Source organism: Homalodisca vitripennis, unplaced genomic scaffold (genome assembly GCF_021130785.1).
Source record: "Homalodisca vitripennis isolate AUS2020 unplaced genomic scaffold, UT_GWSS_2.1 ScUCBcl_1389;HRSCAF=4946, whole genome shotgun sequence".
In the NCBI taxonomy this organism is placed as follows: domain Eukaryota; kingdom Metazoa; phylum Arthropoda; class Insecta; order Hemiptera; family Cicadellidae; genus Homalodisca; species Homalodisca vitripennis.
The window spans coordinates 9771-81859 of NW_025777508.1; the positions used below are offsets into that span (position 1 = coordinate 9771).

General features: G+C 33.4%; 2 protein-coding genes across 4 annotated transcripts in view; both read left to right on the plus strand.

The window, feature by feature from the left end:
- The window catches only part of LOC124371415 (zinc finger protein 385B-like), an 18344-nt gene extending 1134 nt beyond the window's left edge, over nt 1-17210 (plus strand). Inside the window, exons 2-8 of one of the 3 annotated variants that reach the window (XM_046829746.1) lie at nt 6196-6364; nt 7029-7118; nt 9449-9611; nt 9782-9865; nt 12573-12658; nt 14299-14581; nt 17185-17210. In XM_046829746.1, coding sequence (XP_046685702.1) covers nt 6196-6364; nt 7029-7118; nt 9449-9611; nt 9782-9865; nt 12573-12658; nt 14299-14568 — 862 coding nt within the window. In that variant the 3' untranslated portion in view covers nt 14569-14581; nt 17185-17210. Of the gene's footprint in view, nt 1-6195; nt 6365-7028; nt 7119-9448; nt 9612-9781; nt 9866-12572; nt 12659-14298; nt 14846-17184 lie in introns of those variants that run through there. The other 2 variants (XM_046829745.1, XM_046829747.1) reach the window with 2 other exon arrangements.
- Nucleotides 17211-32698: 15488 nt separating this feature from the next.
- On the plus strand, nt 32699-50941 carry LOC124371416 (androgen-dependent TFPI-regulating protein-like). The gene is made up of 6 exons (XM_046829748.1): nt 32699-32848; nt 42575-42748; nt 43051-43188; nt 45393-45610; nt 47732-47883; nt 50334-50941. The coding sequence occupies exons 2-6, from the start codon at nt 42575-42577 to the stop codon at nt 50384-50386; spliced, it is 735 nt and encodes a 244-aa protein (XP_046685704.1). The 5' UTR covers nt 32699-32848; the 3' UTR covers nt 50387-50941.
- Nucleotides 50942-72089: the final 21148 nt, after the last annotated feature.

The following is a 72089-nucleotide window of genomic DNA, read 5'->3' on the forward strand; positions in this document are numbered from 1 at the left end:
TTTGAAATTAAAAGTAGTCAAATTTTCCTTGAAAACAAAGCAGTTTGCTGCTCTGGATGTCCCACCAATTATATCTGGTTGTCGCAGCTTGAACTCGATGTCTTTGGTTTCGACAAAGCTGACTTCAACATTTTCTGGGAAGTAAAACTTGTAAGAGTTTTGGTTTCTTTTTGAGAAATTTCACACTGAAACCATCAGTCACATGCTCCTCTATTTGGCCAATAAAGTGGTAGATGGCCTTCTTAGAAGCAAACTTTGTCAGTATGAAGTCATTTGTGGCATAGTTTTTATCAGGAAGGTAATCAAACAGTTCTTCTTCATCCTCAGAAAAGTCTTCAGGACTAAGGCCTCCATCGTCTAGTTTTATTTGTATCTCATCTTCGTTGCTAGATGAGTCATCTTGATACAGCTTTCTACAGGCCCCCTCAGTTTTTTTTCTTCTTACTTTCCTTTTTTACTGCCCTCTCTTGTTTTCTTTTTTCCACCAACATTTTCTTATGTTCTTTTTCTTTTAACTCTGCTACAAGAGCATCTTTCTCTGGAGTATCAGTCAGAATTCGCGAACGACCTTTTTTTCGGCCTCGCCTTTCCTTTCCCTTAGGAACGTATTTGGGGTAAGGCATTGACATCCTCTGGAGTAAGCGTCAATGTAGTAGGTCTTTTAACATTTACTGGTTGTGGCGTTGATGGGCCAGGTACATTCGGGTCAATAGTTGGCTTGTTTGATGATTGTGAGCCTTGTGGGTCGTCAGAGCTTTGGCTATTTTCCATCAACGGAAAGTCACATGACGTACCAGGCACTGGATTATGGTTTGTTGGTTTCTTCTACTTGCGATGACATAACACGGTCAGTCACACTGGCACCCTTGAAAATCATTGTCAGTGAACACACTGCGGCTGAGTGGATAGATTCCAGCTTTACGAAAATCCACTTTTGATGTTAGATGCAGTGAAAGATTCAACAAATGGTTTAGCAGTAAGCTGAGCAATTTCTCGAATTGTTAATCGTATGACCAGGATGTTGAGATAGCCAGAGATTGAATTCAGAACGTAAGCGCCTTTTAAACGGACTAAAAACTGCTACATCCAGCGGCTGACTTTTGTGCGTTGTGTGTGGATGGCTAGTGATCATATGTATGCCATGATCTCTGCTGTACATCACCACATCCAAGCCAATGTGGGACTCATGATTATCCAGGGTTAAAACCACGGGGTTTTCTTTAGAACATTTTGTGGCCTTTTGGATATGTTTAAGCGTCTCTAAAAAGAGAGCTGATGTCATCCAAACCAGAATCAGAATAAAGAGTTTTGCTTCCTTCAGGTGCCCCAATCATGTAGGCAAAGTTTGGGCGTTTTTCTGGGGAAAATGTAAATTGGTGGCAAGTAAGTCCCATCGGCGCATATGACGGCACAGAAAGTTATTTGCTCCCCCTCTCTCCTGATACGACTTGGCCCACCTGTTTTGTTCCCCTTGCTGCAATCACTTTTGGCGCCTCCAGCACAGTACTTATTCCACTCTCGTTCTAAATTTAAAATTCTTGACGGAGGAACTTCTACTTTTGCGAACAAAGCTTCTAGGTTGTCAAAATACGTTCCCACGTTGTGTTTATTAAAGCTAGTGTTTCCTGGACAGACTAGTCTTTTCTGCTTGGCGAAGTGAAAAGTCCTTGATGTCTCTTCATAAAATGGTTTAGCCATTCTTCTCCTGATAAGCCTGTAGTACGCCATTTAGCAGGTATGCGTTGATCGAGATTCAAAGCCAAGGCATATTTGAAGGCTAATTCCCTGGCCATCATGTAAGTTAGGCCATAGTTCATTCTGGACCTTTCAATGCAATAGTCTGCAATTTTTTGTTCTTGTTCAGGTGTAAATACTTGTCTTTGAGAGTATTTAGTGTTATAAACAGGGGCCATATCTTCTATAGTAACCTCTTTTACTGGCTGGGTGCTCATCTTCAAACCTCTTGAAATAAAGTTACATTTTCATTGCCCACAGGCTCATTGACATGATCCTCATTGTTAAGCTCATCAACTCCATTACCATTGTTAGGCTCATTAGCTATAAGACTATTCTCATTGTTGACTTCCTTTTGCTTTACTTTGTTGAGTCTGAAATGTGAGGGTCGACTTTTTAAGCCCATGGGCTTCGGCAGCTTCTCTAATGGATCGGTAGTTACCATTTCTATAGTCATTTAATGCCGCTACTATAGATTCTTCAGAAATATTAGCCCTGTCTGTTTTTCTTTATATACTTCCCTAACCATCTTTAACCTGGAAAAAACAAAAAACAGTATGTAGCAATGACAAAACATAAAATAATGTTTTGTCCAATTGTGCCCCATACTTTTGTCCAAAACTGCCCCGAGGTAGGTTAAGATATAAAAAATTGGAAGATTACAGAAAGGAAGTGACATAACCTCAAAATGAATGAATTCATTGCATAGTCAGTTAAACTAACAATTTCAAAATAATAGACACAATTGTTTCAGGATAATACTTACTGTGAAAGAGATAAGTTTGTGAATATGCAAAATCACTTCATTTTGGGTAAAAAACATAAAATATGAACTCAATTTCTAAGAAGATGTGCCACAATAACCAAACTTTCCACAGTGAAATGTGACCGTCTCAGGCATACCAAAATGGGAAATTGAAGGGAGACAAAAATTTCCCTCTAGCTATAAAAGGCATTGTCCAATAGTGCCCCCAGTCCAATAGTGCCCCGGTCTCCCCTATAGGGGGGTGCAAATGACAAATAACATGATTTTAGGGGGTATATTCATAAGTAGTTAAGTTTCTAATGTTTTAATGTTCAGTTTGTGTGTTTGTGTCTGGATAATCTGTTTACTTGAATATTATCTGCGGTCAGGACTGATAGCAGCGTGATAACATATCTGTTATCTGAGTTCTCCGGAGCATGTTCGTTCTCGTGTTCAGTAGGTTGGATTGAGTGTGCGTTACAATTATGATTCAACCATCCACTAGTTCGACCAACCCTAGTGAATTGTGTGTGTCAGAGTGTTTAGTAGGGCACGTAAAGAGTTTACGTTTTAACCGAAACGAAATTATTTCCTTTTTAATTGAACATGGAATTTTTAATAATGAGTGTATTTGTTCGTCGTGCGGTCGTGTGTTGTTTTTAAAACCGGGAGACTTTGTTGTTTCGTTGCAATAGGAAAATTAGAAAAAGTACGTTAGTAAAAAAAAGTTTTTAAATGTTGCAATTTTTAAAAATCCACTTTTTTGTTGCTGCTGCTCAGCTATATCCGCCAACACACTAATGGTAAGTGTTCTCTGTTAATATCCATCTATATATTTATGTTAGAGTATTTCATGATTTATTAAGTTTTTTCACTTTACATAATTGCCTTTGCATTACATTTCAATTTATATTTCTGATCAGTCCCTCTAGAATTTGATATTTTACTGATGGTACTATCTCGAGGGATGTTTTTCTTTCATTGACATCAGCGCGGGCTTCGGCAGCACCTTTGGTGCTGTTGAAACCCGCGCTGATGGCCGGAGGCACTCGTCTCATTTCGATAACAAGTAATTAATTTGTAGCTCGAAATTAAGAAAAAACATTGTTCATTTGGATCAAAATACTGTTCATTTTTGTATTATTTTTCATTTACGTTTGTAAAGATGGCGGCGCAACCGATGGCGTCATCACGAGGTTGAATCATGGTCACAAAAGGTCACGTTACGCTAGACGTGGATGTAGAACATGGAAATATTACTCCGCATGTGAATAGTTGTTTAATTTTTGTGTTCTAGAACTTCGTTATTTCTCATTTCCACCCCATCAAACCTTATGCTTTTTTTGTTCTATGGCACGATTCCAATAAGTTAATAATGCAAAACTCGTATTTTTCCGCTCCGGCCATTAATATGATAATTACGGGTAATTGTTAAAATAATGGCAGGAGCGGCAAAATACGAGTTTTGCATTATTAACTTATTGGAATCGTCGTACAGAACAAAACAATATAAGATTTGACGGGGTGCAAATGAGAAAAACGAAGTTGTAAAACATAAAAAATGGAAAAAACTGTTCATGCACGGAGCAATATTTCCATGTTGTACAGCCACTTCGGGCGTCATGTGACCTGTGACCATGATTCAACCTCGTGATAACGTCATCGGATGCCGGCGCCATCTTTGCAAACGTAAATAAAAAATAATACTGAAATGAGCAGAATTTTTACAATCTATTCTTAATTTCGAGCTACTAATTAATTAGTTATTATCGGGTTGAGACGTGTGTCTCCAGCCATAACCTCGAGCTGCGGCAGCACCTGCTGCCCCGTGCTGATGTCAACGAAAGAAAAAACATCCCTCGAGATAGTACCTATCAGTAAAAATATCAAATTCTAGAGTGGGCTGATCATAAATATAAATTTAATTGTAATACCAAGGCAATTATGTACAGTGTAAAAAACTTAATAAATCAAGAAAACCCCAAATATAAATATATAAATGGACATTAATAGAGAACACTTACCACTTGTGTGTTCCACAGAATGCGCAGAATGCCAAACTCCAATGAAATATAGCGTTGTCTCGCTGGCTTTAAATGCAACAATATGGTCACCAAACCAAAATATGTCTCTATGTTCTAAGCGTATTCTTTCAAAACAGGAACCTGCCCGGGCCGATTTAAAAAAAATTACAACAGTCAAAACTTTTTTTACTACTTTTACGAATTTTTCTGTCACTACGAAACATCGAAGTCTCCCAGTTTAAAAACAATACGCGACCGTTACGACAAACAAATTCACCTATTATAAAAAATTCTATGTTCTATTTAAGAGGAACTAATCTCCTGTCCTGAGGAAACGTAGGCTCTTAACATGCCCCAGAAAAATACTCCAACACACACAATTCACTACGATTCGTTGAACTAGTGGATGGTTGATCCATGATTGTCACACACTCACTCGATACAACCTACAGTATACAATATCTTGTGAAAGCACTAACTTCTGCCCTGAAGCGCTCAGATAAACAAATACGCTATCAGTTCCAGCCGCAGATAATATTTACAGATATCCAGACACAGCACACAAACAGTACATTAAAATATTAAAAAACTTAACTATTTATGAATATACCCTCTAAAACCATGTTATTTATCATTTGCTCCCCCTAAAACCATATATATTTTTGTTCAGGAGAATGAGCAGAATATGTTGATAACATCAAATTCGCTATTTGCCAGGTCAGCCCTTAACTTTATAGTTTTCACTGAATTATCAGAGCAACTTTTATTTGAATATACCCACGAGATAACTGAATAAATCAGTAAATATTCCAGTTTTTGCCTCTTGGGTCATGAGAAATCGAAGGTCTCTAAGAGAAAGCTCAATGTTCTTGAAAAAAACATCCCCTTTCCCCCGCCCACCTACCATGTGACCAGCTGACCCGCTTGCACAGATCCCTTGGCCCATCTGTACACCTGGGATCAACAAAGAGGATAGTTGGGATTCAGCCAACCATTGTTTGTATATACTGTACAACCTACTTAAAAACTTCGTCTGGTAACTTTTGTTGACATCAAAATATCAATTTCCTGTTCTAAAATAACACACGGTCACATAAATAACTCACACTCTCACTTTGAAAAGCAATGATAAATGAGAAATTCTCTAAATTAATTTAATATTATTAAAAGTATTTATATAATATATTTAAAGTATTAATTTAAAATTAATTAATACTTTTAAACTCCTCACGTGGATCCTACTCAAACACATAAGAACACAATTTTCCAAATTAAATGACTGTATGGAACACGTGGTAGTTGAGTAATGGACACCATGGTTATCCACAAGGCACTAATAACAATGTATGATAATGGATTTCTAACCACTGAACGCTTCCCCAGGAGGGCTACGTTCTTTTTGACAGTACCTTATTGGAATTCCTAAAGTAAGCAACAGAACAAACTATGCAATTAATATTTTTTAATAAATAGCCCACTCCAACTCAAAAGAGTTGGTTATGATGAAATTACACTGCAGTCAGGAAGCATTGAAATTACAGATAATTTGGTTTTTATGCAATTTTTGCTTTCTTTATTTGTCTTATTTTGTGTATAATTTGTTGATATTAAATATGTATTCAAATGTCATTATTGCAGTGTTTGGACAGGTAGAGGTCTACTCTATTTTTTATTATTATTTACCTTTTTCAGTAAAGAAGTAGCAGAAAGTGGGCCGTTGTTGGCGACTCTCGCGATAGATCCAAGCATTATAGGAGCCCAACCACACCCTGCAGAACCAGTAGAAATAAAAACTGGAGACCCTGTGTCACAAGCAGTAGTTGACAACATTATTGGGAAGCTTCCAACAAAAAAAGAACCGGTAAGGCATTGTAAATTACCAGTCTAGGATACGAATAGAAAAGTGCTTTAAATGTAGTGGATATGTGTTTGCGTTAGCTGGACGCCTGTGTATTAGGTGATACAAAAAATATAAAATGAGGGTGAAATAAAGGCGGTTTGATTCTTGATAGTTTTGTATTTTTGTGTTAAAATAAAAGTAGGAGTAATGACGATTTACATAGGCAAGCATTTACTCTTCAGACAACTATTTGGAAGATTATGCTTACTTGAATGTATATAAACAATAATTATTGTGCCGAATTGACAATAGGCAGTCAAGTAAAGTATTTCTGTCATAAGTTATAAAATAATTTTACCCTTTACTTGAGCACATGGCCATTTTCAGTGAAGAGAAGAAAATGTTACAGTTTAAAGTAGAGATTTGTGTCTGCTTATAAAGGTGTTGCAGTATTCATGTTCTGTTATTCTATAGAAAAATTTATTTTGTGAATTTTCAAACCTGTTCTTGTTAAAATAAAACCAAAGGGTTTTAAGCATAGCTTATTTATATTGCTTTATGTAGACTGAACCTATTCTTTTGTGTACAGTTAATTTAACTTTAATTTGAAAACTTTTAGTATTATAAAGGTGCATTATATAAAATTGATCTGAGATTAAATATTCTTCTCTTCTCTTTCTGTCAGGTACTGTTGCGGTGTGACATCTGCAATATCATTGTATCTAGCCAAGAAATATTGGAGACCCACTATGCTGGAGCAAAACATGCCAGGAAGGTTAGTGTTAGTGAGCTTTTGTTCTACACTATCTATCCAGGCCACAAATTAAATAGAAAGAACCACCATCTATCACTCAATCAAAAGCATACGTTTAGTACTGGTTTGCTTTTGTAGCCTACGCATAAAATCCTATTTAAACAAGGGATCAATTCATGTCCCTGTTATAGATATCAGTGTAAAACTTCTCATGTCACTCAGATGTGAGTTTATTAAAAGCATTAAATTGTTGATTTCGAAACGCAAAACGTAATTAATTAATTATATTTTTATGAATACAAATTTGAAGTGATAAATTATTATTCTCTTTGCTTACTCTCATAGCAATTTTATATTCAGTTGGACTAGGTCCCAACAATCATCCTCCATAGTTTTCTGTCTTTTGCCACCTGTATAGTATGGTAGCACTATTTGATGTCTACTTTTCCTTTTCCCAGAATTTATGTGTTCTTCCATCAGGCTTGCTAAGTCCTATTTCCTTCTCTAATTAATTTTTACATCACATATTCATGCCATCAATGTTTCAATAAGAAAGTGTTCAAGATCTCACAAGATCCCATTGTTTCACTAATAATCCATTGTATAACTGTATGTCACACTGTTATTAAGTAATGGCTTGAACCATAGAATAAAACTATTTTAAAATAATTTAGGAAGCTGACAATGCAATTCTTATTTTTTCTGCTATATCAGTTAATATAAGCTTAAAACTGTTCAATTGATAAAATGTCATTACATTTAATTTGTACTTTTTTGAAAGTTAAAGTCCATCACAAAAATATACCAGGTTTTTTAAAGTGATCCAATAGCTAACTTTTTAATTACACAACTTAGCACCACACTTTAAATTTGGAACTTGCTCAATTTTAAGTTTCACTCAGGAATACACTTTCAAATTTTTTGAAGAAGGCCGCCATTTTCCAATATGGCGGCCAACTTTAAAATCTGTTATGGAACACCCTGTATTTTATGTTGTTTTTAGATTCTACTCTACAAAATAAGACATTTTTGCTTTTGAGAGTTTTTCAATATCTCTAATGGTTCAGGAGCTACGTGGACTGGAAGTTTTCATCATCAGTGGTTCTTCATCATCATCATCAGCTTCCAGTCCACGTAGCTCCTGAACCATTAGAGATATTGAAAAACTCTCAAAAGCAAAAATGTCTTATTTTGTAGAGTAGAATCTAAAAACAACATAAAATACAGGGTGTTCCATAACAGATTTTAAAGTTGGCCGCCATATTGGAAAATGGCGGCCTTCTTCAAAAAATTTGAAAGTGTATCCCTGAGTGATACTTAAAATTGAGCAAGTTCCAAATTTAAAGTGTGGTGCTAAGTCGTGTAATTAAAAAGTTAGCTATTGGATCACTTTAAAAAACTCACCCGGTATATTTAATTTCACATTCAATGTGTTGTACCTTAGTGTCCTTAAGCAGCACTTTTCACACGGGAGTTTCAGCTATATGCTACTAGCCGTCCTAAAAACATCAACTTCCTGGGGCCATGCTCTTTTATGTATTGAATTATGCATTTTATATTATTACTCATAGTACAATAATATAATAATGCTTTGAAGAATAAAAGTTTAAAAATACTTCATTAATACAAAAGATTATAAATTTCAAGTAATAATCCACGTGTTGGAAAATATAGATTTTAAAATTTTAAATGCATAGCTGTTTAAGATAACTTCTTTGAACAGAGAAAAGTTATTTTTATATCTATCTTTCCATGTGAAATTAAAGGTATTTAAAGTAGAAAATTTATTGTGTAATCAGACCCAAATAAAAATGGGCGAAGATAAAAATGTAAAACTCTTACAATATATACATGAGTTACAGCTTCATGGAGTGACAAATTTTTTTGTTCAATTCATTTATGACTTTGTAGAACTAATTAATTTTTTAATGAGATACAATTCTTTTTAATGGTATGATTTATAAATTTGTTTTCTTAAGAAATTAAGTTTTCTTTAAGCTATAACTCATGTACATGCTACAAAAGTTTCTCATTTTTATCTTCAGCTGTTGTTTTTGTTTGAGCCTCATTACAAAATGGCTAAATCTCCTATACTTAAATGGCTGTAATTTAATCTGGAGTGATAACAAAAATTTTTAACTACTTTTATAATTAGGTAAGTTATCTTAAAAGGCTACGAAAGTTTACATAAAAAATATTTTCTGTACTAAAAACTGATTGCATCAACTTGAAACTCATGCTATTATGTACTATTCTAAATATCAGTAATTTCATTGTACAATTGTTCCAATTCATGTTTATTTCTTAAGGTTTTAGATGAGAATACTCAGACTTTTTATTCTGTTTTTCAGTTGAAGGGCCAGGAATTGATAAAAGAGATTTTGAACTCACCACATTCTACATTCATTGCACCTAATGCTCAGAATGGGTCTGAGAGTAGGATTGCTGAGTTCACGTGCAAGATCTGCAATGTCAGAGTTAACTCTGAGCAGCAGCTTCAGCAGCATCTGACAGGTACCTTGTTCATATATGTAGTACAGAGTGATCATTAAGTTGTGCATATCAAAAGGAATGTTTCTGTAAATAGAAGTCAATGAATTAGTTATATTGACTTCCACAAAATAGAATCAATTGTACTACTGACAATTTCATTTCAATTTTGTAGTAAGTTTTTTATGTTCCAGGCTCAAAACACAAGAACAAAGCAGAATCAAGCCAGTCAAATACAATGCAAGTGTCTGTTGCTAATGGCAGCAATGGAGGTAAAGGTGGGCAGTAATTAAGATACCCATAATAGCTATTGTTGTTGGTGCACTTCCTTTGTATAACATACTCAACTATAATTTGTCATTGAGTTTATTAATTTTTGGAAGCAAATCATTTAGAGCATCATTTCATAAACAAGTTAACGTCTTTGCTAATATTGCAACAGGATTTTTGCCGAGATTTGCCATTATTCAGTAGTAGAAAAATAAAAAATCAGTAATACTTTGTTTCGAGATCTGCAATCTTGACCTCTTCCTCAGGCAAATAACCAACCTAACACATAACTGTAAACTAGATTAACCTAAACATATCATACCACCATGTTGTGTGTCAACTCCACTAACTCTGAAACGTGCTCTTAAAAAAAGAAAAACAACACTTATTATTGAAATGGAACTACAGAATACAGGTCACAATATGTCTGCACTCGCTGACTAACAACCTAACACATAACTGTAATCTAGATTAACCTAAACATATCATACCACCATGTTGTGTGTCAACTCCACTAACTCTGAAACGTGCTCTTAACAAAAGAAAAACAACACTTGTTATTGAAATGGAACTACAGAATACAGGTCACAATATGTCTGCACTCGCTGACTAACAACCTAACACATAAACTGTAATCTAGATTAACCTAAACATATCGTAACCACCATGTTGTGTGTCAACTCCACTAACTCTGAAACGTGCTCTTTAACAAAAGAAAAACAAACACTTATTATTGAAACAGAACTACAGAATACAGGTCACAATATGTCTGCACTCGCTGACTAACAACCTAACACATAACTGTAATCTAGATTAACCTAAACATATCGTACCACCATGTTGTATGTCAACTCCACTAACTCTGAAACGTGCTCTTAACAAAAGAAAAACAACACTTGTTATTGAAACGGAACTACAGAATACACGTCACAATATGTCTGCACTCGCTGACTAACAACCTAACACATAACTGTAATCTAGATTAACCTAAACATATCGTACCACCATGTTGTGTGTCAACTCCACTAACTCTGAAAACGTGCTCTTAACAAAAGAAAAACAACACTTATTATTGAAACGGAACTACAGAATACAGGTCACAATATGTCTGCACTCGCTGACTAACAACCTAACACATAACTGTAATCTAGATTAACCTAAACATATCATACCACCATGTTGTGTGTCAACTCCACTAACTCTGAAAACGTGCTCTTAACAAAAGAAAAACAACACTTATTATTGAAATGGAACTACAGAATACACGTCACAATATGTCTGCACTCGCTGACTAACAACCTAACACATAACTGTAATCTAGATTAACCTAAACATATCGTACCACCATGTTGTGTTTCAACTCCACTAACTCTGAAACGTGCTCTTAACAAAAGAAAAAAAACAAACACTTGTTATTGAAACGGAACTACAGAATACAGGTCACAATATGTCTGCACTCGCTGACTAACAACCTAACACATAACTGTAATCTAGATTAACCTAAACATATCGTACCACCATGTTGTGTGTCAACTCCACTAACTCTGAAACGTGCTCTTAACAAAAGAAAAACAACACTTATTATTGAAACGGAACTACAGAATACAGGTCACAATATGTCTGCACTCGCTGACTAACAACCTAACACATAACTGTAATCTAGATTAACCTAAACATATCATACCACCATGTTGTGTGTGTCAACTCCACTAACTCTGAAACGTGCTCTTAACAAAAGAAAAACAACACTTATTATTGAAACAGAACTACAGAATACAGGTCACAATATGTCTGCACTCGCTGACTAACAACCTAACACATAACTGTAATCTAGATTAACCTAAACATATCGTACCACCATGTTGTGTGTCAACTCCACTAACTCTGAAACGTGCTCTTAACAAAAGAAAAACAACACTTGTTATTGAAACGGAACTACAGAATACACGTCACAATATGTCTGCATTCGCTGACCAACAATCTAAGACAGATCAGATTCTTGAAACTTAGTGTTACTGATTATTTTATCTCTAAATGATGGCAAATGTCCGGAAAAATCCTGTTTCCTTCACTGTCCTTCCATTGTCAAAAACTTTTATTAATAATTGCAACCTTTATGAGTAGCAATAACTTAATTTAATTTGTTTGATAAGGATTTATTCACTAAAAGGACTTGCTTAAGACCTCTCACTTGCCGAGCAAGCTTGTTAATTACTACACCACAGACCCCTCATTTTTTTTGTGATTAATTGATCAAATAATGATAATGATCAATTACTTAGTGTTCGGCTGTTTTTTGTGTGTGTCTAAATAAGCAAATAAATAATGCATTCAGAAAACAAAATACCTGTCATTAATATTCATAAATTTGTATGAATGTTATTAGCCTAATTTATTGATAGGTAGATGAATTACCATGCTTGCCTTGCAAGTAAGAGATCCAGTTTATAGCCCATAACATCAAACATTGAACTTTAATTATTTGACAACTGACACTAATTTCATCTTCTTAAAAATGTCAACTACTTAATTCTCTGTCACTAATTGATTTATAAAGAATTTTGTATAACTTTTTATAAATGTGTTGGAAAAAAGAGCTGCAGTTGACAACTTTGATTAATGAATTTTGGTGTTGTGTTTGTCCAATTGTTCATCAATCTGATTTATTTGATCTCATCGATAGATGTGATAGATAGATAGTATTGATGACACTAGGTGTGGTGGCTGTGGATATTGGACCTAACAGGCTGTATTGTGCGGCTTGCAACGTTCACGTCAACTCCGATCTTCAGTTACATCAGGTAACTCTATAAATTTTTCTTCTTTATCAATGGATGAAATCATTGAAATAACATTTTTCCCAAAACAAAACACAAGTTACGGAATACAACATTCGTCTTTAAATTAGAATTTTCAATAAAACATTAATGTTTTTCTCAGTGGCATGTGGAGGGTTAAATATTACATGAAGCACCAATGTTATCTGATGAATAATTAGCTTCATTGTCAGTAAAAAAATGAAGGCAAGTGCTGGATAGTCTGCAGATAAGAATTTGCACCCATTGAACAGTGTGTACGGTAAGAAATTGTTTTATAAACTATTTTTTACTTCAATTTTAAATTGAGTGAAAATCCTCCTATTTGTGGAAGAACACTCTCCTTAGGATTTTTTTCAATGTTTTTACATAAGGCATTGTTTTAAACTCGTTTTAGATCCATTACAATATAATTTAGATACTGCACTATTACTTGTCGTGGATCAAATATCAAACGACTAATTGCCTCTACTGAGCAGATAAATTTATACTTCCACAGTTATCTTATTGAAAAAAGGTAGTTACATTGAGAATAGATGTTATCACGTTACAGATGTTTGGAAAATATTTTAATTTAATATTATATTTGTTTTCTGACACTCAGTGTAAATTAACACTACATAGATAAAAAAGTAGTCCTTATCAATGCTAAAAATTACAAGTTCATATCTCATGTTTATCCCTCTCAGTCTAACCTATTGGACTGAAGTATTTATGTTAAGAAATACATATCCAAATGATACGTACTAAAAATCTTGAGAATCTACAATGTGAGAACAACTTTAGATTCATTTAAACTCATTCTATCCAAGTCTTTGACAATAATGTAGTTGTAACCTATAATAGGTGATTACACACAGCGTAAACAAAACACAGGCCATCAGCACTGATGCTAGACCAAATCACCTGAGCTTGGTTATTCAAGGTCATGGACTACCAAAATATAAAACCGTAAACATACAAACGATACATCGTAAGCGAGACTATTGAACACTGCAGCACCAAATATGAAGCTTTTTGGTTAACCATGTTGCCTGTAATTTTGATAGAACTAACTGATTTTAGTACAAGATTTTGTGTAACTTCCTCTAAAGTAAATTTATTGAAATATCCTTTAGTATGTTACTAAAGTGTAGTGACTTGTTATTAATAAAAAACAAGCTTTTGTTTTAGTTTTCTGTTTGATACACAACTATTTTATTAATATCGTAAAAGAGTTGAAATTCAATTATTATTGTTTAATAACTCACCACAAATAATATAACCATTTTCATTCTTAACAGATAATTTTTTTTAACTTGCAAAAAATTATGTTGGTATTGGTCTGATATTCATCAGATCTACCAACATCTAATGAGTCAATTTGGAACATAATATCAAATTTAACCTATAATTCTTTTCTTAAATTTATTTCTTCCTTCTAAATTTTGGGTTTTCTACCATATTAAAAATTTAAGTATTGGATATTAGTGTTAATTTACTATTAAACAAATCATTCTTTACAAATAGATACTTATTTTATGTATCTTGTTTTCAAATTAACAATAAATTATCAGTATCACCAGAATTTATGAGTGTAGTTATTTATATAATTAAAAAATATTACTGTAATAACGACATTGCAGCACATCACGTCAAGCAAACACGCCAACAAGGTAAATGGACGAGCCCCGACCAGCAACAACCGTGGCAGCCCTTACATGCGGCGACAGGCTCGAGGCGGGCGGAGCAGTAGTAGTGGGGTCAACAACTGGAGAAACAAGTTTGATTCAAACAATGGATGGAGCCCCAGCAACACCGGCATGGGTCTATCAGCTCCTAACTGGCCTAAGCTGCCTCTAGAGATAAACAAACCTTTTGTCTCCGGAGGTGTACTCTACTCCCGACGAGACTAGAATAGTCCGATAGGTATGTAAGTAGTAAAATAGATAGTTTGCAAGTAACCCCCCTATATCACTTTGAATCACTACAACAGCAAGCCTGGCATTAACGACTACTCACTTTTGATTTTCAGGCTAAATTAGTTTTTATCACGATATTAAACCGATTTCATTTAAATTGAGCAAAAACCTTTTCCGAAACATCTGGTGAGTTTGTTAATGACTATGCAAATACAACGAAAAGTATATAAGTTTAGGAATCAAATTTACAGACATTGCAATTTTAGGGCATTGGTTTTTTTTGAGCAAACTGCTTTTCTGTTATAAGAGAAAAAGAACTGCTGTGAGCCCCAGGTTGCAGCGCCAATTTGCTGAAGATCGCCCTACGTTGACTGCGTCAATTTGTCGCGAGATCTGCCCGTCGTAGTTGTGTCAATTTGCTGTGTCGGTTTTTTTAGTGTTGTTGACGCCCCATGTAGTTGTGCGCCTTTTTGTTACCAGTCCCACGTTGCTGTACCATTTTGCTCCGGATGGTGTTGGTCGCCATCTTGCTCAAAATCTGCCCAAAGCTAGCTGCGTTCCCTTGGTACTGCTTGAAACTCTGCCACCTTCCAGATAAACAAATTGCTGTCCCAATCCTCTCCCAATCACTACTCAAAATGTGCTCCCTCTCATTGGTGATGTAAATTACTTCGTGTTAGCTAACTCATACTATTCCAACTTAATACCAAATTACTATTAAATTTGAATGTCTGTGGTTGTTGACACCAACAACAAGTCTATGTCTATCTCAGGTTTTTAAATAGGTTAAGTAGTGGTTTAAAAAATTTAATATCACTCCATTAAAGTTCCTATCACACTTTTTTATAAATGGGATACTCAAAGAAAAGTCAAACCAAGTGACCTTGACGTTAATTTATTCCATATTACACTGTCCCATACATATATAATTCCACTCACCTTGCTTTGATAATTTAAGAGTCTAACATAATATCCCATCCTTCATTAAAATTTCAATACACCATATTACAGTTTCCTATTAATTTCACCACTACTACCTCAGGAGAATCCACACAACCTCCTTGCTTCAAGTCTGGAAAGAGAAGACGGAATCTCCGTATAAAACTACACATACCGACTCAAAACAATACTCATCCCCTCTCCCGTTCAAATCAGCGTCTTCACGAATAAATATAATTTGATTCTTTTCTTATAATTGTCAAAATTTATCACGTTTACTATAATTAATCAATTTAAGTCTTTCTATTTTCTTTTTATTATTTTTTCAAAGCTTTTTATTTAAATTTTTAGCAACATGTGCTTTATGACGTCATCAATATACAAGTCATTTATCCCACAATTGGCTTTTCTGCGTAATTCTATTTAGTACTTTTGTAAAACACGAATTTTGGTTATGTTTACTTCATTTTAATTAATCAAATCTTTTCCCGTATAAAGTTTAATATATTTCTTCGTTATTAATTAAATAAATCTCAATTCCGACAACATGTGATTCACTGACGTCACAGTCTGCCGATTCACTGACGTCACAGTCTGCCAATTCCCCGCGAATATTCAAATGTCGTAATTTGACCTGTTACAATACTGCATTTCCTGAGAAAATTGCAATTGAGTTTTATACTAGTGAAAAAGAATAGAGGGTTCCATCTTGGAGAACATTATATCACGTCCTTAAAAATATTTGCAGGTGTTGTCATACAAATAAAAACTGCATTGAATTTTGAACAGGTTGGGATTAAGAAAAATTTGAAAGTTAAATTCCTTTGTAACCTAAATCTGGCAATTCACTATGAGACCTAAACTAAACCCCTTTGTAACCTAGATTCCGCTATGTGACAAGATCTCCAACTCGGATCCAAAGTTCATCACTTTACGCTGTGAGGCCACTGGCTATCCAAAATGGCTTGTCATAACTCAAGACGTATAAACAGTATAATACAGGAATTATTACTATAATGGAAACACTTAAAAACTGTGACCTCTGCACCAGGTTTCAGAAAGTTTACGATTTGAATGGTTAAACTGTAACATAAAAAACATTTCAGTTTTCCAACATAAAGATTTTGTTATGAGTAATAAACAGCAGGTTAAGCATTTTTCTGCCAAACACTGATGACTAAAGGGTTTTCTCTTAAACCATTACAATTGTAATAAAATGTGGACAGTCTTCTAGTCATGAAACATATAAGTCCATCATCAACACAATAAGTGTAATATTTGCTTGAATGTTTTGAATTTTATTTTTTGCCATAAAAGTTTATAAAAAAATTAAAACCTTTGAATTCATATACAACTTGTAATAAGGTTTTATGCTTTCACTGACAACATGGTCCCTCTCCCTGAAGTGCTAGAATACATGTATGTATTATAGGATCAGCCCTCATTTTAAGGGAAGGAGGGTCAACATGTCATGTAGACATGAGGCACAATCTTTTGCAATCATCTAAGTTAGTATCCTTGCCAATGGTGAGCCAATTACTATGAAGACTGGAAATTTGTAATTTCCTTTTTTAATCTTTGCAATGGATCCAACAGCTGTTAACTAAACTAGACTAGACAAATGTATATACTGCTTTACTCTTGATTTAAAAAATTTATTAATTGTTTCAGGATAATAGGTGTTGTATCTCGTAGAAAGAGTATTGAAGAAATCTTCACTCATTAATTGTGTTCACATAGTTTAAATATAATCAAATTTATATTTTGTTATTTATTAAAACAGTTTGAATTTTTGTAAAAGTCAAACTTAATTAATTTTACAGAGATTGTTTACAGTAATTGTACAACTGTAAGTATGGTATTGTCTTATGCCGTCTGATTTCTGATTCTCTTAACTATTACTTAAATCACAAACTGGTTATGTCAAGTTATTTACCTTTAGTAAATTTATAATATAATCTCAAAGAGGTTGATATTTGTATTGCTTTCAATAAACTATGATAATATTTCCAAATAAAATGTTTTAAATGCAATACATACATTTGTTTGCTTTTGTTTTCTAAATTTATATTGTTGAAATGTTTTCCTTTTTTTAACTATATTGATGTATAATGAGGGGCACAAGCAAAGCCTGCAGGTAATATACACTTTAATTATCCAATAAGCATTGTACGTTGCTGCCTTATTATTTCTTAATGTTGATGGCACTTGCACTGACAATATCTAGAGAATTTAAAACCTAAGTGCACATGCAAAATAAACCTTGTGTGATGATAAAAAAATAAGTATTACATTTGGTTTTTCAACTAGTCTGTTGAGAACAGCCCTTGATTACAATATTGTCATATACCATCATTAAATGTTTCAGGAAACGGTCGATTAGGCTCCTCTATAGCGTAGTGATTATGCCCATGGATGTCTTATGAAGTTACAGTTTCAAATCACAGTTACATAAAATAAAATATGCTCTACCATGAAATTTAAATAGTGGAGTGCTAAGTCTGAAAACTATAAACAGTGGGAAATGCGTACATGTAGTGTATATTACAAACCAAGTTAATATTATATAGTTTAAAGAACCAATTCTTGTACTGTTATTTTAAATAACCAAAATTTGTCATGTTTGAATAGGTTTTTGTCAATAGTCGTGAGCTGTTCAGTGTGACAATCATGTTGGCACTATTGGCTGTTGCTATATGGACTTTCCTGTGCCACTCATTGTAATAAATAACAAGAGTAACATAAGCTGAAAAAATTATTGTTCTTTTAAAGATGAGTATTACACAGTAGATAATGTAACTTTCATTTTCCAATATTTAAACGTTACGTCTTCATTTGAAATCTTTACTTTGTGCATACTGTAGATGTATGTACTGGGCTGCAAAAACTCTAAAAATTTCACGTTAGTGTAACTTGAGGTAGAGTCAATAAGTTCATAGAATACTTATATATATTTTTTGTCCGAGCAGGGTTTTGCTGATGGAGAAATTTCATTGTCAGCAATGATAGTGAAAGTGCTGAGTCATTTAGCATTTACCCCATTGATGTTAAAAGCAGTAGGTAGTTTCTCTGTCTTTATTCATTGGATTTTAAAAATATTGTCTTAAGGTGGTAGGTGTGCCAACATGAAATTCTGTATTTAACTTGAGAGAAAACCAGCATTCAGACCTCAGAGGTCTAAGAAAAGCATAGTAAGATTAGTTTTAGATTTTTTCATGTGGCAGATACAATTTTTGAGTCACACAAACATGGAAAACAAACTTGCAATGTGCTTTCCTCCACTTTCACCGCAGATGATAATGTTTAATTGCATTTCTAGAATTTGTTTGGACTGTGGTTGCTATTGCCTCTGATTTGGAGTTACATATATGAATGTTCACGGTATCTTCATGATTATTTTAAAATGCTCTAGAAAGATTTGAACATTCTTTTTTGTTCCTCATTGTATCAATAATTTTGTTCTCTCTACAAAAACAAACAAGTGTAAATTGTCCAGAGACATGATGTACTTGGTTGATGATACAGCTTATTGGGGAAAATTGATGTGTAATGAAAAGAGTTTTTTAATCCTCGGACAAAATGTTACTCGTCTGAATGGAATCAAAAGCTGAACAAAATTAACAGCTCTTGGCTATCGTTAAATAACATTAACAGAGAGAATATCAGACAGACCAGGCTTTTCCACCAACAATGACTACCAGCCAATTGTAAAAGAGAAAATATACCTTCAAGGAACCTCTTCTTGAATATAAAGAATGATTCTTGGAACTTCATTCATGTTTTCATGTTAAATTATTTTGGTATTTTAAGACAATTTATATGTATCTAGTTATTTTTTAAAATTGATTTATCATATTTCATAATATTAATGGTTTATGTAAATTTTATGCGTTTATTTTGTTCTTTCATATAATTATTTATTAAGTTCATACATTTTTGTATTATGTGTATAGACAAGACATCACTATCATTTCTACGGATCGTATGTTATAGAAATAATTATTTATTTTCCTTAAATAAAACAGATGTTTATTCCGTTATTATTTTTGTGTTTTAATGTTCAAATTATGGAGATTTTCAAAATAGCTGAATTTGTAAGTTTAATGATTCTGATTTTTGGAATCAGGGTATGAGATAAAGGGATAGTACACTAAATAAATCAGTGTTTTGAATGATCAACAGTATTGGTTGAAAAGTTCCTTTTATATAAATATTTCAAGTGTAACTAACACCTTAGTTTAAAATGTTAATAATAAGTGTTGTTTTATTGTGAATTTTTTATATTAAACTTTTTGTTTATGTATTGGTTTATCTTTTATTTATATCCAAATAAAAGTTCCAATGTATGTCACATTTTAATACATAGTACAAATTATAATGTCAAATGCTTCAGTTAATTATTTTAAATAATGAGTAGCATTTATTGAATACCTTTTCCACTTAGTGTTTGTGTAATAAGTAAACAAAATTAGACAGGTACTTGATATCTTATTACGAGATTCATGTTTTCAATAGAACCATTGAAGGTTTTTAGCTTATTTTATTTTATTTAATTTGTTGGTTGAAAAGTTCCTTTTATTTAAATATTTCAAGTGTAAGTAACATCTTAGTTTGAAATGTTAACAATAAAGTGTTGTTTTATTGTGAATTTTTATATTAAACTTTTTGTTTATTCAAAACAGTATAATGTTTTTTACATGGAAAATCAGTTTTTAAATTACTTAATTAAAGCATAATAACAAAACAAACTTATTACTTACATAACAAATTACTTACATTTATTTACTTTTTAACCCTCCATCTGATAAGATCGCATGGTGCGACTCAATTAGACCCGTCTGTACGGATAGAGTCGCACAGTGCGATCCTTAGTTAGCGTCATATAACAACTATAACGAGATATGCGATAAGCTGGTTATTTATATAGTACAAAAGAGGAAGAAATACCCTTTCCACCAGTATTACTGGAATCGATATTTGGTGGTCTTTGGAATGTGGTGGGATGTAACAATCAGCTGATTTGCACCGCACCCGCGCTTTTACTGTTGCGTTCAGCTCTTGCTTTGGTTTGCTGTTATTGTTCTCGGCACATGTTTGTTTACTGTCTTGCCCGTTGTAAATCGTTTTAATACTAGTTTATGTTTTATTATGAGTGAACTTAGCCGTTCTAGTGCGATTAGGCACTGTTTAGATGAAGAGATTAGTGACGCTTAGATGATTGTTAGTGAGAGGAGGAGAAGAGCAGAGGAGTCAGGATCTGAATCGGACTATGTAAATATATTTTGGGTTATATAAATATGTATATGAAGAGTTTATATGTTTTTTTTCTCATGGTTTAATTTTGTTATTCATTAGATATTTTTAGGATTTTATTTGAACCAAAATAACAACATTTATGAGTGGTTTAGAGAAAAAAAAACATTGAAAGTTTGAAATATTGCAAGAATAGTCAAAATTGACCTACGTACCATTTTTTTTATTTTTAAGTTCTTAGTGTTAGTGTTTTTATTTTTATGAAGTTATATGATGTATTTTCAACTCAGCATTAAATTTGGAACGTTTATTTTGGAATTTAGAATACAACAAGTTAGTGTAATATTACCTCAAAGTTGAAATTTTAATTTTTTTTTATCATTATGCCCGGGTAAAAAAGAAAGAAAATTTGGAAAAAAGGTAAGTTTTTTATTTTTGTTACCAGCTTGTATAACATATTCTTACAAATAATTTGATCTACAACACTTGATAATTTCTCACTGTTTTTTATTTTTTTATAATTTTTTAAGCAAACCATGCAAATGTCTTGAAAATGCCCTCTCATTTTAAAATGAAATAGTCATCAGATGGAGGGTTAATGGTTTTATGACAAGCTCCTGAATTAGTTGTCTGGGAGATGAGATAAAAACTGTTTGTTACATTCAATTGTTATTATTAAAATGATAGAATATTTACATTACATACAATGACCATTCATTTACTTTTTATAATTCACTTTTGTGTCAGTCTATGAGTATCTTTGATACCTCAATATCACTGTCTAAGTATCTGTGTACTTCTGAAGTATGCAAATTGTCTTGTTTCATGAGATAGGGGAATAATCAACAGTGCTGCCAGTAACAAAGCAAAATGCATTTTCCTCTTAGTAAAATAACCAGTGAGGACCATAGTGACGATACCTAGCAGATATTATCAGAAACAGAACAGTCCATAAGAATAAAGAATGGCTAAACATAGACTACGTAACCAGCTCGTAGCTCTGCATTCATCCTAGACCACTCTGTACATATCAGCTCGTATAACTTGCCAACGGGTTCAATGTGTCCAAATCACATTTATGGTAAAAGTATGGGAGTTTGGTACTGTAAACTAGATTTATAAATCCTAGTTTCATTAAGTTTTGTTGAGTCCTTCAACAGTATGTTGTATCAGTATATATATAAATGTAAACAAGATAGAGTTCAATTAGGGTGCATGTTTTCTCCATGGGATTTCGCTAATTGTTAGCAAATCCTATAATTCAGGGTGATATCTTAAGATTGAATTGTGCTACAAACTTGAAGTTTTGTACATTTTGCTTAGTTATTCTGGCTGAATTCCTCTTCTATCTGTCTATCTGCTTTTCACTAGATATCATATGAGCAAATTAAGCTATGGATTTGAAATTTTACCTGTGACTTCAGTTCTAGGCAAACATCATTTTTTGATAATGGCTTGATAAGCATGTCCCTCTATGGGATGTGGCTGAGCATTTACATTTACGTAAATTTTGCATGAAGCTTCACTTCTACAATGGACAAGAAAGTTTGATGATGGTGTACGAGTATGTAGTGTATCCATGGGATTTGACTGAGCATTGAAGTGTAAGCAACAATGGGCTTACAAAATTTCTTCTCTATCAGCTTGAGAAATGTACAAATTTGTTTTCCGTCTGATTGTCTGTCTCCTCTGCAAAACATCTGAGCATATATTATATACTTTAAATTATGCATACATCTTCAGCAAAGCCTGTTGCACAACATGTGGTCTTGCACCTACCTTGTATATCAAATAACAAATAAATAATGGTATGTTTATTTATGAAACAAAAGTAAAAATAATATACATTTATTTATTTTTTATTGGAGAAAGTGCATCAAACGTCTGGTAAAATTTGACGTTGACATGTAGAGTTAAACTAACAAAAAGCTATTTTGGCTGTGAGGAATCACAAAAAATTATAGCTGCTTGCATATTAAATCAAAGTGACTATATAATGCAGAGTATTTCAAACAAGTTTCTATTGATATAAATAACACAGATAAAACAGTTTGTAAAACGGAAATGTTAAAAATCGCTTCAACATTTGTTATTAAATTGCTATTATTAAACCTCCAAGTGGCAACGGCTCAGTTCGAGCTGTTGGGGACCCCGTCTGAATCAATAACGTATCGGTCTAAGCCAATTGTGAAAACCGATGTAAAATAATAACTAGTTTCGCAATTTAGCTATATTTTATGCTAAACTGTTTAGAAGACCTAAAAGCAGACGTGATTTTATTGTATATTGTAGAATCACTTATTCATGATGCTAACACAAATAATGAACCTAAACCTATCCCACACACCGCAGGTTCTGAAGATACAGTACTTTGGCACAACAGCCTGGAGGAAGTTTATGCCTTTATGTAGCATGCTTAGAAAAGTGTGAACGTTATAGAAGTATATTCTGGTATACAAGCTGCAATGCAGGTATCCATCCAGACTATTATACAGTGTAGAAGCACTGGAGAGCTAATAGCACAACAAGAAGAGAAAAGCATGTAATGCATCAGAATCAGATTCCAATATAGTAGGTGAATACATATAACAGCATATAAAAAGTATTGTATATGGTATTTAAAAATGTTTATATATGCAAATAAGATGCGACAAGACTATACAAAACATATTAAACTTGAAAAGTTCTTTTTTGCAATGTTTGCCTTTTTATGCTGGTCAAAAACATGTTCAAAAGTAATTTTTATTTTAAAATATGTTTTTACTCAAAATATAAAATATGTTTCCCATGGAAATTGTGAAAAAGTAGCCTCAAAAACAAAATTGTTGGGAAAAAATAGTTTTATGGTCATCATTAATTCTCCAAATTTTAGATATTTTGGTAAGTTTTGCTTTTTAATTACTATTTAGTACATATTATTGTGAACATGATATTTTTCAGGTTATATTTTATATCTTATGAATAAAAAAAAAAACTGCAAGTTATAAAAAGACCTATTGCTAAAGGGTAATATGAGGACCACTTGGAGGGTTTACTAACTAATTCATTAGATGCAAACAGCACACCTGCCTCTCCAAAAATAATTTTTCATCTTATAAATAAAAATGAATTACTAAATGTGTTGCTATGCGCTAATCTCGAGAACTGATGGACCAATTGGGCCATTTCATATTCTTTTGTTGAAGTCCACTGAAGCTTCATAGGAAGAGGAAGATCATAAATTTTCCCTCCCTAGACACTTGAGAATTTTGAAAAATTATGATAATATTTATGTTTCACAATAATTGAACTGACATTAAACAGTTGTGGACACTTTAAAACCTTCTTTGTATGTAGTTTCAGCTGAAGATCATCAAAGAGGCTGAATCATTTTAAACATTTTTATAAAAGGTTAAGTACACAGTTCAAAAGATTTAATCGTTTTGAATGGGTAAAACAAATTGAAAATACTTGTATACAGTTTATTTTTGGAAATACTATTAAAACACTATTGTAAAACCCAGTTTAATGAACAAAAACGTGAAAGTTTGTACATAAGGAAATCAAAACTGGTTAGCTTTGATGTTGTGGTATGCCATTTATACAACGGCTTAAGGAAAAACATAGGAATGAACAGCATGCCTCAATGAGCCATTCTTTCCCCTGAACTGAAGGTTCCAAAAACAGCAAAACTTCTATAATGCAAACCTATTATATATGATTATTTTTAAATTTTGCGTGTACTTAGTAAGGGTAATGGGAGTAGAAGTCGTTTTCATAGTAGTCTTCTCAGTCTTAAGTAGTATGTATATTTCATCAGGACAGTAGGGGAGACTCATATTACACTGGAAATATCTTTGTTCTCTTAGGACAAGAAGCTTATAAATTGCACTTAGTCCTGTAAAAACCTTTGCGCTGCTTCCAGAATGCCAGGATATTCAGGATAGGTAAGGTTAGGGAGTAGGGGCCGCCTCCTGTCAAGATCCATGATGAAGTATTAGAGCACTACATCTCAGTCATGTCTCCCCAGAAGAAGGGGAGGCCAGCTCTGAACCAGCCTCTCCAGCCAAAGTAGGCAGGGGGTGGCACACCCTTGTTGAGGCTAGCAAGAACCTCTGAGGTTAGGGAACAAACCCCACCAACTCCAACAGTCATCTCCCACAGTAGACTTAGACCTATCGAATTGCTTATTAACCCCAGAATCTCAACATTTGTGGTTAGTGATGTGCCGCTTCTGGACATCCATAAGGTTGCCCAGATTTAAGGGTTTTTGCTGTGCCCAGTGGTGGGTTCAACTAGAAAGTATAAACCAGCTAGAAGTGATCCCTGCTGGGTAAACTGGAAATATCTTAGACCAAAAGAAGATTGCAAGAGCTGAACGTAGACACTTTTTCACCGAAGAAAGCTTCTCAGTCCTACAAATGTACATATAATTTCTTTAACACCTTAACCGAAACACCGGTCTCAGGTACCAATTGGGAAATTCTTTCTACTTGTTGGCAATACTGCTTATCAGATCTATTCGACGGTCCCAGTAGCTTCCCCCCTCCTACCACTCCCCCCAAACAACCAGGTTTTGTTCAGTTTTACACGAGGCCTTTACCGTTACTTATCGATTTTTAAAACTCTGCCGGTCTGACGTACCGGATGTTTCAGTTAGTGAAAGTTTGTTTGAGGTCTCTTGTACCGGGTGTTTCGCTTTGCGTTTCTCAGTGACTAAAACGAATATAGTAGTATTCAACTTCCAGTTTTTTATTGCTTTATCTATTTGTAGACATTAATAATGGAAGAACCTGGTTCAAGTAGAAAAGTTTCAGTGCGAGCTAAGGACTTTGCTAATCGAGTTACAGAGATGTTAGCCAGTGACATAAGTAATGATGACTCTGAAGAGAGTGACTTTTTTGATGATTCGGATGTGGATCCAGATTGGAGAGAGCCTGAAGGTGAAGTCAGAAATCCTTCCTGTTCCAGCCATTACAGCTCAACATCAGAGGATGATGAAAAACAGTGTTGGTGAGGATGAAGATCGTCAGTTGGAGGGTGAGTCTGATGATACTCCAAATAATTTAGTAGATACAGATATGCCAGAATATGTATTTGGCCGCCTTAGAAAACGTGAACTAGGACCGGCATATCCTTGGCGTACATTAGAGCCAGAGGCAAATACAAGAGTGCGAACACCAGCTCGTAATATAATTACTGGTGGTTTACCTGGTTTGAGACTTTCAGCAAGAAGATTGGGTAATAACCCAGAGAAGTTGGCCATATGGAACTCATTGATTGATGAAACAATAGTCAATACTATTGTTCAACATACAAACACTAAGTTGAAGATTGTAAGATCTGGCTTGAACCAAACAACAAATAAATAATTATAAGGATACTGATGCAATTGAAATCAATGCTTTAATTGGATTACTGCTTTTGTCCTCAGTTTTAAAATCAAATAACGAAACAATTACCTCTGTGTTTCAAAAAGACGCTGCTAACAGACCGTATTTCAACGCCACAATGTCCGTAAAGAGATACGAAATACTGCTATCTGCTTTGCGATTTGACGATAAGAGAACTCGCAATCAAAGAAAATCATCTGATGAAGCAGCTGCTATTAGTGAGGTTTTCAATAAATTCATTGAAAACTCTCAAAACTTGTATTCCTTATCTGAACATGTAACTATAGATGAAATGTTGGTACCGTTCAGAGGCAGGTGTGGGTTTCGAATGTACATGCCCAGAAACCACACAAATATGGCATCAAAATTATGTGTCTGACAGATGCGAAGACATCTCATCTCCACAATGCCTATATTTACACCGGCAAAGGAAGTGATGGTCAAGGTTTATCTCAAGAAGACCAAAAAAAAGCAAACCAACCCAATCTGTTATAAGACTGACGAAACCAATACAAAGAACCAACCGCAATGTAACAGCTGACAATTGGTTTTCTAGCCTAGAAGTAACAGAAGAACTCGAAAAAGTTGGTCTCACATACGTTGGGACAATGAGAAAAGATAAAAAAGATATTCCACAAGAGTTTCTTCAGGACAAGGAAAGAAAGGTCGGGACATCTCGCTATGGATTCAATGGTACAAGAACTTTGGTTTCATACGTTCCAAAAAAGAACAGAGCTGTAGACCTCATCTCTACTATGCACCATGCCATTTTTACGGATGAACGAAGTGCAAAACCAGAGATTATACGGTTTTACAATAAAACAAAATGTGTAGTCGATATACTAGACATTAAATGTGCCATCTACACTACTGGGCGAAGAACAAGGCGCTGGCCTCTGGCTGTTTTTTAACCGCCTCCTTAGCATTGCTAGCATAAATGCTTGTACGTATATTGTATTTATGCTACAAAGATACCCCTTCAACCACAAGATTTCAGTTCACCAAAAGTTTAGCCAAGGATCTTACAGAGCCTTATCTGAGAAGACGTCTGTGTACACCAAACCTTCCTCGTGATGTGAGAAGCTCAATCAACTTTGCCCTGGGCTAAAGAGACGAAGCAGTTGCAGGTGTGCCTTCTGATAAAATGGAAAAAAGAAAAACCTGTGGAGAGTGCCCCTCAGCAAAGGAGAGAAAAACTCAATACAAGTGTATTAGATGTGACATTCCTATACAGGGTGACAATTAGGTCTGGAAACCCCCTTTTTAATTTTTGAACCACAATAGAAAGAAATACCAAAGTTCAAACGTGCTTACTGGTGATAGTAACGCACACATCTGCCCAATTACTGACCAGATATTCCCTTTGGGGGACGGTCCACAAGGAGTCAGACAAAATTCTTAAATAGCAGCATAGGTCAAGTTTGGTATCAAATTAAAGGTCTCACTTAGCAGAGTACAATGCCGCAAACCGGACTTCAAAAGGTGGATTCATTCAGTAGTTATAGCTATTTGAATTTTATAACAATTTAACAATGTAAATTATTAAGTATTACAAGTAAACACCAATTTTTAAGTACCTGTGATCAAAGTAAGTGTTCAAAATGTTCCCCTCCCATCGTCTGGCAATGTCCTAGGCGGTTTTAAAACCATCCACTGCATTTTGAAGGTAGTCACGAGGAATATCTTGAGCTTCTTGGACTATGAGATTTCTTAGGTGCGCCAAATCTCGAGGCTTAATAAAGATAAACTTTATCTTTGAGGTATCCCCAAAGAAAAAAATCCAGCGGAGATAAAGCAGGGGAACGAGCAGGCCACTCTACTGCACCACGTCTTCCAATCCATCTGTGATGGAATATTGTATCCAAGTATTCTCTTACAAGGAGAACAAAGTGTGGTGGCGCGCCATCTTGTTGGAAATAAATTCTTTGAAATTGTCGACCAAGACCAGCTTGTAGTGCAGGAATTATCTCATTTTGGAGCATTGCTAGATACGAGTCACCATTTAAATTACCATTGATAAATAATGGGCCCATAAATTTGATTTCCTATAATACCTGCCCAAACGTTAAGTTTCTGTGGATGCTGTGTATGACTCAATCTACCACTTTCACATTCTAACAGTAATTGTGTTATTGGTAATAATTATTGATTCCTGGCTTTGATTACTACATTGTTAGATGATGGGAGGGGAACATTTTGAACACTTACTTTGATCACAGGTACTTAAAAATTGGTGTTTACTTGTAATACTTAATAATTTACATTGTTAAATTGTTATAAAATTCAAATAGCTATAACTACTGAATGAATCCACCTTTTGAAGTCCGGTTTGCGGCATTGTACTCTGCTAAGTGAGACCTTTAATTTGATACCAAACTTGACCTATGCTGCTATTTAAGAATTTTGTCTGACTCCTTGTGGACCGTCCCCCAAAGGGAATATCTGGTCAGTAATTGGGCAGATGTGTGCGTTACTATCACCAGTAAGCACGTTTGAACTTTGGTTATTCTTTCTATTGTGGTTCAAAAATTAAAAAGGGGGTTCCAGACTTAATTGTCACCCTGTATGTTTGGAATGTAGCCGCAAAGTGTGCAATGAGTGTGCCATTGACTGTGCGTAAAGAGACCACAGTGATTAAAGGAACTGACATAAGAAATGAAAAGGTCTATACAACACTTTTATTGTTTCTCTAATGCTTTTATATTGTATACAATTTTATTTTATGGATATTTTAAGTATATTTTTTATAGTTTTGTAAATAGTTATCTATGTTTTTCTACTTTTTAAAGTTTTGTATAAAAAATGTAATAATTACATTTTTTACAACTCTATTACTAATATTACAATAATTTTGTTAATACCTTATTTTTAATAATTCTGTAAAAAAGAAAGTTTCAGTACTACAAATTACGATCCTGGTAATATTTAACGTATTTTAAAAAGTGTTTAGTGCTTATTGTATCTTACTAAAATTTTTCAAGAATTTACTGTATCGTTTGAAAGTTAATGTAAAATAAATTATCTTTGTGAGAACATGTCTACATTAATTTCTTAAACCATTCTCATGCTTTTTATTAATATTTTGCCGTAAATATATGTTGTTGAATCAAAATAGTGGTTACCGGTCTCTAAGGACCGGTGTTTCGGTATACGTTACCGAAATATGTTTCGGTTAAGGTGTTAACATGGCACACTCAATTATGGCACTGAAATAATATATACCTTATGTATGGTTCCTTACATTTGAAAAATATAGGAAACTATCATATTTCATCTATCAAGTGCTTTATCTATGTAGACTAAAGATTTTGATAAAAAATATGCATGCGAAGACGCAAATAACAGTTAGTATGTTTAAAGAGTTTTATTTTAATGTAAGGATATAAAAAAGTATAATAATAACCATACAAATTACCTAGATTTCATTAAATTTTATTTAAAAAATATATTCTGATAATCAATTTTTTATTTTTCACTAATTGAGATTTTTTTAACTTCATTTATAAGAGCTACATTTCTCAAGTAGTACACAAGAGCTACATTTCTGCTTAAAAGAAATTGTGTTTTAAAATATGACATACCGCATCTGTATAAAATCTAATACAATCAGAAGCAATGCCAAACACTGATACTGGTGCATAATTTACAGCCTACAAGCATTAGCAAGTATTTAAATTAAGAAAATATATTAATTTGTTTTAATTGATTTTGAGTGTTGACAGATTTAATTAAAATTATAATAGTTCTTAATGATCAAACAACTTTAATATCAAAAATTAAAGTGTAATGTCTGAGTCCTTCAAGCTCTTAAACCAGTTCTGGCAGTGGTTGACATTGAAGAAGTAAGCTCACATTCTTTCATTATGTAACACTGTTTTACCCAAGGAATTGAGAAGTAGTAATATCTACAAATTTATGTAGATGTGTACTTATAATACCACAATGAGCTGGGGAAGTTGTGTTTGTAATAACCTCAGTGACTCCATAGTGTATTGCAAAATTAATGTGGTCTCTGTTACCATTTAACGATTTCCTAGCAAAGTTTAAAATAATTAGCAGAGATAAAATAATAATACTGTCCTACACTATCCAAGCTTAAGACAAAATCAAGTATTTATTTGCATAACAATCACACTACACTCTTCCATAGGTTAGATTAGCATGAAAATAAATTTATATTTAAAAAATTCAGTTGGTATTAAAGTTTATTATATTAGTAGCTTAACTGAAAAATAATTAATTGATTTTCATTTAATATTCAACATCTTTATAAGCATAAACTTTTATAAGAAAAAATTGTATTTTTCGGGAAAGTGAGCATTAAATTTGTTTTAATGTTCTCACCAATGGGAAAGTATGAGTTTATTTGACCAAAAACAGAAAAGTAAACATTTTAATTGCATTTAATCAAACTGCATAAAAACTATGGTAACAATCTGTCAACTTTACTTGCTAAGCAAATTCGTTCAGCAGTTTGATATTTCTCCATCAGAAGTGAAATGAAGGCAATAATAAAAGGAATATTGTTCAGAGGTTGATAAAGAATAATTTACTTAGCAAAGAGTTAGGTCTGATAGTGCTCTTTCAAAACTTAAGGCTTCAAGCTGTTAAACAAATTTTATTAAGCAGTTAAAAGCTTCAAAAACTAATATTTCTGAACAACACACACATTTATATATATATATATATATATATATATATATATATATATATATATATATATATATATATAAAAGAAAGTAAGGATATTTTTTCTGCAGATGACATTTTTAATTTTGCAATACAAGTTTCTTTTCAGATTTTATCAAATTTTTGTCATATTTACTGACAAATGATTTTTCTTCTTTTTTTACTCATTCAGTCATCATCAGTAATTTGGAAAAATTAATAAAGTTCAAATGTGATTAGTCTTTTTCCTAAAAAACTAACTAATCACTGATTCAAGATTCATTATCAATCCTGACCAGTAACATGATTAATTTTCTGTCTGAGCACGATCTGAGGAGAAAAATTACACAAAATATTACTTGAATTTAGTATAAAATGGATGAGCTCATTTTGGGGGATTAGGGAGTTTGAACATCCTTAACTATTCATAGGGGATCAACCTTAGTCTTATAAACATGTTCAAATTACTACATATTCATTATTTCAACTTCCTGTTACATCCTGTTTGCTATGGCTGTGAATCATGTAGGTATCTGAATGTTTTATGAAGGCAGATACAGCTATGATTAAACTAATTTTGTTTGTTCAATATCAGTAGGAATCTGGATAAAGCAAGTAATTGAATGCATAGGGTATTCATAACGGGTGTCACAAACTTCTGTGGCTGATAGTACTCATGATTTCAAATAAGAAATGTTCTAGAAACATAGGTCGAGAAATGTGTTGTTCAGTTGCTAGCCGCCATTTTCTATATTTTATAAAAAAATTTAGCATCTCTAGAACTAGTAAAGTTACAAAGGTTAAGAAAAAAAACTAAAAAATATAATTGTGTGATTTACTTTAGTATTAACAAAATGGTCCTGTAGAAAATTTTTTAAGTAAATTAACAAAAAAAGCCAGTATAGTTATAAAATTTTTATTAAAAACTAGCTATTTAGAAAATGTTATAACAATTAATTCTAGTGGTACATTTTTCAATGAAATCGGTCAACCCATAAGGGAGCAAGACCACTTTAAAGGTAGCAATGAGCAGCTGATATCTCTCAACCCTGACATGGTTGTTGCAAATTATTTGCTATTAACTTAAGTGTAAAGTTTAGTATCTGTAGCTATACTAGTTATATAGATTTTTTTAAATAAAAAAATACAAAATAACAGTTAGTGCTAAACAATACATTTCTCACCTACAGTATGTAATAGAACATTTCTTGTTTGGAATCATGAATACTATCAGCCATAGAACATTGTGACACTAATTTGTAAACATTCTGTATAGGGCCTATATCGATTTGTATTTGGTTTTATAAATTGCATGGTTTGGTAATAATTTAACTAAGGTCACAGTTATTAATTCCCATTATAAAATATGACATAACATAACCATGAACATAATATAAAATCACATTAATAAGGATGTTAGTGATGAGTTTTATAAGCCTTCACAACAGTGCAACTAAAAGTTGTCTAAATGGGAAAACCTATCTTACCACTTTATCTCACAATAAATGGTCTCAATCAATGTTTGCTTCAGAAGCAAAAGAGACAAAACACACAAACAAACAGGGTTTACAATAATTCTATTTCGCCAATTATTGTACAGATAAGTAGTTGTAGTAAAGGAGAAATGGAATTATGGAACTTTGGTATAATATTCAATATTGGCAAGAACTAGACATGTTTCATCATCCAGCATTGTTAGTGAAATAAAATCAAAAGTCTTTACGAAAAAATCTTATCAGCGATTCTTATCAATGTCTCGAGCTTGAACCTCTGCCGAGTTTTGTGGTTAGTCACCGCATGATTATTTTCCCCTCCTCCCCCTTTCACAATCACGATTACAATTACGAGCACGTACTACTTCTCAGGTAATAGCTCTCCCCCCTACTTTACCCCCTCCACTCACGTCTGAACTGAAGCGCTGTAGTGAATCGATACGCTAGCAACTGTCCAGTCACTACCGCATAACCTACTTTCTTCTTCCGTTCTCCAGGAGCGGCATTTCTCTGCCGCAGAGGAGTCGGACAAGTTTTGAATTATCCAAGGTTAGTACCAATAGAATATGTAAATTGAAATTTATGAACTCGGCAATTCATAATTCTACAGGTCTGTGTTGCTTATAATAATCTTATGTTTATAATTAATTAAAAACGCCTGTACTGTTCTAAATATTATAATTTTCTCTTACAATTACCAACTTGCAAGTATGTATATAAATAATGTTTAGGAAAAATATTTAACTATTTCATAATTATGCAAAACTTGTAAAGGTGATTTTTTATAATTGGGGAAAGACGTTTTGTTATTACTGTAAAGTCATGGGTGAAATAACTGATGGATGGATGGTAAATTACGAAAATGATGGATAGCGTATGTGATCTTGTAAATATTTAGGTTGACATATAGAATAATATTAATTAAAAGGCCAATTGTGATAAGATACATAGTTTTTCTTGGTATCAAACCACATAGGTTTTGAACTGACTGTACTAATTATAATTAATGTAATTGGCGTTGATGAGTATCAGCTCGATGCAGGCTATGTGTACTTCTCCAGGGACGACAAGTGAATGTAGAAATACAAAAGTCGCATTGTGATTTAATCTTATCACGTCATATGATATTCTAAATATCTGACTGGCTTCCTTGTAGTTGGGAGTGATTGCAGTACTGTATTGTGACATTAATGTTGTACATCATATCAAATTATAATAACTTTGAGGAATCTGTTTATATAAACTATAATAAGTATGGATAATTATTATTCTCATAATTTTGGTTTATTATGTCTTCTGTAAGATGTCCTTGGATGGCAGTTTTGAATCCAACGTATTTTGCTAGTGCTAATAATTAAGCTGATCTTCTTAGTTTCATTGGTGTTCAAGTGCTCTAATGTTGGATTTATCTCTTCATTTTAATCGAGTGAGTGCAACAATATTATAATCTTTAAATATGCTTTGCTAAATATTTCACTATTGATTAAATTAAAACAACCTATCTCACTAACATTGAATGTGCAGGATAGCAGACGATTACAAATTGTTGCTTAAATTGTCTTCTTCTTTTATAGTCATAGACTGTGAAATATAGAGTGTATATTAGCCCAGCACGTCTTTTATGCATGATGCCTACAGTTTGCAATTCGTATGAACTGTGCATGTAAGCTACTTTATCACCGTGTTGCCTGCATGTTGTCTTACATATTTTCTAGATTCAATTTTCTAGGTGTTCAATTCTGAGGTGGACTGAGTAGCTTCAAATTGAACGTCAACTCATTATAAACTGTAGAATAATATTGACACGTATAAATATCCTCAAATAATAAGGTGGGATATATTGGTCTATACAAGATGTCCTTTATTCCGAATAAGCAAACTTGCACTGTTTGCATGAAAACAGTCCTTGATACTGAGAAAGGTTTACAGTGCGATCATAAATGTGATCGATGGTTTCATGCCATGTGCACTGATGTCACGGAGTCCGAATATAATAAATTAGCTAACGACAGCCGTCGAAAATGGAACTGTGGTCGTGCGGATTGCATTGTTGCTGACCAACACCCCACTTCCCTGCTTATCTCTCAGATGGGTGAGATCTTGAAAAGATTGGATAATCTTTCTGGTGTTCCTGCGGATATCACATCCATAAAGAGTGATATCTCTGCAATTAATGCTACCATTTCTTCACTTGAACCACGTATCTCTGATGTGGAGAAACGGGTGGAATCTATGGAAAAGGAGGTAAATTCCTTGCGTTCCATCAAGTCGCAATCTGTGACTGTTGAAGCTATCTTGGAGGAAACAGCTGATCGTACCCGTCGGGCTCACAATGTGCTTGTGTACGGGGCTTCGGAAAGCGATAGTAAGAAATCTGACTTGAGAATCAAATATGACAATGATTTGGCCACTATTCTGATTAAGAAGTTTTGCCATTCGAATGGCCCTCATCATTTCAGAACTACTCGCCTGGGAGGTGCATCTTCTAAGAAACCTAGACCACTCAAAATAATTTTCGAGAATGTTGGCAATGTCACGGAACTTATGAAGAATTTCAACAAGGATGATCTAGACCAGATGTTGTCCGATATCAGCATTTCCCGTGACAGAACTCTTGCCGAAAGGCAGTTCCTGAATAATCTACGAGAGGAGCTCAAAAGCAGAGTGGATGCTGGTGAACCCAACCTCACAATAAAGTACCGCAATGGTGTACCCAAAATTGTTAATGAGGCTCCAAAAAACTAAATTACACTAAGCGCAATGACCTCTCTATCTATTACCAAAATGTAAATGGATTGCGCTCTAAATTACATGTCCTACGGGAAGCGATTGCAACTTGTGTATATGATGTATTAGTACTGACTGAGACCAACCTTCATGAAGATATTGGAAATGAGGAATTGGGTCTGTCAAACTATTCTATCTTCCGTAAGGATCGTTCGGCCAACACCAGTGACAAGTCGTCAGGAGGGGGTGTCCTTGTTGCAGTCGAGTCCTCTATCAGAGCTACCGAAATACACCCTTCAGCTCAGGGTATTGAAACTTTGTTTATTTCCATCAAATCGTCTCTCTCTTCTCGATTGCTAATCAGCGGTGTATATATACCTCCGCAACAGCCTGCCAATTCCTATGCTCAGTATGCCGACATGGTAGATGAGGTGATTGCTTCCGAGCTTGACCATGAGGACATTGTTCTGGTGGGAGATTTCAATTCCCCTGAAACTAACTGGCTGGATCCTAAGCTTGTGGGGGCTACTAGGGCTTCACAATTTATTATCGATATTGCTTCTACTCACCACTTGGCTCAGGTCAACAGAATCTCTAATGCCCGAGGAGTACTTCTTGATCTTGTTTTTAGTTCTCGTTTCCTCCATATGGTGCCAGCTCCTGATCCCCTTTTACCAGTTGAGAATGCCCACCCGGCACTTAGTACTACTATCAATTTTAGAGCTGATTGTAATCATGCCGGTGAGATAACCATCCCTGATTTCCGTAGATGCAACTTGACTGATATCTTCAGGAGGCTTAGCATAAGTATTGGAACCACCTATTTTGATATTGACAATCCTAATGAGTACTTTGACCAATATGTTGATGGCATACACAGGGTCGTACTTGAATCCACCCCATTAAAGACTATTGGTAGACGGAGGTTTCCTTGTTGGTTTTCAGCTGACCTGAGACATCTTGTGGTTAAAAAGAAGATACTTCATAAGATCTATAAAAGTAGCCTTGGACTCAATGATTATAATGAATTTTGCAAGGTTAGAAATCAATGCAAAGCCCTCAGTAGAAAGTGTTATTCTGACTATATAGGCCACATCAATTCTGCAATTCCCACCAACGTTAAGTCTTTCTGGGCTTTTGTGAATAACATGAAGACAAATATTCAGAGTGTAGATGAATATTTTTACGAAGGCAGAAAAGAATCTTCTCCTAAATCAGTATGCAATCTGTTTGCTGCCTTTTTTTCTTCTGTCTTTTCTTCCTCTGATTTGCCACCTTCGCCATTAAACATTGAGTCACCTTTTCATATTTCTACCTGTGTTCTCAGACAAGAAGATGTGAACGCCAAGCTAGCGTCTCTTGATCCTTACAAAGGACCTGGACCTGATGAAATTCCATCTAGTGTTCTAAGATATTGTCATGATTTGCTTGCTCCTCAGCTGACAGTCTTGTTCAACCGTTTGCTTGAACTGGGAATATTCCCGGAGAGGTTGAAATCTAGCTTCATTGTCCCTATCCACAAGTCCTCTGATCTTAAAAACATAAGCAATTACCGTCCTATTGCAATCCAATCAGCTATTGGGAAGGTATTCGAAAGCTTAGTGTTGGACCAGTTGTCTTTTACATTCAAGAGTATAATTTCGAAGGAGCAACATGGCTTTTTGCCTGGAAGGTCCACTTCAACTAACCTTATTCTATACGAAGATTACATCATCTCAGCATTTAGTGACGGACTACAGGTTGACAGTGCATACATTGATTTTGCTAAAGCCTTTGATAGTGTCAACCATGATCACTTGATTTATAAACTCAGAACCTATGGCATAGATGGCTCCTTGTTGAAATGGTTTAACTCCTACCTTATTAACAGGAAACTTGTGGTTAAGTTTGCGGGTGCATTATCTGAACCCTTTCTGGCCAAATCAGGTGTACCCCAGGGATCCCATCTCGGACCCTTTATGTTTAACATCTTTATTAACGACATTGTTAGTGCAATTGGTCTTAAGTGTTTATTATTTGCTGATGACATCAAGGTTTTCTCTGCAATTACGGGTCCAAATGACTGTCAACAACTTCAGGATGGTCTCGACAGGATTGAAAAGTGGTGCTCCCTGAATTGCATGAGGTTGAATGTAAGCAAGTGTGCAGTTGTTACATTTCATCGTTCAGCTGACCCTGTTATGATCGAGTATAAGCTGTGTGGTACTGTGTTACCAAGAAAAACTCAGGTAAAGGACCTTGGTGTAATTTTCTCGGCTGATTTACGGCCGGACAAACACATTGACCATATTTGCAACAGAGCCTCTAGAACACTAGGCTTCATAATCCGCACTTCTAGAAATGGCCTTAGCACCAGAGCCTTGATGTCCTTGTACACTGCACTTATCCGCTCCATCCTGGAATATTGCTGTGTTGTTTGGGCCCCTTATCAAGTTGATGATACAGATCGATTAGAGAAGATCCAGAGACGCTTTTTGCGGATAATAGGAGTTAGGCTGGGCTATGATTATATGGCAGCACCTGTTGACACAATAGCGGAGTCTCTTGGGCTGTTGTCCCTTTCTGTGCGAAGACAACTTGCTGATGCTGTCTTCCTGCGTAAACTTCTCACCGGGCAGGTTGACTGTGATGATCTTCTTTCAAGGATTAGTTTCCGCATCCCTGGATCAACCAGATCTCGAGACTTGTTTTTTCGTCACCAGTACTCCACATCCTACGCCTACCATAGTTGTCTGCCTAGACTCCAAAGAAGAGGAAATGCACTGTCTTCGGGGCTGGGATATGATTTCTTCTTTGATTCTGAATCAGCATTAAGAAGACTTTTTAAGTTATAAACTACTTACTAATATTTATTCTTACTTGTTATTGTGTACCAATTAGTCTTGATCATATGTTTACCATATCATGCACTTATTAACATTATTTATTGCGTCCAGTTCACATCTAAGTTTGTGATTTGTAGATTAATTGGTCATTGTTGTTGCTTATATAGTTATTATTAAATATTGTCATATGTTATGTTATTGTTTAAATTATTTATATTGTTGTTAACTTATTTATTTTTATCACTGTTAAATTTATCACACACATCAAATTATTGAATTTTTATCTATTTATTATTGTTAAAATATCATTATTATTGTTATTATTATTATTATTGTTATTGTTATTGTTTCTAACTTATTTATTTATACATTGTTAAATTTGATGCTTTTTTCTGTTAGTGTAACAACATAAGTAAATTGGTTGAGCAGTGTATATGGTGAGAAGTGATAGGTGGCGCCTTTATAGGGTCACAAAATTAAGTGAAATTGTTTGGTCCTGTGTGGAACTTCTTTACTAATTGGATTAGTTCGGAGCAGAATAAAGTGCTTGGTGGCGCCTTTAAAGTTCCACATACAGAAATTCAAATGTGGGAAAGTTCTCCTAAAACTGATCGTAATTTATGTCCAATTGTTAGTTGCTTTTTGTTACTATTTAATTTACTCGTTATTGTTATGGATTTTAGTCGTTTTTGATATTCTTATCAATGTATCTGTCACTTATTTAGACTATCTTGGTAAATTCTCATTGATATAATATAATTAATAAGTAGTAGTCAAGTATTCTTGAGTCTATAATTTGTTATTGAATGGAAATGGTGTAACCGTTGATACAATAAATAAAAATAAATAAAAAAAGACATCCTTAGGAGTGTTCCATGACAATATCTTGTGGTCATATGGACAAACATAAATATTGAATAAATCTTACGAACCTCAACTGTTTTGAAGTTGTAGTACAATATCTCTATATGAATAACAATTCAGCATTTTCTTATTTAAATGAAACAACTTATTTTGTCATTAAATAATTAATTAGTAACGTAAGGAACAATGCGACATTGGTTTGAATACAACTATTAAGGACTAGCCGTAACGTATTTAAAACAACTTCAATACATTATATTATTGTGGTTTGAGGCTAAAATGGTGTTCCAGGAAATCTGGCAGAAAGACAAAAGTAATAAGATTTTTTAGGAGATTGCTAATTTTCTTATGACAGTTTAAAAATCTGACCCACGTTTGAAAAAAACATGTCAAACAATCCAAAAGATATGAAAGAAAGGGATTGTTGCGGTAATTATTATAAAATGGAATGCAAATACAAATTTGCAATAACATTTCAGTTGGTCAGGTCCATAGATAGAAGAGGTGAAATGTTAGGATAACTAGGAACTACAATAAATAAATTACACACAAACACACAGACAAATTTAAATTTATACTGTAATGTTGTCATGTAATTTTAAATATCACTAGCATTGGTCAAAATGATGTTAAATGTACTTTGTTTTGGGGAATAAAAATTATATGAACTTTAATTACATATAGTAGTTTATATATAAACAATATAATTATGGTTTCAATGTTATCTTTTCCAATGCATGTATGCTAATTAACCCACAACTGTGGTCCTGCAGTAGGTATATTATAAATAGTTGCAGAATGAAAACTGTTTAAAAATAATGTTTTAATGCCAATTAATAAACCCTAAAAACTTTTAAATTAATAATAATCAGGTAACATTCATTGCTGTGAAATATTAGAATCCATAATGAATCGATTCCATGAGTACAATATTGAAACTTTTAAGCACTTGTAGCTCTATTAAATAGAGTATATAAAAGTTCAAGAAAACAATATTTTAGTTTTAAAGGTAGCTAAATCAACATTTGTTGAGAAGAATGCATATACCTTTTTTAACATTATAACTCAGGCTTCTGAAAAATTTTACTATCATCATACACATACAGTATCATACTATACCGTACATGTTGTACATATATATGATGTAATATGTTACTCTATGCTACTGTTATTTATGTTTTTCTTGTCAAAGTTAATTGAGAACTTCCGAAATGGTGGTTAATGTTTGTAGAGAATTAATACTCTTTTCATTTTAAATAATTAAATTTGGTTTAAAGTTACATATTTATGGTTTTCTTTTGTAATCTTATAGTGCATTTCGTTGTAATGGATTAGAAAACCTAATCTATTGAAATACTTCCTATTCCTACGATAATAGTTAGCAACTAAGTAGTAAATGAGAAAGTATGTTACCTTTTACGGTATGTTTTATCTGTCTGTGACAGTGGCGTATATAGAAAATAATTTGAATGGGGGCTGACCCACTGTGTTGCTTAGGAGGTATAAAATACCCTAATAAATAGATGCTCGGGAATTTTCTCCCAGAACATTGTTGAGCTTTAAGAACTCATAAATTTGTTATAGCTTAAAACAAACTACTGGGTGCAATTTTTATGTTCTTCTTTCAAAATTTTGGGGAGGGGGGCTAGAGCCCCCTTATAGACCAGGGCTGTACTCAGACAGGTTTAAATTTTACCAGGAATAGTGTTGTCGGACGAAGTAGCTCAATCTAATCACTGTAACACTAACATATGCTAAATTTGTAATACTGTTCATTACAATTTCGAAGAAACTGTGATAATAACTTTTAAAATAATAATCTTACTTTTGATTTAACAATATCAGTCGTGTTTATTTATAAAAAAAGTAAAAAAGTAAAGATGTCTTACTTTACCAGGCGATGTCTTATTTATATTGTGCATTCAAGTGGTAAGTCAATAATAGTTACTGCAATCAAATAACAAACAAATACTTCAACATTTTTGTCTGGTTTGACACAATGAAACATAACTGGAATGTCGATACAAAAGACAAATTATCTTTAACTGAGAATAAAAATCAAATTAAAAGCAAGTCTTTTAAAGATTTTTCTCACAGTTATTAATATCTAAAATTAATTTAAATAGGACAACTAACTGACTACATATTAATCATTTTAAGAGTTCAAAAAATTAATTTAAAGCAATGGTTAAATTAGTTTAATTAATAATATTTTTTCTGTGCTCATTTTTAGCAACATATATTGAATCTTAATATAATTAACAAAATAATAAGATGTTGTCAATGGAACAACGGGAGGGGGGAATGAAGCTGTGTGACGGGGGCGTGGAGGCAGGACATGATAGGGCCTGCCAAAACATTGTACAGCCCTGTATGGTCTGTGATAACATATCAGGAATGTATATAAAACCCAGTCACTTGTGCAGTTCTATTGTATAGATCAGAGTGTATTTTATAATTTGCAATACTCTGTTGTTTTATATTTAATATTAATTGAATACTTAAATGTAGTTTTCGTACTCTGTGATTTCTGTCAAAACTTTCATTATCACAAATATATTTCTTGAAGTAAATGTGACAAAACATTCAAAATCTAGTTACACTTGCTAACAGATTTTGAAAGTTGTTCTGAATAAACAAACCTTTTTTTAAATACAGCGGAACCTCATATATTGAACCTCAATATAGTGAATTCTTTGATAAATCAAACTCTTGTCATTTCCCTTGAATGTGCAATTTATTTCAATGATAATGTTTAATGTGAATAACCTAAAAATATTGAATTTTTGCCCTTAATTTTGACTACTGTTAACATCTATGTATCGATGTTTCAGCTGATCAGCTCAACAAACCGAAGTACCGTATTTTTCATGTCGAGACTTGAAACCCTCTACACTGATATTCCTTTGTTTTCTGTTGTTGCCAGTGATGAATCACCACTCCAATATCAATTTCATTTGGAAGTTACCATGATTCAGCAAATTTAAATTTATGTACAATACTTGTTATAATTTCTTATTACACATTTCCCATTGTGTACTTCAAATTGAAGTCTGCCAGATTAACCTTGATATAATGAATAACAAAACAAAATTTGTAAACCTGTATATATCAAAGTCTGCTCCAAACAGCCTTTATGTATCAAAACTCATTATAACAAAACACTCGATATATCAAATTTAGTATTTTCCCTTGAGGTTCAATACATCAAGGTTCCATTGTAGTTATAAATGTGTTTATAAAACTATCTTGTAAACAGAATCTGTTTAAATAGTTTTTTATTACCTATACTATTTTTTATATTTTCAACACGTACAAAAAATTAAAAAGACTTATGACATTACATAAGAAAGAAGGGAGTAGTGTGAATCCAGTCAAGTACTTTAATTTCAGTGAATTTAGTTCGTAGACAAAGACTTTTCTTGAGAAACACAAAAAATGGGGAGCATTATATAAACAGCCATGTATTTTAGGGGCTGCACACAAAGTGTTAAATATTCCTCTACTTTACTAAGTTTTCAGGTTTTACACGATGTGAGTGAAACATGCATTAAGAAATAAGTAAATAAACTTGAAAAAGAAGTTAATAAAGGATAAGATAATAAATGAAAAATTGATAACAAGAATCACAGCTACACTCTAGATAAGCATAATATTGTTTAAACATTCATATCATTTTGTCACTATCTTTTAAAACAGTAGTAGCTTTTCTGTTAGAACACGGTACTGAATATTGTCTAAATAATATGTCGATGCAATATGCCAATGCTATTTTAAAGCAACTTTGTTCAACTTAATATAAATTTTTTATCATGCTAAAAAGTTTTGTATACATATATAACATGTTATGGCATTTCAGATGAACAACCTGGCCAGACAGGTGTTCCATGTCGGAGTGGCAGCGTACTACATGGTTGTCACCCACTGGATGAAGGAAAACATGCTCAAACACACTAAAGAAGATGATATCCATGATCCTGTTGTAAAAACAATGAAACGGTTCTCACTGCGATATCTCACCAACTGGACATTTGTGAGTAAATTATCTCAGTGGCCTAAGCAGAGTAACTAAGGGAGAGATGAGGGGGATAAATACCCCCCCCAAGCCCTAAAGATGTTAAATCTATACATATAACAGCAATCCAACTTTTTTGAAATAAATCACTTAAATTTTTAACTTTGAATTAGGCATACCTGATTTATTTAATTTTAAATATATTCCATACCCCTCAGCATGGTCTATTCTTTCAAGATTCAAGAAGCGAAAAGATTTTACCCCGATTAGTTTTTTATTTGAGATGTATAGTAGCTGAGATTTGTATTCTAATGTTTCAGACGTTACAAACAACGTATTTCTATATTGCTCTTGGAGGAGAAATTCTGGCTCTGTTTAAAGGAAGAGAAAAGATCAAGGAGAGAATAAACCAATTCAAGAATTACTTCTTCACTGTCCTTGTGGCCCCAATGGCCTTGGTAAGGTTGTTTCACGTCTCATTACTTTTATAACATGTTAATGATTAGACATATTATTCAAGGCAAAAAGCATAAGGTGAATACTATTTTAAACCGTCAAAAGGGTAGTGATTATTTTGTGGAACTTTGAAGTGTTTATCAGTTCAATCACAAAATTAAAATTTAACCTATGTCTTTCACAGTCTGTTACTAAACAAGGATTATACTGTTAGTAAACAAAGATCATATCTCACTCAGATAATTTCTACTTTTCCACGTACCAAAACCACCAGTGAATAATTTAGTAACATTTATTAGCAAATTCCATTTAAGACTATTAGCCAATATTAGCTAATATGCAACCATTACTGGGCATAATGCTAATACTGAAGATCAAACTATAATTAAAAACCTATTTCAAAGTTACATCTCAGGTAAGAAAATACTATTAGTGTAGAATTATTATATTTGGATATCAGTTATTACAAATGTTATTCTGATTTACATCAGCATGTATCCTTCAAATAGAACTATTCCCCATTAGCAAGTGACCAAGTATCAATTCATTAATGATAACAAGTAGACCAGAGATAGTAACAAACTAGTTTCGTTCAAGGTCATCTAGTAGATAGAGGCTAGGAATACATGGTGACCTTCTTTACATTAACAACAAAATTATTAACAAAAATCTACCTTTTGCGGCAATTTGCAATGAGAATGTGTACAAAACATATTAAAAATTGGTATAGGACTACTATATGACTATACCTAGTTAAGGAATTGCAAGGAAAATCAATCTAGAAGAAACCAAACTTTAAAATCCTGACAATAGAATTAAATTTACTACTGGCGATTTATATTACATATTTTGGTTCGATTTGATTCGAAGAACAAATTCACATTTATTACCAGAGAGTTTGTATAAGAACGCTGTATAGTTTGTATTGAAACACGAAAATCTTAATTTTATTTCAAGAATAATACATTTTTTATTCACAAATAGATTATTGTTTACACGCATGTTTAAGAATTAAAAGTAAAAACTACAGAAAGCATAAAATATAATACCTGTAATGTCAGCATTTGACATTATTTCACTATTTTAAATACAAGGGTCGTCCACAAAGTAACCTCCGTTTTTAAATTAATAGTAAACCAGTTGAGATACAAAAAGTTTATTATATAAATGTTAAAACTACAGCTTTTCTCTACTTTTTTACATATTCACCATACAAATTCGAGCACTTATCATATCTTTCAACAGTTTTTGAAATTCCATCTTTAAAAAAATCTGCCGCCTGAGAACGTAGCCAACCTGTCACAGCGTTTTGAAGCTCTTCATCACTCGCAAACCTCTGAGATGCAAGCACCGCTTCATGTACGGGAAAAGATGGAAATCACTGGGAGCCAAGTCCGGGCTGTAGGGGGGGGGGGGTGGTCAAAAACGTCCCATTTGAACTTTTCCAAAAGTTCTGTTGTTCTTTGAGCTGTATGAGGACGGGCGTTGTCATGGACAAACACAACACCAGATGTCAGAAGACCACGACGCTTGTTTTGAATCGCTCGTCGTAGCCGTTTTTAAGGTTTCACAGTAAGCTGCAGCTGTAATGGTCGTACCACGCTCCATAAATTCAACGAGCAAGATGCCCTTAGCACCAATGCCCTTTCACCAAGTCATCACTGACGAGAGATGGCCTACCACTCTGGTCTTCATCGTGAACGTTCGTTCTTCCATTTTTTAAAAACGAACCCATTGACGACTACACCTTCGCTCATAATGTTTGGGTCATACACCTCACTCAATTCACGATGAATTTCAGCTGCTGTGTAACTTTTCAACCACAGAAATCTTATTACACCACGAACTTCACATTTGGCGGGATTTTCTATCACGGCGCTCATGTTTTTACGTCGTAACAAAAGAACGCACGATCGCACGATGCTCTCCCTTCAACAGCTAGAAGCGTACTGAACTGCTGCACACGCAGATGTGTGAATGGCGGCGCTACCCCCACTACTTATCGCGCCACGCCCAAACGGCGGTTACTTTACGGACGACCCTCGTACAACATTAAGTGTCTTCTCTCGAGTACATGAACATTTTATAACTGAATAAAGTGTATAACTTAGTAATAAGTTAATACAAACTCAAATCATCATTAAATGTCAACTTGTTTACTTAAGAAGTTAGATATGTATGAAATGAAAAAAAAAATTATTTTTAGGTGGTCTCAATAGTCTTCTGGAGTGTGTGGTTTGTGGACAGAGAACTGATATTCCCAATAGTTATGGACAAATTCCTTCCACCATGGATAAACCATTCTCTGCACACAACTACGTCTGTGATAGTGCTTCTAGAAATGTATATGTGTTTCCACAAGTATCCTGCGTTCAAGCCCGCTTTATTGGGAATAACCTTATATCTGCTGCTGTATTCATTTTGGTAAGTAATGGAGCTCAACTTCAATTCCATGTTTGACTGATATTTTATTGGTCAAATAGCAATTCTCATCTACCAAAAATATTATGCTCAACAAACTATACTCTGTTCAAATTTGCATTAGACTACATATTTATCTGTCATTGTCTCACCTAGTGAGCAGAACAGAAAGTTATTGGGTTTGCTGATAAACTGTTTGTCAATTTATGACTACGAAGCCTAGTATTTTCCAGCTCTCCAGTTCCTGATTTCATAAATCCTATCGGTTGTATTACAGTGATGGAGGGATTGGGAATCATTACATAAAATTGAGCTGCAATGCAGGGAAACATCATATTCAGGGGAAGGAACATGGGGTTTGAGCTTTCCAACCATTTATGAATAATTAAATCCTCAGACAGGGGTATAATTCTACTTATAAATTTAAATTAAATATGATTGTACATTTCATGAATTATCAGGTTTCAAAGCTGAAATAAAAACCACATAAGTTATTGATTTAAGAATGATTATCAATTGCATTGATTACACTTCCACCCAACCATATGACCAAATAATGTCCATAATGACCATATGTCAATTCAGACATTGAGAAAATTGGTAAATTTGTTTGAAAAGATCGGCATTTAAATACCAGAGCTTTGTCTGAGTTAAAAGGAATTGACAAGGAAAGTGTTAGGCAGATTCTTCATAAAAGTTTCAAGACGAACAAAGTGTGTTCAAAAATTGTTCCAAAGTGTCTCACACATGAAATTAAGGAATGCAGAAGAATGATTTGTTCTGCCATCCTAGAAAACATAGAAAATTATCCTACCTTCTTAGGAAACGTTATTACTTATGAATCATGTGTTTTTTACTTATAATCCCAAAATGAAACATGAATTGATGAGTTGTAAATCCCCTGGTTCTCCATGGCAAAAAAATCAGGAATGACAAAATCAAAGGCAATGATAATTTTTTTATATGAAAGGAATTGTACATATCAATTGGGTACCAGAGGGGCAAACAGTGAATCAGCATTGCTGAATTACCGCCCTGATTACCCTATGATTATTCTACTGTGACACACAGTAGAAAATGGATCCTCATGGATCCTTCACCAGGATCCATGAGGATCCCCCCCTTCCCTCCCGCTCATAATACTTGGTTAGTCAAAATGTGATTGCAAAACTTGGCCCCTTGTGATTATTTTTTATTCTCCATAGTCAAATCAGCTTTGAAAGGAATGAGATTTGAGACTGTTGAAGTAGTAAAAGAAAATGTGACAGAAATCATGAACAGCATTATGTTACAATAAATGATCTGCAGCATTGCGCATAGTGGAATATTTGCATGGAGCAGTGGAAAGACCAATAAGGGGCGAACACTGAAGGGGATAATATCTAATTGTAAATATCATCTTTTTACAGCCTTAGTTTGCGTTTTTTTTAGCAGCACTTCTAATTAAGATATTTTGAGAGACTGCTGCTGATAATTCATGTAAGATTAGGAAACTAAATATATTTATTAGTTCATATTATATATTACAACCATTCAATTATTATGTAGAGACATATTAGTTCACTTTATATATCACAACCTATTATATAGAGACATAGCTTATATGCCTTTTTAAAAGTAGATGTTGAGGATATATGATAGTAGAAGAAGTTATTTCTATAGTACAGTTTCTAGGTAATCATTTTACCCATTCTTTAAAGTTTTGGTTAAAAATTGTTTAAATCCTGTATATTTAATAACTATGTTGTAATATAAAAAAAGATGAGGTCACACTCTATCTACTCATTGTAGTCAGTTATAATTTGTAGTGACTTTTTTTGAGTGAAGTATAATTTGTACTATTGATTAACACAATGAAGCAGGGAGAAATGTAAATAAGTTTTAGTGGCAAATTATGTTTTACATATTGGTGCACATCTTTAGACATCGTAGAATAGATGTAGTTGTGAATTATTTGTAATATGTAAGGACTTTATTTTTTTAGAGCAAATTCAGTATGTTTATATCTGTTTTGATTGCACACAGGGATTCAAAGTTATTAAACCATATTGACTAAACTTAGTAGGTTTCTGGCTATTTTCAGATCATCAAATAATGAAATAATTAAACTATGGTTTGTTTCAGTTTACTGGGAACTTACTATCAGAGTGGTATCTGGTTGTATCCAATATTCAAAATGCTGAATTGGACACTGAGAGTAGTAATCTGCCTAGCCACTTACATTTTAGCCGTGGCGCTGTATGGGGCAGGCTACTTCTTGAACAAAGTGCTTTGGGGTAAGCGAGTGGTTTACTCAATACTTCTGTAACTGTAGCATAATCAGAGGAACTGTTTATTAATAGCAATAGTTATCCCACAAGGTATCAAAGTTCACTTTTCCATATAAACTTCAATATTTTGTTTATCTTTTAAATTCATTAATTTATTTATGGCTATACATCTCTTGTTACTGGATTCATACATGTGAATTAGTTAATATTTGACTTTCACTAACTCATTTTTCTGGGAGCTTTCTTATATCCTTCTCGTAAGTTTCCAATATAATTAAAAATAATATATATTATAAATTCTGTGGATTGTGCTCAGTGTATTTTTTGTAGGTAATACCAAAATCACGATGGTGGTTTTACAATTCACTAATTTAAGTTTATAACAATTCTCCAAGTTTATATCAACATAATTCCAGCTCAAATAAAAAAATATAAAATTTAACCTAGAAAGTTTTTAACAACCCTGTGTATGAAGTTACGAATTAAAATATTTTCTTTATTTGTTTAATACACTTGTTTAATGGAGAATTTGGAATTTTTGACTTATAAATCAGTTTTTTTAGTGTAATTTTTATTAAATGAGAGACTTTTCCTTATTTTACCATACTTTGCATCTACCAAATTGATTATTAGAAATAAAATATTATACGGTTAATTCTTTGCTCATATGGTTATTTTAATTATAATGGTATTTTAATACAGTGGAACTTAAATAATGCAAGCTTCCTCAAGGAATCTGTAAAACATTCTAATGATGCACAAATGTTGGTCATACAAAACATCTTAAAAGATTCAGAATAGAATAGACATAGTACATTTCTAATAACAAAAACATTAACATTAGAATCATCACTCTATTAATATACTGTAATAAAATATGTAAATTCTTATGCAATAAAAAAAAGTATTTCCTAAGTCACATGCTTTCACTTTTACAGATCCATCATGATCATGATGGCTAAACATATACAGTGGGGGGTTGGGGTATGTTAAAGTGGCAGGGAGGTGGGACACTGACAGTTAGAGCTGTTACGCAAAGTACAAAGATATTTAGTTCACTCACATTGCTGAATTTGTGGAAACCAAACAGACACAATTATTATTAGCATGACAGGGATGCATGGTGCTTTTATGTAATGGCTTGTGCAGCTGTGCATACAACTGTAGTTCGTTAACTACAGTATCATTGCAATGTTGTCTTGTTTACTTTTTATACATTCTAGCACAGAAATATCAAATAAATAAAAATTAAAATTAAAATTTATAAGTAAATAAATTTGTATTTATTTTTAAAATATGTTTTTATATGACATGAAAACTTCTAATTATTCAAGACAAAATTTGAATTATTCACCCCAATTCAACATTACACATAGTACAAAATGTCAAGGAACTGGAGGAAGGGTTTGATCTACAACAGTTTTTTGTACTAAAAAATGTAATTTATGTTCTACTGTATACTAATACATATTACCACAATTCTTTACAAAAAACTTTTTATAAATGAACTAAACTTACTATATTTCTTCTTTGATTAGCTTTTCTTGTAGCATTTCTTACTTTTAATCACACCTACTAGCAATTATTCTGATAGTAATTTTGTTGTGTCTTATATTGAATTAATTTAATTCCTTATTTATTTTTAATGATTTGTGACAAGTAAGTATATGTGGTATTTTCATAATTTTTCAACAGTGTTTAACTTTTAGAATTGTTAAGTGGTCATTTAATTTAGGCTCATCTCATTAGTTTTGTTTATTATGCTCTATTTATTAGTTTTGGTTCATTATTATGTGCAAGTATTGCTTATTCTATTCGATGGCATTACAATATGAATTACAAATTATGTATTGCAATAGAGAATTCTAATGCCACCTATACAAACCTATACAATTCTGATAAACAAATTTGGGGAGACATTTATCATTTGTATCAAAGATTTCAACCAAACTGGAGGATAAAAGATGATGAGGAAAATAGTAATGGATTGGAATTAGTGTAAAATAAAAATTGATACCAGAATCACAATTTAACAATTAAAATTTAACATTGCATTTAATGTAGCATACATATTTTTTATAAAGCTAACTCATAAAAGTTTTAAATATTAATTTTAAATTTTGGGAGGATATTTATGAAACATTAATGTGTATGTACAGTACTGTGTAACTACCTAATATGTCATGAAAGAGTTAAATGAATTGTTTGAAGTTTTTGATAATTCATGTGCACAACTTCAGAAGGCTCTGATTTTAAAGATTAGACTTTTTATTTTACAAATCCATTTCGCTTGTTGAATACTCAAATTTAAAAATGGTTTTTGAGAGTTTTGTTATTGGAAAAATGTGAATGCTCTAGTTTCTAGTAACGTGTTTACAGAAGTATCAGTAATGACCAAATCACTTTAACTGAATGTTTAACCTAAAAGTTAATAGTTTAATTCTTAATTGTTTTAGATGAAAAACTGTTAGTGAAGAAAGCACCAAGGAAGAAGCACAAAAAGCACTGACATGACAGGATTTAGGGGCAATACAACTTAACAAATTAATGTCTGAAGTACAGCACAGAAGATGAGGAGAGCATCAGACTTCTTGCTCTTTTCTTGGGTCCATGTACTCTCCAGGTTCAAGAGGACATTCTGATTTTTGTTGGAACCCTCAGCATTCCATAGCATATCACCTTGCTCTCCTTGCTAAGATAGCCTTATAATAAATCAGCTTATTTCTTGTAAAATTAATTTAATAAATAATTATTATATTACGAAGCTGATATTTTAACAGATTTTACATTGAAATTCCATTTGATTTGTTACTACGAGATTATTGTACTTATGTGTTTAAAAATCTCATATTGTTAATATATACATAATTATTAACAGTACATTAAATTATTAAAATACAAGTTATTCCTCAAAATTAATTTTTAATTGCAGTTTTTTTAAATTAGTGAAATAAATTAATTTGTTATTCGAAAGGATTAAAATTTTAAATTATTAAGAAATTTTTAGCACTACTTACATAGTGTCTTTTAGAAATGGAAGATAATTAACTAACTCTATTCCAAATATTCAATAATTTTAAATGTTTAGTAATAATGTGCATGTTTCAAGCTAGACATTTAATAGTGCTGAAAACATTATTCCAAATACCTTTATGGATGAAGTATTTGTAGGCAAAATGTCAGAGTACAATGATAAATCCTAAATAAGTCACTCATGTGCCTTCAAAATTATTTATTTTAAATTACCTATGCAGCAGAAAATCTATTGAAATATTATTTATGAGAAAGGAAAACTGTGTAATATTGACATATCTGGAAAGTTAATAACACTGTTGTTTTTCATATAAATTTAGCAATATATGTAATATATTCATCTATTTGTTCTAATTTTTATTCCTTTTTTTATTTGTTGTCTTGGTTGGATTTTCAAAGTTTTATTCCAAAACAGATAGGTTAAACATTGTACTTAATTCATACTGTCCAAAAAATGAGTTTTGTGTTTCAAATAATTATTTAAAAAACTTTGATTTATTTACTTATTTTTTATTGTGATATATTTACTTGTACATTTACTATTCCACTGTTATTATTTTAAATATTTTTATGGCACTTGTGATTATTATTGTTCAATATATGATTATGTAATATGTAATTCAATAGTTATCATCTTAGCTTAAAGAGTTTGTCATTTATTTAAAAAATCCTGAAAATTCCAAAGTACAATATTTGTTCCATAATCCCTACATGATAGTAATTGTTGTTAGCTATGTGATACTTTTATAATGTACAAATAAAATACACTTGTTACTAAGTTTTTATTGTAATTATTACTTTCCAAACTAATTAAAAATCTAACATCAAAAAATTGTATGTTAGATTTTTATAAAAAAAAAACATTTATTAGTTATTACTTTCTTTTGTAAAAGTACCACTATACACTAGTAACACTGCTTTTAGTTACATTAGTTACAAAAAGAAGAAAACAAGAATTTTAGGATTACAAGCACAAATATTGAAGTACAAGAAAATTCCACTAATCTGCATCCTATAGTCGGTACGCTTGGTATCCGACATGCTTTTGGCAAATTCTAAATTTTCTTGAATAATGTAAAACAATCATGTAATATGCAACAATATATTTTCTGTTCATGTTGAACACAGTATTTAGGTGGGTTTGGAGAAGAGGCTAGGCATCACAGGTGATATCGATTAGACTCGAGTCATGTGACTGACTATGGCCGTATATTGTCAGCCTGTGTAACCAGTTGAACTCTCGTATTTTCGTATCAATTCAATTGAAGCTACACAGCACAGATTTGTGATGGAAGTACGACTCTAAACAACTGACGTCTCGCTACTGCCATCAGGCAAGCAATATCTAGAGTCTGGCAGTGGCAGCAAGTACGGAAGTGTGATGAACCGTAATGAACGCGCCCTCGACCTTGACCATGTTCTACTGAATTATTGTGATGCATAGACTACGCACTGTAAATGGACCATTAAACAATATTTTTCTTATAGATCCACATATAACGATGATTACCTCAAGGTTATATTTGAATAATAAAAACGTGTTTTACTGTGATTGTTTATTTATCATGTCTACATTATTTCTCTGATATATACCCATTAATCTGGCATATTGTCATAATTCGGCACACCTCAATTTCTTACCATGCCGAATTGAGGGAAATTTCCAGCTTTGTTTAAAATATTATCGTTGCCTGATAAAATATATGGCACTTTATTGCAGTAGTGTCATATTTGTATTGCTATAATGACGACAGTAGATAATACAATGAGCGAGCTTTTAATAAATAATAACTATAAATTCTGTATAAGGGACTCTATAGAGGTCCCACCACCATAGAGACATACCATTAACTTAATCTAATTCAAGTACATGAATTGACTATATCTTAGAAAAGAAGGAGGTCGTTTACAAATATTTGAACAGATAATATTTCTTTCATTGTATCCCAGGAGTTCTTCCACAGTTCCTGAAAAGGGGCATGATTCCCTCTGCATGTTAAAAACTGTTTACTCAAGGATGATATGTCGTACACTGAGTGGTACATCTCACACAGTGCAAAGTGGAGATTCCCCATGGTTCATGAGGACTTATGAGACAAGTAAGTGAAGCCTATGACTAATAGGCACAACACCACTATTTGGTTACAATGACATGAATTCACCCGAGTAACGATAGTGTCTTTAGCAGTCCTTAATTTGTTGTCTAGTTCCTATCAAGCTAGCCCATAATAATCTAGGACTTATTATTGACCAAACGCTTAAGTTGGACTAAACTGACTTCCTTGATATGTATCAGAATCAGAATCTCTTTATTTCATAAACATCAAGTTTAGAAAGTGTGTCATATTAACTTAAAACAATACAATGTTAAATATTTACAGAGTTTCATTATTTCTGTTCATAAATTCATCAATGGAGTAAAAAGATTTGTCAATTAACCAGTCTTTTAGTTTCTTCTTTAGAGTTGTGGGTAGACTATTCTTGAGGCTTGTTGGTAGGGCATTGAAAAACTTTGCTCCGGCATAGGACGGCTTTCTCTGGAAGAGTTCTAGGCGATGTGCAGGTAGAGTAAACTATTGAGAACGTCTTGTATTATGTTGATGGATTTGGTTAAATCTCTGTATATTCTCTTGTACAGCATACATAATTAATCAATTATATAGATTAATATATGAATAAATGAATTTATTTCCAATCAATGAATTTATTTTTTTTTTCCAATCAATATAAACATAATTATAACATTATCATTTTTGGAAATTGACTGACCACTTTTACAAGTAGTGTGGCCAGTTAGTAAATTGAAAAAATAAACAATAAATTCACATTTACGAGAGTCTAGCATCATATATTACTTTGAGCCGCCATTTGGGTATCTACAAAAAAATATTTATGCAATAATACAATTCAGAAAATAAATTACATACAATAAACAAACACACAAAATAAATAAATTATACACCACAATATATACACAAATATAATTAACAATAAATACTAATAAATATCAATAAATTACCAATAAACAATTATGATAAGCGATATATAATATATACATAGACCATGAAACTCTTTACACCTTACGACATCACAGTACTCAAATAGCCAATGTCTTGCTGCAAGTAAGCCAAATAATTACTTTTTGACAAAATTTTTTTAAATTTGGAATATTTTTAATGTGTAATGGAACATGATTAAAAAACTTTGGTCCTAAATACTGAAAAGAATGGCGAAAAATGGATTTATTTACTTTTGGTAGTCTAAAATTATTTCTATTTACATATCTAGTATAATAATAATGTATATTATCATTGCCTACATTCCCACTTCTAATAAAAAACAATCTTAGGACTTTGTACACAAAAAGATGTTGAATAGGTTTAATATTTATTTCTTTGTAGAGGGGAAAGGAACTTTCTGTTTTTAGTTTTTTTAACATGACACGTAAAAAGTAGTTTTGGGTGGTTCTTAATTTGTCGATATTAGGGGGTACTGTGATTATTCCCCACTCCCTGAATGCATCTTTGCATGACTTTCTTGGCTTCAGCCCAGTGAGTATCCTTACAGCACGCTTTTGTAGGACTAAAACTCTCTGAAGATTCCCTCCTGATGTGCCTCCCCAAACCAAAATTCCATATCTTACACGGCTTTCATAAAGTGCATAGTATGCGACTTTAACTGCCGATACAGTGGAAATTGTTCTAGTTCTTTGAATTGCATACAAAACAAAGCCCAGTTTGCAATTTTATGCAGGCCAGTTTGCTACATAACAACTGCACATGGGTAGTCCACGACAAGCATTAATCTATAAACTACACCCAGATGTTTTGTTGTATAGACTTGCTGTAAGTTTGGCAGTGGTGATAGCTCATCTTTCTTTCTTTCTTCCCAGTATAAGTTGTTTGGTCTTGGTTTCCTTGAAAACCAAGTCATTTTTATGGCAGTATTCTTGTGCTAAGTAACAGATATAAAATTTTTGATTTCTAGTTGCTCTGTGGCGCTATCACATCAGAAAAACTGTATCATCAGCAAACATTACAGCATAACTATAGTCTTGAACATATTTTGTAAGGTCAAGGGTGAAGAGCATAAACAGGACTGGTCCTAGTACAGATCCTTGGGGGACACCTCTCTCCATAGGTGTTCTCTCAGATTTAACGGTTTCTCGTTTCTCCATTTTTGGTTTCTTTTAGTTCAACGAGTTGGCTTTAATTATACAAATAACTGCAAAACCATTTTGCTCCCACAACATGCACCCCAAGGCTTTTAATTTGGATAGAATTAAATCATGTCCAAGACAGTCAAATGCCTTATTAAGATCTAAAAATACAATTGAAACAGTATTTCCAACATCTAGATTATTCACAATGAACTCTACAAGATCTGCAAGTGCTGTATTTATAGATCTGCCTGATATGAAGCCATGTTGCCTTTTGGCTAGTAAATCATTTTGTGTCAAGTGCTCAATGAGTCTATTAAGGACTACCCTTCCAAACACCTTAGAAACAGTGAGTAGTAAGGAAATGGGCCGATAGTTTTGGACTACCTCTTTGGAGCCTTGTTTGTGCAATAGATAATCTTTTGCAATCTTTAAACGGGAGAGAAAAATACCTTCTGCCATAGATCTGTTGATTACTTGTATCAGAGGGTAAGAAAGTTCTTCTTTGCAATATTTTAGCAGTTGTGATGGAATGTTGTCGATATCTAAAGACAGTGTAGGTTTCAATGAGGTTAAAATGTTTTGTATTTCCTTAAAAGTTGTAGGTGTGAGATTTTCGAGATTACTGACTACTCTCCATGCAATATTATTTGAAAATATGTTTGAGGTTGACCTTGGATAAAGTCCAATTTTATGCAAAATCTTCTCTGCAAAACATTACTGTTAGAGACCTCTTTAACTAATGTTTCAAATTTAATTTTCATTTGTTTATCAGAGCATTGGCTTAACCCTGCTGAATTGCCATCATCATTCCCAAGTGGATTTAGTTGCATCTCAGCCTATTGTCGGAATTCTCATAGTAGAGGTGGTTGCCTGATCTTTGTAAATGATCAAGTTCAGTCAAGACCATGTGATGTGAATGGTTTCTGCATAGAATTTAATTTTGAATGTTGTGCAGTTTTTATAGATGAATTGAAAGTTTTAATAATATCTTTATATACCACTCCACAGCAGGTGATTACAATATTTTTCTTGAAACCCTGGAAAATTTGCTTTCTTATACATCTAAGTGGCCAAACTATACTGTCATAGTCGGTGGGGACATAAATATTAATTTTGATGTAAGTACAAATAAAAATCTGTCAAAAGTATACTCAACATCCTTCGACAACATAATTTTTATCACTTGAACAACAACTCTACACGAGGTCATAACTGCTTAGATAATGTTTTTGTTAACTGTCATAAAAAATGTGTTTTGTCATGTAATGTAGTTCCTTTTATTTTCTCAGACCATGATGCAATTTTAATTAATCTGACAAATAAAATTTATGACAAATATGAGGACACTGTAGCTGTTAAATTTGACTCCAACTATAAAACAGTCTCTTTTCCAAAAACTGCAATCCATGAATTAGCCATAGATTAGCTTCATATGATTGGCTGAACCTGATCTCTCATTGTATTTCAGGTAAATACAATGCAGAGTTAGTATTTGAAGTAATATTTTATATTTTAGTTAATAGTATCAAATTTCTACAAAAATTAAAATAGTTAAGTTTAGAAAAAATTATGCACAAATAAAAAATAAGTGGTTCAACAATGAATTGTCTTCCATGAGGGATAGACTTTTCTTTTTAAAGTCACTGAATGGAGATACTACCAGCAATGAGCTTCAGCAACATATTAAGATCCTACAAAGAGAATATAGACAAGCAATAGTAGATGCTAAAATGTTGTACAATTCTGAACTTATAGAGTCCAGTAATAATAAGTGTAAGGCAGCATGGAGAATAATAAATAATAACATAGAAAATAGTAGTAAAGTAACAAGTGGTATACCTCATGATGACTTTAATGATTTCTTTATAAATCCCGTGAAATATATTAAACAAAAAATAAATATGTCAAAACAAGCTCCGAGCACTCAAGATCTTGTTCGGAAACATTTCATTCCATCTTTATCATTTACTTGGAAACATATATCTCCCAATGACATAATAAATGCTGCCAAGCGTCTGAGTAACTCCAATAGCTGTGATATATATGATATGTCAAATTTTCTTATAAAACAGGTGATAACAACTTTAGCCGAACCTTTTTCATACTGTTTGAACCTCTGCCTACTTGTGGGAGTTTCCCCAAATAAACTTAAAATAGCTCGTATTTGTCCTATTTATAAGAAGGGGCCTAAGAACGAGCCAAATAGTTACCACCCAGTATCTGTTATACCAATACTGTCAAAATTATTTGAAATTTTGGTATACGATCAAATTAGCATTTTTTTGGAAACTAATGGTTTCTTGAGTATGTCACAATTTGGCTTTAGGTTAGGAAAAAGCACCTTTGATGCAATAGACAGCCTTGTTAAATTTGTGCTAAATGCTTTTGAAAACAAAGACTTTGCTCAGGCCACTCTCTGTGACTTGAGCAGGGCGTTTGATTGTGTAAATCACAATGACATCCTTATGAAATTAACATATTATGGTTTAAGTGAGAATGTTGTTAGTTTTTTTAATCATACTTAAGTAATCGTAGACAGAAAGTATTTGCCGAGGGAAAGTGGTCAGGAGAGCTCTTGGTTGAGTATGGAGTTTCTCAAGGCTCAGTTCTCGGACCACTTTTGTTTCTGGTAGCTATCAATGACTTACCTTTCTCAGTCAATTCCAAAACTACATTATATGCAGACGACACAACCATTTTAAGTAGTAGTAATGACCTGAATGAATTGAAACAAATTTCAATGGAATCCATTCAACAAGCATCATTGTGGTTTAACTCCAATGGATTTTTGTTGAAAGAAAACAAGACACAGCATATAATTTTTAGCCTGAGACAAGTAAATTACAATATTTATTCTGATATTGAATTGTTGGATAATGCGAAGTTGTTGGGTGTTTTTGTGGATAATCATTTAACATGGGGACCCCACATTGATCACCTATCAGCTAAACTCTCCAGGATTGTTTACCTCTTAAGACGTCTCACGTGCTGTGTGCACACTGATTACCTCAGAACGGCATATTTTGCTTTCTTTCAATCAGTGCTCAGATATGGCCTTATTCTATGGGGAAACTGCAGTAGGATATCAGAAATTTTTACTATACAAAAGAAAGCCATTAGAATTATTGCACGTTGTGAACCATTAGCTCACTGTAAACCAATTTTTATTACAAATAAAATTCAAACAATATTTAACTTATATATATATATATTTGATATTGTACTCTACATACTCAAACATCCTGAACCTCTGAAGACATACAGTGACAGACATATGTATAACACCAGAAATAGAGGAAATGTATCCATAGAATTTTATAGACTAAACAAAACTATTAATAGTCACACAGTTATTGCTTTGAAAGTATACAACTTTTTAAGACCACTTATCTCAAAATATAGTTTTAATGAATTTAATCAAAAAAATTTATTCCTGGCTTTTAGTCAATCCATTTTATTCATTGAAAGAATTTTTTGACTGTGGAACTGTTAGTTTCTAGACATAACCTATTTAATTTAATGATTAGATTTTAAATGTTAATGTCATGGTTTTTTATTTAAACAAGCTATATTAGAAAATTTATCAATGTTATATAATTCTGGTGTTGTAATTTCAGAGGCTGTGTTTTACTTGTTGTTGTTATTTGTTTATTTGTTACATACGGTACCTGTTTTAATTTGTTATTTATTTATTTATATTTTAAAATAATTTAAAATGTGGCGTGACTGTTTTGGCAACTTCATGTTTTGGGTACCAAATTTTCCTTGTCTGGACTTATGCTAATTTTTATATTTTATACATGACTTGTGTCGATGCTCGTGTAAGCTCTATGACAATAAACGTATTCTTATTTTTATAGAAAAGTAATCATTAAAATGATTATTTAATAGAAAGGCCTCTCTATTCACTCACTGAGCTGGATGCGATGCCACTCTTCTAGTCCCACCTTCCGGGATCAACGAAACTGACGCAATCTATCTGGAATTCCAGTCATCGATGAAGACTTCAAGTATCAAGTATCAAGTAAGATTAGCCAATTGTAAGGTGTCCTCAATTTTATTCCATTGACGTTTAGAGAGGAAGGGGTGAAAGAACAAGTTTTTGGAGCTCTTTCATTGTTTATGATTTTCCAAAGTACTTTACTTTTGTTTGATGCTTCAGATATTAATTGTGCATTCAAGTTTTTACAGATGCTTATTAATTTTTGGTCATATGTCTTCTTATTTATATTAGCTGCAAGTCTATCTTCTTCCTTACCACTCAGGATGTACTTATGCTGGGCATCTAGAAAACACATTTAAGTACAATCACTTCTGGGAAAAGTATTTCTTTTGATTGTTACTCGGACCTGGAGACTTTTTTTCCGGGCAAATTATTTCAATTGCTAGTGTAATAGTATTTATAACCTGAGAGCAGGCCTCTTCTACATCTGTCGCATCCCTCACTCTTTTCCATGTTTAGATTTCCAATAGATCCTTGTAAATAGGGTCTTTGCTGGTGTTCACAGCCTGAAGCGGCTGTCTTCATATCTACCACAGGATATTAAAATAATGCCAATAATGACTCTTGCACTGCCTCACTTCAACTACTGTGGCATGGTCATTAACAACATGACTGTGGATCTTTCAGATAAACTCCAGCATGCTCAGAACTTTTGCATTAGTTCCAAACTCCAACTCTTGAACTCTTTCTGACATTAAACATTTTCTTGAATAAAGTGATTTTGAACTTGAACTTGAACATCCTCTGTTCCCCATCCACCATCTAGCATCAGAGCAGATTACTCTTGTTACCATTTAGCCCATACTCCAGAAACGCTCAGAGATGCTTCAAGTGCCAGAGGTTTGGCCACTTTAGTAAAAGTTGCACAAATCAGTAGGTATGTAGCCACTGTGGCTAAGACGGCCACAATGAAAAGAACTGCTAAAGCAATGAGGAGCACTGTGCGAATTGCAAAGGTGGAAAAAAAGCGATCTTGAGTGCTCGGAGCTTGTTTTGACATATTTATTTTTTGTTTAATATATTTCACGGGATTTATAAAGAAATCATTAAAGTCATCATGAGGTATACCACTTGTTACTTTACTACTATTTTCTATGTTATTATTTATTATTCTCCATGCTGCCTTACACTTATTATTACTGGACTCTATAAGTTCAGAATTGTACAACATTTTAGCATCTACTATTGCTTGTCTATATTCTCTTTGTAGGGTCTTAATATGTTGCTGAAGCTCATTGCTGGTAGTATCTCCATTCAGTGACTTTAAAAAAGAAAAGTCTATCCCTCATGGAAGACAATTCATTGTTGAACCACTTATTTTTTATTTGTGCATAATTTTTTCTAAACTTAACTATTTTAATTTTTGTAGAAATTTGATACTATTAACTAAAATATAAAATATTACTTCAAATACTAACTCTGCATTGTATTTACCTGAAATACAATGAGAGATCAGGTTCAGCCAATCATATGAAGCTAATCTATGGCTAATTCATGGATTGCAGTTTTTGGAAAAGAGACTGTTTTATAGTTGGAGTCAAATTTAACAGCTACAGTGTCCTCATATTTGTCATAAATTTTATTTGTCAGATTAATTAAAATTGCATCATGGTCTGAGAAAATAAAAGGAACTACATTACATGACAAAACACATTTTTTATGACAGTTAACAAAAACATTATCTAAGCAGTTATGACCTCGTGTAGAGTTGTTGTTCAAGTGATAAAAATTATGTTGTCGAAGGATGTTGAATATACTTTTGACAGATTTTTATTTGTACTTACATCAAAATTAATATTTATGTCCCCACCGACTATGACAGTATAGTTTGGCCACTTAGATGTATAAGAAAGCAAATTTTCCAGGGTTTCAAGAAAAATATTGTAATCACCTGCTGTGGAGTGGTATAAAGATATTATTAACACTCCAGTGGGCGCGCGGAGTACAGGTGTCCTCCAGTGATTTTGTTTTGTGTGACTACAAGGGTTGGCAACACTCGTGACCTTGAGCGACCACATACCTTTCCCCACACTCACGCTCCACCCTCCAGTGCATTGTCAGCGTCTATGCTCGCTAGTTGTCGCTGTGACCACGTGTTTATTTGCACGGTACAGTAGTGGAGGACAGTTGTCCTCCGCGCGCCCAGTGACGTTACATTTTTTTGGCATATTGGTGTAGTATTTTATTTTTAATCTCGTATTGTTGAAACAATAATGGCCAGTGAAAGTGACCGTGAACAGTTACGCCGTTGGCTAGATGAGACTGAGGATACCGAGAGTGTTCTAGGTATAGAGGACGAAGATGAAGGTGAAGAAGACCACGTTGAATACCACACAGAGAATAGAGATGATGTAATCAATGTTGAAGATAACCCGGATGATGTTCCCGACGAAGCCGAGGAAATGGAAGTGATTGAAGAAGCAGTCCCTCCTGGATCTTTCGTGAACCCAGAGTTTTATTTGGGAAGAGATCGGACGTCAAGATGGTACGTAGAACCTCAAGTTGCTCAGACTTCTCGTACACCAAGGTATAACATTATACCAGTTTTTCATCGCCCAGGACCTCAAGGGTCAGCGAAAAATGCTATAACTCCAGAAGCTGCCTTACAGTGTCTTATTGATGATGAAATAGTGAAAAAAAATTGTTGATTACACCAACATTTACATAATGAAAATTCAACCTCAGTTTGACAGAGAAAGGGATGCTAGGCCCACTGATTGCCGAGAAATTCGTGCGTTGATTGGTATAATATACCTTGCTGGGGTTTTGAAGGCTGGCAGAAGAAACGTATTTGAAATGTGGGATAATTCACAAGGAACGGGAGTAGAGGCTGTTTATCTAACCATGAGCGCCAAGAGGTTTCGATTTCTTTTACGTTGTCTGAGATTTGATAACGTCCACAACAGAGATGAAAGAAAATCTGTTGACAACCTTGCTGCTTTTCGTGAAGTATTTGAGATGTTCGTGTTCAATTGCAAAAATGCATACAAACCAACTGACTACCTTACCATTGACGAACAGCTAGTTGGATTCAGAGGAAACTGTACCTTTCGGGTTTACATGCCTAGTAAACCTGCTAAATACGGGATAAAAATCTTTGCTATGGTTTCTACAACAAACTTCTATACTACAAATCTTGAAGTGTATGTACGGAAGCAACCAGTAGGCCCTTTTAGAATAAGCAGCAAGACATCTGACTTAGTTTTGAGATTGGTGCAGCCTATTTCAGGAACCAATAGAAATATTACCTGTGACAATTGGTTCGCATCTGTACCCTTGGCAATAAAGCTACGGGAAGAAGAAAAAATAACAATGATAGCTACTCTGAGAAAGAACAAAGCTGAAGTTCCCCCAAACTTTTTACCTGATAACTCAAGAGAAGTCAAAAGCAGTTTGTTTGGTTTTCAAAAAAACTGCACATTAGTATTGTACGTGCCGAAGAAAGAAGAAGGCTGTGTTAGCAATATCAACTATGCATGGAAACATGGCTATCGATCCAAATACAGGTGATGAGCGAAAACCCATGATCATTACATCCTACAACGAAACAAAGTACGGCGTGGACATTCTAGACAAAATGTGTCGTCAATACGGAGGAACTCACGAAGATGGCCATTAACACTCTTCTTTCATATCCTGAATGTAGGAGGAGTGAATGCTCTTGTAATATATAAAACAAATAAAAAACTTGACCATGTGAGCCGTTGTGATTTTTTGAAAGAAATGGCCTTCAACCTAATTAGACCACAAATTGAACATCGCATCAGTTTGGAGATGATACCACAGGAAATAAAAACAAGAGGAAGGATCCTGCTGAAACTGGACAGAGAACTTCCACCTCAACCAGCAGCCCGAGGAGTCGCTGGGAAAGGAAGATGCTACCTCTGCGGCCGAGCCAGGAATAAGACCTCAAGGAAAAAGTGTGTCAAATGTCTTGGGTGGGTTTGTGCTGATCATATGAGACAAGTTTGTGAAAGGTGCATTGAATAAGCTATTTTTTCCAAAGTTTCAACATTCTGTTTGCGTTTTTTATGCTGTACTAAGATAAACCTTTTTTTTGTTTATACTATGAAAACAATTTGTATTTTAAAACTAGAAAGTATTATAAACCTTGAATTTTTATTTTTTCTAAAAACATAAAACTTATATACTTATAGGCATTTTTGTAACGTTTATAGCATAAACTACTACACGTTTTTGTTTGATTTACCATAATTGTATATTTCCTACTTAAATTGTTTTGTAGAATACACTTTTTTATAGAAAATGTGATTCATATATTTCTTCTCAACCCAAAACAAGAAAAACATGATCGCTAAATATACATTTTCATAGGTTAAAGTCACATAACAAAGTGGAGGACACCTGTCCTCCGCGCGCCCACTCGCGGGACGGCAAACCACGCGCCCACTGGAGTGTTAAAACTTTCAATTCATCTATAAAAACTGCACAACATTCAAAATTAAATTCTATGCAGAAACCATTCACATCACATGGTCTTGACTGAACTTGATCATTTACAAAGATCAGGCAACCACCTCTACTATGAGAATTCCGACAATAGGCTGAGATGCAACTAAATCCACTTGGGAATGATGATGGCAATTCAGCAGGGTTAAGCCAATGCTCTGATAAACAAATGAAAATTAAATTTGAAACATTAGTTAAAGAGGTCTCTAACAGTAATGTTTTGCAGAGAAGATTTTGCATAAAATTGGACTTTATCCAAGGTCAACCTCAAACATATTTTCAAATAATATTGCATGGAGAGTAGTCAGTAATCTCGAAAATCTCACACCTACAACTTTTAAGGAAATACAAAACATTTTAACCTCATTGAAACCTACACTGTCTTTAGATATCGACAACATTCCATCACAACTGCTAAAATATTGCAAAGAAGAACTTTCTTACCCTCTGATACAAGTAATCAACAGATCTATGGCAGAAGGTATTTTTCTCTCTCCCGTTTAAAGATTGCAAAAGATTATCTATTGCACAAACAAGGCTCCAAAGAGGTAGTCCAAAACTATCGGCCCATTTCCTTACTACTCACTGTTTCTAAGGTGTTTGGAAGGGTAGTCCTTAATAGACTCATTGAGCACTTGACACAAAATGATTTACTAGCCAAAAGGCAACATGGCTTCATATCAGGCAGATCTATAAATACAGCACTTGCAGATCTTGTAGAGTTCATTGTGAATAATCTAGATGTTGGAAATACTGTTTCAATTGTATTTTTAGATCTTAATAAGGCATTTGACTGTCTTGGACATGATTTAATTCTATCCAAATTAAAAGCCTTGGGGTGCATGTTGTGGGAGCAAAATGGTTTTGCAGTTATTTGTATAATTAAAGCCAACTCGTTGAACTAAAAGAAACCAAAAATGGAGAAACGAGAACCGTTAAATCTGAGAGAACACCTATGTTCAGGATGTTTGAGTATGTAGAGTACAATATCAAATATATATATAAGTTATATATATATATATACAGGGTGATTCAAAACTAAAAGGCAATCTCTCGGGAACTTATTCTATAGCTAAAAACAAGTAAAAAAGTTCATATAACCATATGCCCGGAAACGCTTCGTTAGCGAGTTACGCCTAGCGAAAGATTTCGCCCGGATTTCAGAACCCTTGGTGAAGTCAGGCCATATAAAAATGGTAAATGTAGTTACAAAGATACAAATACGATTGTTTTTTATGTTTTTATATCTGAAAAATTTATTAAAATTCGTCCCAGAGCTGTAAATGCAATACTTTCAGAGATATCTTACGTAAAACACAAGAATTGGTGCAAAGAAATAACACATTTTTGTGTTTAACGTAAGATTACTTCCATAAATGTTAAATAAAGGTCATTTTTTTCTTAAACGGATTTGTAGAACATTTAATTGTGAAAAGATTCATGTGAATTACTTAGGAAAAAAATTAATGATAGGTATTGAAATTTAGCTTTATTTAAAAATAACACAGACGCACAAAAATGCATATTCTTATCTGCATAAAATATTAACTAATGTTTAGGTTGTGAGTAACAGCTGATCATTTATTCTAGACTGAACATTAACATAAAATGTATTTACCTTTATAAAACTGTAATAATCACCTATAATAGTTGCTCAAAGTGTCCTCCGTTGTTAGCAATGCACGTTTTCGCACGACGAATCTACTCTTTTCTAGCGCGTTTCATAACGTTTGGAGCATTCTTGATAGTTTCTGCCGCCTCTGTAATGCGATTACGTAACTCCTCTATGGTGTTAATCCGTTTTTGAATAAACAATTGACTTCATCCAACCCCATAAGAAAAAGTCTGCTGGCGTGAGGTCAGGAGAACGTGGTGGCCATTTTACTGGTCCATTTCGACTAATCCATTGTCTACCGTATGTATCATTTAAATAGTTTTTCACATCATTAGAAAAATGTGGAGGTGCTCCGTCGTGCATAAACCATGCATTTATTCTGTTTTTGAACAGGAATATCTTCCAAGAGGGTAGGCAGGTTTGTTCTTAAAAACTTTAAGTACGCTACTCCATTAAGTCGATTAGGGAGGAAAAATGGACCAATCAAATTATCACCCAGAACACCAAGCCATACATTGACTGAAAATGTATGTTGAAAATGCCTCGTCGCAGTTTCATGTGGGTTGTCGTACGCCCAAGTATGGGTATTACGAAAATTTACAATTCCATTTCTAGTAAAACAGGATCAGTAACGAGAATACGCCGAAGAAAATACTGATGTCGTAAACAATTTCTTCTTAACCAGCGGCAGAACATCTTCCGTTTATTAAGACCTTGCGGTAATAAGTCTTGAACACGTGTTATATGGAATGGGTACAACTGTGCTTCATGAAGTGTCCGCCATACGCTTGACTGGCAAATATTTAACTGACGTGATAATCGTCTGGTGCTTGTGGTTGGTGATAATTCTACAGCATTTATTATTGCTTGTTCATTATTATAGTTCCTTGCGCTACGTTGACGACCAGTATCTATTCGCTTCGGTTTAAAGCTACCAGTTTCTCTAAGTCGTCTCTCCACAGCTTCAAATGTTTTGCGATCAGGTGTTCTTCGATGTGGAAAAGTATCACGATATTCCTGAACTGCAGCTAAACCATTCTTGTTAACTTTGCTGTAAATCAGTATCATGTCCGTATACTCTTCAAACGAATACATACCATTTACATTATCTGCCATTATTTACTAAGATAATTACATACACTTTTATAAAAATATTTAATAAAATATTTTAAAAATAAATATTTAATAAAATATTTTAAAAATAAATATTTAATAAAATATTTTAAAAATAAATATTTAATAAAATATTTTATACACTTGTATAAAATATTTCCAAATAATCACAGGATATCACAAAATACAATCTTCACACGCCACAATACAAAAACCTCCATAAAGGTTATTCAAATATTACTTCATGAACTTAATTGTTGATCAGCTGATATTGCCAACCTTTGCAAAGAAAATATGACGATAAAAAGTGTTTTATAAATGATCAGCTGTTACTCACAACCTAAACATTAGTTAATATTTTAAGAATATGCATTTTTGTGCGTCTGTTTTATTTTTAAATAAAGCTAAATTTCAATACCTATTATTAATTTTTTTCCTAAGTAATTCACATGAATCTTTTCAGAATTAAATGTTCTACAAATCTGTTTAAGAAAAAAATGACCTTTATTTAACATTTATGGAAGTAATCTTACGTTAAACACAAAAATGTGTTATTTCTTTGCACCAATTCTTGTGTTTTACGTAAGATATCTCTGAAAGTATTGCATTTACAGCTCTGGGACGAATTTTAATAAATTTTTCAGATATAAAAACATAAAAAACAATCGTATTTGTATCTTTGTAACTACCTTTACCATTTTTATACGGCCTGACTTCACCAAGGGTTCTGAAATCCGGGCGAAATCTTTCGCTAGGCGTAACTCGCTAACGAAGCGTTTCCGGGCATATGGTTATATGAACTTTTTTACTTGTTTTTAGCTATAGAATAAGCTCTCGAGAGATTGCCGTTTAGTTTTGAATCACCCTGTATATATATCTTTAACTACCTATAGAATGTGTTTAGGATATTTTTTCCAATAAATCTATAAAGAGATTGCATATAGGCAGCCATGTGTGTGTTCCCATTCCATTACTTTCTACCAAATATTCCAAAATAATATAAAATAGAATATATAGAATATTGGTTCTTTCTTTTTTCCATATATTTACCAATTGCAAAAGAAAATCAGTTGAAATACTGGTGAAATATTTAGAAAGATTTTCATAACTTCTAAGCCAGCATTATGTGATAAGTTTATATACAATGTTGTAATATTTAAACTTTTTTGAACAACAATAATAAGGAAAATAGATGGTTGAAACAATTTAAACTATCCTTCACAGATATTTTGCTGCACCATTCAACTTATTGACAAATGTTATTCATTAGAACAGTAATCATAGAAATAATAAAAAATACTTAAACTGGATGCAGGATTAGAGTTCTTAAGTCAGTCCAGCAGCACTAATACACTTATTTATTTGAACTTTGTTAGCTTAAATTAACAATAAATAAATGATTGAATCGTTGAAAATTATTGACAGGTATATTTATTACTTTAATCATGACTAGGGTTGAGTTTTTCTAAATAGGTTGACTGATTTCTAAGAACCTTTAAATAAACCTGTTTTTATGTACTATAGTTGTTTGACAGAAGGTTTATGACAGGTTACCGATACAGATATTTTTCTCACTTTTGGACATCCTGGAAGTGGCCAACAATATATTGTTACGTATTTTTAAATGATTTTAGAAGGTATATTGAGGCCAACTGTTTTAATAAATAGATTTTCGATTTCGATGAAGTGCATTATGCACATAAAATAATATATATATGTGTGTATGTGTGTGAATAAAATATAACTAAATTTAAACAGGTAAAAGTCAAAATTATTTTAAATAAATAACAAACACTTTCTCTTTATTTTTTTTACTGTTTAGCATTTTACTGTTTTAGAAACCTTATGCAATTTAAATAAATAATAAGAGTAGGGTCATATAATTCAGGAAATATTTACTACAAGTTCATACAAACAAAAAATAAATAAAGAGCCATTTTATTTGGTTTGTAGTAAAAATGGAAGTTTAATAAAATAGCTACTAAAAATGCTTTTAAAAGTTATGGATTAAAACCAAAAATAAACTCAGCTACAAGGATCACTGAAAATACTGCGACTTTTATAGATAACTTTTTCACTAATTTAGTTCACACTACCAGCAATATTATTGAACCACTAATATCTGACCACCAAGCAATAGAAATTACGGTAAACATAAACCATAAAGACAAACTGAAAAATAAAAAATCAAAGATTAGATCCCTCAAACATGAAAATTTGCAGGAACTGAAACTTAGACTAAAAACTGAAAAACTGGATGGATGTATTAAATGAAAAAGACCCACACAAAAAATATCAAAAATTTGTTGACACTTTTTTATATTACTTTAACATCTCATGTCCGGAAAAAGAAACTATTTTAAAAGAAAATATTAAAATTAAGTGGAAAAACGATGAGGTGATGACACTTAAAGCTGAAATGGTCGAACATTATAATCACTGGTTACAATTTAGAAATACTGAAAATAAAGAAATATACAAAGGCTCACTGAATAAATATAGACAATGTATACTTGATACCAAAGCAGCCTGGTTTAACCAGAGAATTGAAAATGCCTCAAACAAACCAAAAGAATCTTGGAAAATTGTAAACCAGCACAGAACCTCTACATCCACTAATGCTAAAAATTTAATTTTACGTCAAGGGAATAATGTATTAAAAAATCCTAAAGACAACTGTGATATAATTAGCAGTTATTTTGTAAATGTTGCCAGTACCATCAGGCAGGAACTTGACTGCAACAAACAACATAAAAATCCAAACATAAAAACCGACAAGATTTTTAATAGATTTGAATTGGTAAATGAAGAAAAAATTGAAAAAATGTTTAAAACTTTTTCTCCTAAAACATCAACAGGACTTGATGGTGTGTGTATGAAAGCAGTAAAATTCTGCAAAGACGAGTTAAAGGTACCTCTCGTCAGCCTGATAAATGCCTCACTCTCGGGGGGTGTTTTTCCGGACGGTTGCAAGGTGGCCAAGGTCAGACCACTTTTTAAGGGTGGGGATGGGTTGGAGGTGTGCAACTATCGTCCAATATCCCTCCTACCAATTTTTTCCAAATTTATCGAAAGAGCAGTTTGTGACCAACTGACTGCCTACCTAGAAGATAATAATCTCTTGGTTGGCAGGCAGTATGGTTTTAGAAAAAACAAATCGACAAAATTGGCACTCATTGATTTCATAAACGAATGTATCGATGCAGTTGATGCGGGGGAGATCGTTCATGGTTGCTATGCCGATCTCTCTAAGGCTTTCGACTGTGTTGATGCAGACACACTCATCCAAAAATTGAATTCCTTGGGCATCCAAAATTCAGAGTTGGGTTGGTTCTCCTCATACCTGAGAAACCGATTCCAGGTGGTAGAGATCCAACACGAGTCAAAATTCAACAAAATTCAAAATTATCGCTCAAACCCTGAACTGATCCAGTGTGGGGTACCTCAGGGATCAATTCTAGGACCATTGCTTTTTTTGATTTATATAAACGACATCGCAGATGTCGTTCCTGAAAAAAATCTTTTCATTTTTGCAGACGATACCACTCTTATCACCAAACAAAGAAGTAGGGAGGCTCTCGAAATTGACTCTTTCACCAAAAATCAACAATCTTGCACAATTCTTTTCCCAAAATTTTCTCAAACTCAACCCAGAAAAAACAAAATGCATGGTCATTCAGACCCAGCAAAGAAAATCCAAAACTGAGCTTTCAGGAGCCCCTGTCATTTGCATTGGTGATGTTGAGTTGGAAACTGTTGTGTACGGGTTACGGGGAATCGGAATAAAAGACTGAATTAGTTTACATCATCGACTGTGCTCGGTTAAGGTTGGAGGGTAACAGAGAGAGAGACAAGGGCAGGACACTGGAAGTGGTAGGTGGTGTGATCTGGTGGCGTGATGAGAACAGCCAATGGCATTTATTCAAACTAATCACCCCATATGACGTCACAGCATCATAGATCATACAGTTGGTCTTTGGCTGTGGCTTTAACTTGCCAGTAACAATTTATAATATGTATAATAATTATTATTTATAATTATTATTGTAATTCAATACATTACATTTCCTCCCTTCCAAATCTCAAAATAAATTGAATTCACACAAGTCATAGATAAATTAAACAATACAAGTGTAATAATAAATATATAATAAACACATATAAATATAAATAACACATATCATTATTAAATGTCATCCTTAAGTACTGTAAGTTATTTACAAGTTTAATTTCTCTACAGGTTTCCTAATACGAGTTGGGTATCTGTTTGTATGATCAGCTGTTCTAGTGACAGGAGAAGGAACAGCTGAGGGTAGAGAAAGACGTGGTCTAGAATGAGGGGTAGTGATGTGACATGGAGAGGTATGATGCGGTGAGGAGGGGGAGAGACCAGCTGATCTAGTGAGGTCAGTGTTACTAATTCTGACTGGGCTTGGAGTTGGCGGACACTGAGCGCCTGTCTCACGCTCCGCAACTGTACGGTCCTGAGATGGTGGAATTTGACTGTCACTGTCAACAATACTACTGTGTAGTCCTATCAGCTGATCAATATGTCTACTCCAAATTAGACCAGTTTTTGTCATAACAGAATACATTACATTATTTAACTGTTTTAATTACAATGCCCTCTATCCATTTGTCTTTAGAGCGATAATCTCTCACTAATACAGATTGATTAGGAAATAGAATTCTCGTTTTTCTACCGCCAAAATATTCTTTTTGTTTGTCCTGTTTTAATTGCACAGTTCTGGCTATATTAGGTCTGAGTAAATCTAGCCTGCATCTTAGTGGTCTATTAAACATTAATTTGGCAGGTGTCTCGTTAGTAGTGCTATGAACGGAGTTTCTGTAATCAAATAACATCCTATTCAAGGCTACTTTAGTATCAATATTTTCTTGAAAAGCCAATCTTATTTTACGTTTAGCATACTTAACTGAGTTCTCAGCCTGACCATTAGACTGAGGATGATAAGCTGGTGAAAATGTATGTCTTATACCATTAAGTTGCATGAAATTTTTAAATTCAACTGAGGTAAATGGTGGTCCATTATCACTATGGATAGTGACAGGTAATCCAAATCTAGAAAATAGTTCTCTTAACTTTTCTATAGCTAGCTTAGCTGAAGTAGAGCCTACTTCAAATACTTCCAACCACTTAGTGTAAGCATCAATTACTACCAAGCAGTAGCGTAGCCAGAAATTTCGTTCGGGAGGGTCCGAAAATTTGGGTCCGAAACCGGGGATCCGGGGGACGTTTTGTGTGTTATTTGCCAATGAGTTCACTGGTAAAAGGTAAATACCAAAAATATGGAGCTTTAGTACCTAAGCCTTATAGAAAGTGGGAAAGGTGTAATAGGCAAATTCAACTCTCACAGCAACTCTAGTACCACAAATTTTCTTGTACAGCTACAGAAACTTTACGAAGTTCAATTCTGGCCGAATAGAAGGCACCAAAGTGATGTTGGATTCAGTGGATAAGAAAGAAAAAGAACAAAACAGAGGTTCACTCAAGCGTATAATTGACACAACTATTTTCTGTGGAGAAAATGAAATACCCCTTCGGGGACATTGGGCCACTGACGGCCGAAAACCCTTTAGAAAAGGATGGCAATTTTCGAGCGTTGCTCGGGTACAGATCAAACTAACGGTCGGAAAATGCACCGGAAAAACTTTACTGATTAGAAGTTCGGCTACTTTGGATTTCACTGATTTAGGTATTTATAAATGAGTTATAATGACGATTTTTTGTATCATTACACTGTGGACGAGTATATAATTATCGGGAAAAAATCACTTTCGGTCGGAAATAAAATACA

Excerpts from the sequence above, each read along its gene's own strand:
- LOC124371416 (XM_046829748.1), top strand. The coding sequence starts at position 42,575 with ATGAACAACCTGGCCAGACAGGTGTTCCATGTCGGAGTGGCAGCGTAC. Across the intron at positions 45,611-47,731 it reads CTGCTGCTGTATTCATTTTG|TTTACTGGGAACTTACTATC; the intron begins GTAAGTAATGGA and ends GGTTTGTTTCAG. Across the intron at positions 47,884-50,333 it reads CTTGAACAAAGTGCTTTGGG|ATGAAAAACTGTTAGTGAAG; the intron begins GTAAGCGAGTGG and ends TAATTGTTTTAG.